At 40.6% G+C, this 60,948-nt stretch overlaps 2 protein-coding genes and 1 long non-coding RNA gene across 7 annotated transcripts; 1 reads left to right on the forward strand and 2 right to left on the reverse strand.

Moving 5' to 3' along the window:
* The first annotated feature begins 15,319 nt into the window (after window positions 1–15,319).
* HIKESHI (heat shock protein nuclear import factor hikeshi) lies at window positions 15,320–25,134 on the forward strand. 4 transcript variants are annotated; one of them, XM_088159259.1, is made up of 6 exons: window positions 15,320–15,444; window positions 15,795–15,903; window positions 16,214–16,396; window positions 20,072–20,223; window positions 22,653–22,771; window positions 24,535–25,134. In XM_088159259.1, exons 1-6 carry the CDS (start codon window positions 15,415–15,417, stop codon window positions 24,587–24,589), a joined length of 648 nt encoding a protein of 215 aa, XP_088015385.1. In that variant the 5' UTR covers window positions 15,320–15,414; the 3' UTR covers window positions 24,590–25,134. The 4 variants fall into 4 exon arrangements, with proteins under 4 accessions (XP_088015385.1, XP_014731224.1, XP_088015384.1 ...); XM_088159258.1 differs by lacking the exon at window positions 15,320–15,444 and adding an exon at window positions 15,687–15,708 and having other exon boundaries at window positions 16,159–16,396; XM_014875738.2 differs by lacking the exon at window positions 15,795–15,903 and having other exon boundaries at window positions 15,322–15,444; window positions 16,159–16,396.
* A 6,125-nt stretch (window positions 25,135–31,259) lies between these two features.
* On the reverse strand, window positions 31,260–48,561 carry EED (embryonic ectoderm development). 2 transcript variants are annotated; one of them, XM_014875737.2, is made up of 12 exons: window positions 48,409–48,561; window positions 45,425–45,577; window positions 40,013–40,105; window positions 38,996–39,061; window positions 38,165–38,290; window positions 37,965–38,046; window positions 36,296–36,387; window positions 35,289–35,422; window positions 34,072–34,177; window positions 33,136–33,294; window positions 32,624–32,697; window positions 31,260–31,589 (listed from the first exon to the last, which is right to left on the reverse strand). In XM_014875737.2, exons 1-12 carry the CDS (start codon window positions 48,526–48,528, stop codon window positions 31,463–31,465), a joined length of 1,332 nt encoding a protein of 443 aa, XP_014731223.1. In that variant the 5' UTR covers window positions 48,529–48,561; the 3' UTR covers window positions 31,260–31,462. The 2 variants fall into 2 exon arrangements, with proteins under 2 accessions (XP_014731223.1, XP_088015381.1); XM_088159255.1 differs by having other exon boundaries at window positions 36,254–36,387; window positions 48,409–48,555.
* A 249-nt stretch (window positions 48,562–48,810) lies between these two features.
* LOC148224724 (uncharacterized) lies at window positions 48,811–60,687 on the reverse strand. Its single transcript, XR_015801303.1, has 3 exons — window positions 60,557–60,687; window positions 54,222–54,305; window positions 48,811–48,940 (listed from the first exon to the last, which is right to left on the reverse strand). It is a non-coding gene; the product is annotated as an uncharacterized LOC148224724 (long non-coding RNA).
* Window positions 60,688–60,948: the final 261 nt, after the last annotated feature.

Genomic DNA, 60,948 nt, shown 5'->3' on the forward strand with positions numbered 1-60,948 from the left:
AGCCAAGGCACAAACCTCTCCTGAGGTTTGCTCTCCTGTCAATTTTTGTGACAGACTTTGGGGATTGATAGATTTTAAGGCACAGAGACTCTGCTGTGTTTTCCCTAAAGTGTATGTCTTGTCAGTACCCTTGTGAGGGCAGATAGGTTTCCAAGATAATCTTCCAAGCAGAAGCTGAGATATCTTCTCTCCAAGCCAAGAACATCAAAACCTGTGATAATGTTCAACTATAGTAGCTTTATTTCCATTATGTCTAAAGTAGATATAATCAATTTACTTTCTGGATAATTATACATCCAATGGCACTGTTATTCAATAGTTCTGCTCTGCTCGGCTCAGTCTATATCTTGGACATTAAATAGCATCTTCACTTGAAAAAATATTTTTAAGGGTCATTTCTACATGTCATTTCTAGAATTAGATATTCCAGATAGCACCAGCTCAGATCATGCTACATCTTGCAAAGAAAATAATGCTCAGAAGATAACAAACTTCTCCAGATATTTCAGAGATACAATTTACAGCTTGTCAAAAATGCCTCAACAGAGTGGTTTTATCAGAAAAAGATGAAGCATCACAGCTGAAACTTTTCACAACCACTGACCTGTTTCCACAAAACTTTTGGTCAGGAGAGGTTCCTCAGCTGCATGACAGAAGTTTTAGATAAAGAAAAAGCAAAACAACATGTTCTGCCTGCTAAGGAATGTTTATTCGATTCTGTCAAGAGCTAGGATTTGACCTTGGCTCATGTAAATGCCAAACACAGATATTAGAATGTAGCACAAAATGGGACCAATGCATATTTAGTTACACACTATTAAGAAACTACTGCTGAAAATACTATAGAGTAGGTCAGAAACCAGAATCCTAAACAATATTTCTTCGTCTGTTTCTGAAGTGGCAGCCTTAAACCATCAGAGAAGGGATCATTACCATCTTTGTTTGCAGGCAAGGAGTTGAGATAACAAGAACGTCCAGATCTTGTTCTTCACCCTTGAGCACACGCTGAGTTCTTTGCCCCAAAGCTGATCCCTTATTTGCATCCACAGTACCGTGTGGATGGGAAAGTCTCATGGGTTCCAGGTTAAATTAATCACCAAAGCACACTGCTTCCCCTGAAATGCTTTCTCTCAAGCAACTGAGCAGGTAAGTGTGCCTGGTAGAGGGACTCAGGAGATGCCAGCAGCCAGAGCACACTTGAAACATGGTACGAGTGGCCCTAGGTCTGCCCCTGTCCCATGCACCCAGGGATGCCAAAATCTCTTCTAGGAGGACTTAGGCTACCTATTATAAAGGCAAAAAAATATTGACAGCCACTCAGAAATCAATACTGGTTTAGGAATCAGGGAGATATATGTAAAAAGAACAGCATAATAAAAACACAGATGCTTTGTATCACCTGAGGAGTTAGCTGCAGTAACTCAATGAAATCCTGCAAGACTGCCTCTGATCCCAGCCAATATATTCCACAGTTGTGGACTTCTCCACTGCTCACACAATGACTTTTTAAGCCTCACTTGCATCTCATGCTTTCCAAGTGGTATTCCCACATTCCTGCTTTCTCCAGAGGGCAAACACAAGGACAACACTAAAACTGCACTTTACTGAAAAGGAAAAGCTAGTTTTCCTAGACTGGGAAAAATTTGTGAATGTGGTATTCACCACTTCCCCTGCATATAGCTGGGGTTTAAAAGAGGCAGTCAGAAACTGAACAGCCAGCAGATCTTTCCAATGACACCAGCTATTCTTTCTGAAGTGTTCTCTGCTATTTCTTAGCCAAGCTTCAACTGCAGCACTGGGAAGAATGTTCTGTACAGATAAAGTGTCAAAAATTACTCAGAACGAATCCTTGTATTTAAATACATGTTTTCCTTTAATTTAGCCATCTTGAATGGCCTCCAGTCACTTGAAGATGTTGAAAAGCACCGCAAATGTAAAGAATGACAGCATTTGCTTTAACTGTAGAAGCAATTAAGTCTCCAGCAGTGTGGAAAACCACTTTTGAGCTGTATTTATTGATGCATAGATTTCACTGAAGTGTGATATTTGAAGACAAATTGCTGTGCCCATAATTAAGACTGTTGAGGAATTGGCAAGTGAAATATAATGATGAAAGACCAGCTCAAAGGGCAAGTGAGTTAGATTGGTCAGGATGATACAATCTATATGACCTCAGTGCCCTATTCCTGCTCATTGATTTCCCAATTAAATATAACTTTTTATTCAATCAGTTAGAATATACTGCAAGTTATTGATGCACTGCTGGTAGGAAAAACCAATGAAGTAAAATGAAACAGTGAGTGAGCAGTGCCTCATTTTAACATTTTATTAACCTTAATGGGGTCATGATGAAGATGATGTTATTCACCTGGGTCTTTTGTCCTTATTTTTGTTTTAGCTTTAAGTGAACTTTTTCAGACCAAACCAGGGCAGAAGCAGCCCAGTCCTGGAAAGTGTAAGGCCTTTTTGCTGTCCTTAATTTGAACAGTGCTAAAAACCACTGTCAGCACTGCACCTTCATCCTGTCTCAGCTAGATGAGAGGCAAACAAGAAAATGCACAGAGACAATGAGGAAGATGTAGAACAATTTCTGTATGCAGAGAAATTGAATAGACTAGGACTTGTGTTTGTAAAAAAAGCCAAAACAATGATAATAATGATGATGATAATAGTCTGTAAAATGAATAATTACATGTAGAAGGTGAACAGTACTGTTTAGGCCTGCTCAGCTTCAGACATCAACAGCAGAAAGGAGCTGAAAGTGCTGGAGAAAAAGATTTCCAGAAAGACTACACTTGCATTTGGGCAAATTTGGCTGTACCTGAATGTAAAACCCTCCAAGATGTGTCAGCCAAAAAAAACTCTCTCCCTGGAAAACTGAACAAACTGAAAGGGGTTGTTGCCTTAAGCTGTGTAAGACTTATTATGGGAGACATGGGGATAGGGCAGAGAATGTTTGAAGACTGTGTAAAATGTATTACAGGACATTTTAAATGGACTGTAGAAAGATTCAAAACATGTTTAGAGGGATGTTTAGAGGAAAGATCAAAAGTGGGGAAAAGGAGAGAACTAGCTGGATCTGGGAGGAGCAAGCATGTACAGAGGAAAAAGAACACAGAAAAGGCCACCTGCATGTTGCTGGTCAGTATTTTCATCCAGTCCCCACCACAACATCACACCTAAACTCTCTCTTTACTAAGCTGTGTGAGCAGGGTCCCTGTTCCCTCTGTGTGCATGATTCACCAGTGCACTTCAGTTTTACCAGCTCTAGCTGGTGTCTGCCAGCCACGAGACTGAGGGGCTCTTAGGTCTGGATGCCAGCAACTGGAGGAGGTCAGGGTCTGAGGGACAGCTACCAGGCAGGTGGAATGTCTGTACTGTGAGTGTGTTGTCACTAACCAGGCACTCACTGCCACTGGATATCAGCTTGTCTCTAGCATACCAGGAAGGAACTCCTGTGAATCCCAACATCCACATGATCTCTGCCAGCATCATTTCCATACTAGCTTCTCCTTCTGCTTACATCACCCTTATTTACCTCTTTTGCACACTACAAATGCCCTGCAGAGCAGTCCCTAGATGTCAAATCCTTCTGCAGTTGCAGTCGATTGGCACCAAAGCATTCAGAAAACCACTGGCTGTGCAACAAGCTGACACTGAGAACCCAGAGTGAGAAGGTTCATGTCTGGTTCATGTCCCAGTTCTCTACGAAACTGCGTTGCAATCGTGTTTGGTTTGTTACTACAGCCAGAGACACAAGCAAAACTGCACCAGCTGAAATGGATGCATGCCTCAATATTTTAACCCTTAGTACACCTGTGTAGAGAACATTGGTGATCTAAACCAGAAGGCAAGACCTACACAAGCTTGAGTGTAATCTGTCATTTCAATTCATCCTCATGATCTGTGTTACCTTTTGTACACATTCCATGAGATTTAGATTTTCTGCATTCTTTTCCCAAATGTGCCACAAACTTTGTGACATCTTGAGTGTAACAATTGTGGTTTGATACAAAGCTCACTGCCGCCAATGGAAACCCTATTGTGTCTTGCTTTTCCATTTGTAAAATAAAGGTAACCATTTGGATTTATCTGCTCACAGAACTAATTATAGTAACTCTTCACAGAAGAAAATCACATGACAGCATTCCACCAATGATTTTATCAAACTTATGGGTCTATCCAAGTTTTTTATTGCAAAAAAAAGCACACAGTGTTGCAGATCCACAAGGACACTAAAGTGAAGCACTGAAGTTAAAATGAATAGCTTAATTACCTTCTATAATTTATTGGACATACATAACTGATTCCATGGTTCTCCAGAATTAATTCATGATGACCTTGAAACAAAGAAACTGTGTGAAGGTGTGTCAGGCTTTCTCTTTTTTTCCCATACACAAATTTATAAAACTTCTAAGGATTTATTAAACATTCTTCGTGATAGAAAAGGACATAACCCTTCTCAGAGCCTCTCAATTTTCTGATCAGAAACCCATTTCTTTAGAGAGATCCATGTTCACACTGTTTTATCCCTCTTTGAGGATTACAATTAAAGACATACATCTATACAAAATATATTAAAAGACAAGAGAGCTTCAGCCTCATTCACTTAACTGTACATCTCTACAGTTTAGATCTCTGTACCTGGGGTAGTCGTCCTGAGTTAGCTTTGTAACAGGTGGGAAGAAACAGGCACTTTATCTTTGTGGGGTATTGCATCCTGTGGCAAGTACTTGGAATGGCTCAGATGAAAGCCCATGTTTCCCTCCATTAGCTATAAAGGCAGCCCAGAGTACTGAATCCAGTGACTCAGCAGCTGTCTACATTTGGTAGTCAGGATGGATCCCAGGAATTTGCTCTGGGATTCACAGGTGTCTCTGTCAGACCTGGTAATGTACTCACATCTCCCAGGATCCATTTGGGTAATGTTGTCTCATTCCTAACTTCAGAAGAGAAAATGATGCTGACTCCTGTGACACTTCAAGATATCGTAACTTCCCTGCTGAAACAAAGTCACTTCCCTTTTGAAAGAGCTCGGAAATCCAACTGGCAGCAAAATTCCCAGAAGCAACACTATGACAAAGAGAAACCTTATGGCAAGATATTACAGAGACACTTACCTGAAAAATGGGTTCTGGAGGACACTTAGTCCTTCTGAAAACTTTTTCTCTTTTTCCTATAGTTTGATGTCAGAGAGGAATTTTAACTAGGTTATTTCAGCGACTGGCAGTATGAGACAAAGGTCCAGGAAAGGTTTTCTGGAGCACAGGGCAGCCACATAACTAAGGAGGTGGCAAGAAGCAGTGCCACTGCAGCATTTTGTTTCAGAGTTTTACGATGCTCTGTAACAACAGGCCAGCCAAAATACACAGGTGGATGACTGCTCTTCTGCAGCATCTTCCCTTGTGGACTCCTTATTCCAAAATAAAAGTTCCTGTTCCTGAAAATGGATTCTGTCCTGGGAGCAAGCTAAGTAACTGCAATGAAACAACATTCAGTCTGAAATCAGAGTACCCCACAGTGATCTAGCTGCAGATTGCTCTAGTGGGAAAACTGCTCTGCTTGTTCCCCATTCAGCCATTTTCCAATGCATCTGTGCTAAAAGCCCTCCCCTCTTCAAAGGAAAGCTGGATGAGGTTCTGTGGTTTCTGACTAAATCCGTGATTCTGACAGCAAGGAAACAATGGTCTGTGTTTACATTGGTCACATTTTTCACATTACTGTATTGTCCTCATTATTTGTGGAGAAAGATGTTTCATATGCAGCATTCTCAGAGATGCAGCAACAGTCTCATCTGTTAAAGACTTTCCCTTGTTAGAGCTTTTGCTATTTACATCCTTTCAGGATCTGCCTATTTGTATTTTTCATGGATCACTATGCGTATGTATTTTGCATAGTGAGGGAATAAGTCTGAAATGAGTCAGTATTTTTGCTGTGCTCAAGTGAGATAGTTTGAAAATTCCATTGTCTGGGGGTTCAGTGAGCTCTGAGCAGTTTCCCTTGCAGTGGATAAACGCTTTTTCAAGGGAATCATCTCTCTGAGGACATTCTCTCTTAAATTATTAAAATATCTGGTGGTTCTTAGTAGCTTGAACTCATCACACTATTTGCATAATAAGCATTCTCTAATTTGAGTGTGTCACATCCATACAGAGACCAGCATGACCATCCACCTGGACTCCTGCATAATGATCATCTGCTGGAGAAGTTTCTTTAGTAAGTCCAGCATTCACGGCTCAGCTGCAGCATTGCCTGCAGAGAAGTATAAAATCTTGCTTTAAAGACTTCCATATAAATGATCTATCACAGTCCCTAGCAAGGAATTCCAGTAACTGAGCATTAAAAACATGTGCCTTATTTTTTAAAAATGCTTCTTATGTAATGTTTGGCTGCACTGGGTAGAGACCATGATCAAGGCACAAATAAATGAGCTCTACACCACTACATGGTGTTCTGACTTTCCCTACAGAAGTTTCCTCATACAAATATCAATTTTTCACTGAATCTCCTGTATCAGCATTCTTAGAATTGGCTTAGCTTTACATTTCTCTCCCAGTCCCTTCCTATAAATAGCTATGTCTCATATATCATTTAAAGAGAATAAAACATTACTCCTTGCATTCATTTATTTGATTTTACAGCCTTGCTTGTATGTTAATCAAACGCATAAAGTGCTGAGGTGCATAGGTGCCAAGTAAAAGTCAATATTTTACCATGAACCTCATTTATCTGCATTAGCCTGAAATAAGGTAGATCTGTAAATTTGGACATTATTGAATTTAATGACAAAGATCAATTACAGCATCTTTGACAGGACAGGGATTTGTCAGACGAGGGAGAAAAAGCATCACTTCTTCCCAAGGGAGCTTATAAATGCTGGCTGGGTGAGACTGGCCATCTCTTCCAGTGGACTGATGCATGCAAATTCTTAAATAACATTGGCTGTATTTGAAATACAGACCCACAGTTTAAAACAGAGCTGGGTTATAGTAAGCTCTGAGGGATTGTTCTGTAGGATTGGCTGCAATACAAGAAAAAAGAACAGTAATAAAAAAAAAAGTAGAAAGTAATCAAAATGTCTTCATGGGAGAGAAGCACAATTTGGCTGCAAGACTGAAACCAATTCTGAACTCAGGCTGATTCTTTCTGTATCCAGCACACAAATACCAACCAAACTGTTTAATGAGCACTGTGGTAGTGCAGATTTTTTAATTTACAAAGCTCCCCAGAAGCACAAGACTAGTATTTGGAAGGAAGATTGGGAAAACATGGAGAATAACCTCCCCTGATGGAAATTATTACATTTCATTAAAGCCAATGCCTACGGATGTGTTATACTTCCTACCCATCCTTCAGCACTATGACCTTTCTCCATTGCTGTGTAGGAAGCATTAGTCTGTCCTGCTTTGCTCACCTGAAATGCAGATAAGGTTTCACAAAGGAAAAACTTCTTTTTTCCTTGGTGTTTTTCCAGACTTCTATGCAAGGGCTGCTGGGTACCATAATAGCCTTCAAATTTACTAGGAATTGAAGAATTTCAGGGTGTCTCAGGACTGATATGTATCTCAGGATGTTTTTCCAAATCCTGAAAGCCAAGGCAAACCACATTGTTAATGCATATTTTTAATTAGTAGATAGGCAGAGATTAGTTACTATGGATCAAGTCTTTAAACAGGAAAATCCTGTAACCCTGACAGAACTTCATTAGACTGCTTTCACAAAGAAGGGCTACAGGGTTATATTCTGTATTTTCACTGGTAAGTTCTATGTAAACAACTCAAAAAAGCAAATTCTCTTTTTCAAAAAAAGTTCTTTTCGGTTGAATAGAACACACCCCTCATGCCACATTTCTGCTTGCAAAGATAAGAGTACATGTATTGTATAAAGCTGATTCGTTAGCATGATAATGAGAGTAGGTGGTGCTTTTAGTCACACTTGTACTTCCTGAAAGTATTCCAGCCCACACAAACAGCAAGCACAGATCCCAAATCCAAGTGCACCTCGGCTTAAACTGACACTAATCTGACCCTTATTGTATCTAGTGAGATGAGACTGAACAAAAAGCACTTGGAGTTTTGAAATGTAATGAGACCTTTCTGGATATCCAAGTTAGCCCCACCAAGACAGCAGCTGTCTGCAGTCATGAGTGACAACCAGAAAAACAGTAGTGGGAGGGATGTGAGCAAAACTGAGGACTTAAAGCACAGCCAAATGACCATGCAGAGATGTTCTCCATTCTGAACAGGGAAGTAAAATATAGTCAGGTATGAGGAAGAGTTACCACAGTTTCTAAGAGCAGGAGTTAACAACCTGTGCAATTAACTACTAAGAGCACAATGACAAAGCTTAGTCCACTCCATACAGAGGAAGCCAGAAAGTTGGTGTGTGTTACTTGAGACATGTAGCTGTCATGGTCTACCTGACTACATGCTGTAAAGTGAAACACAAGGAGGTTACCCTTTCGCCTGGGACAGAAGGAGTTCAGAAACGCTCAGCTGTGATGTCTCAATGTCAAGTTGTAACAGACCAAGACAAGCAAAGTCAACCACCTCCAGTCCTGTGAAAAACTCTCAAGACCAGTTCACACCTCACCTTCAAGTAGCTGCATATTCCTCTCACCTTCTCCCAACACCAGCAGTGAACTCAGTCATCATGGTGTCGAATTTCCTACTCATTTCTTTCAGACTTTAAGAAAAACAGGGTAATTCTGTCCCAAAATAGCAAGATAAACAGCACACAAGGTAGAAAGCCCCTGCTCCTAGAGAAGCAGTTTTCTTTACTGGGAGAGAACCATGCCTTGCCCATCTTTGATGTATCAGAGGATCTCAGGCACCTAAAATCTGCTGGCTCTTGTGAATACTCTTACAAGGGGAACATCATGGATTAGCCATCATCAAAAGCTGAGAAACAGAGTTTAATGAGCTGTACATGACAGGACAGTGCAAGTAAGAACTAAGGGTGAGGAGCCTCCATATGTGCTGTGGATCAACACCACCACCTGAAGCTGGACCCTCACTTTGTCCTGTGTTTCTTTTACCCACTGTTTCATTCACAATATCCCCAGTTAGCAGATTCAATACTGAATCTGTTTAAACTAATCCAGATTATTATGCCTAAAACAGTTTGGGGAACAATTAGCAAGCAACCTGAAGAAGCAAAACACTTTAACAGGAGGAGTGATGAACATGTACAGTAAAGCAGAAAACACAAACCTATGGAGCTAGCACAGCTGGACATAGAAAGCTATGCTTGGACAATATCTTTTGTTAGCATTCATCAATAAAGTCCAGAGAATAAGTGTCTTGCTTATGCTATAAATCAATTGAAACTTTTTCCTTAAGTATATATATGCTAGTTTCTTTTTATTCATGCATACAAGAAGGAGGTAGACCAACTTTCAACAAAACAGAATTAAACTGATAACTTTAAGGGTGTCAGAATTGTCCGTTTGAAGCAGTTAAGACATGCTTGGAGAGATACTCAAACAGGGGAGGTCTCTAATGAGATTTTCCATAACCAAATAGAAATGTCTTCCAAAAAATCCTTACATAGTGATCTACAAAAGATTATTTTGCTGTGAAGTTGATTTTAAATTCCATCAAATGCAGATGGAATAAAAAAAAAAGGTTGATTTGCTTGTACCCCAGGTCTTGGGGACATGTATCTCTGAGTGTGTGGCATGTAGGAGACTGATTGTCCTTGGGATTATTTGGTTTATCTGTTCCATTACTAGTTTTGATCCTGAAAGTATAGTTCACTGCCTGCCAGTTAATGACATATCATCAATATATTTATGAAGTGTTTCATCCTGATTAGAGTTTAAACTGAACAGAGTAGCTTTTCAGCAGAGATACAACCAGAGCCAGTGTCAACTTCTGACACAGAGGTTTTTAAAATGCCAAACCCTAGTATTTTATCACCATCTACTGGTGATAAATTGTCATTCACTTAAGAAATGTAAATTCAGGCTCAGCATGTAGAAAATAATTCTCTCCATAAAGATTCAGAGACCTTAAATGCATCAAAGACTAGTAAGACATTCATAGAACTCAAGTCCCAAAAAGTCACCCGAGGAACAGATTACATGATCTCCCATACCCTACAAATATTCTGTCATAGCTAAAGCTCTCACAGAACCATAGTCAGGTGCTGACTAACAGATAACACTAACAGAGGCTTCAAGGTTGCTGGTAAGTGAAATAAAACTCACAGTACCACCAATTTCCTCTCTACCACTGGCAAAGAAGAGGTCGTGCAAGATCAATATGCCAGGCACTTTTTTGCAACCAAACCAGTCATCATCTCTTTCATTTGCCCAGAGGGTTTTAAAACCACTTCCCAGATCTCAAAAAACCTCAAAAAATATAGTAAACTATATTCTTCCTCCTTCCTGCCCTCTGCTGCAATCTATTTTCCTTATGCCTTCCCTCATCTTCACTACTCCTTTCCTCCCTTATAGCTCCTATCGTACCTAAACACCAGCACTGTGAGCTGGAGAAGAGATTGGATTCCTCTCACTTAAATTCCCATGTAATTGAGGCTCCTCAGTTAAATGGCTGAACTGCCAAGATGTCTTCTCTAATTACTGGCAACAAAGATGCTCTTCCAGAGCACTGTTCCTGCCTTAGAGGAGCCAGTGTCTAGAAAGAACAGAAGGAAACTCTTTTTAATTTAGGTACTTCCCTCAGGTTGTTAGGTTGGGTAAGAAGTGCTCAAGACTTTTTTCTTGCCTCGGTGCTCAACCTAGAGGTAGCTACAGACAAACTTCTGCAGCCCCAGTGAAACTTGTTCAGCATGGATGGAACCTGTGACGCTACATAAATTTCTCCTGAGTAAGTACAAACTGGGATTCTCCGAATATTTCATATCTGGATACAAGTGAGTTTATTTTCATACCACCTTTTCTGACGCAAGACTACCTGCTAGCAAATTACAATTCTCTCCTCCTACAACATGAACAGGTCATCCAAATTTAAAATTTTTACCTTGAGCAAAACAATGCAATTTTTGACCAATGTCTTGGAAACAACAGAAACATTCTGGCTGAAACTTCTACATATATAAAAATATAAAGTAATGGAAGTACATACTGAAAAGAACTTTAATCCTAATGTCTAAAGTTTGGAAAAGTTGAAAAGTAGGTAAACGAAGGCCATAATAGTGGAAAATTATAATGCAAATTAAAATGTTTTAGTATAAAACAGTGGCATCAATTTCACCTGTGTTCACTATCTCCAGATTTTGATTGCTTTATGCAGTTATTTGAACATACTCAAAAGAGCATGACTAGTCTGCAGTTAGGTTGGGCACTTTGACTCTTTTTTCCAGTCTCCAAGTAAATATTCAACCTCTGTAGATATATCTGGTAACGCTTTCCTGATCACTATTTCTGTAAACAAAATGCTCACTGACTTCAAAAGGGAGAAGATTAACACTTATGGGTCAACAGCACTGAGGAAAGCAGCTGCACAACAAATACAGGCCACTGCTCAGCACAAAAACAATTAAAATCTCTTTCTGAAGTGACCTTGGAGTCACTGACCCTGAACCACTTGACATCACATTCCTGCATGCTCCATTTAACCTTGTTCCTCCTCTGTCCCATGAGGCAGCTCCTTCTTCACCAGAACCCTGTCCTTCTTATCACACATTTCCACTATTCCAAATGCCCCCAGCCCTATTCCCAATAGCAGCCTCATCCATGTTCTCAAGAAGTTGAGCTCTAAGATTCCTCAGCGACACAGAGAAAGCAATTCTTGAAACATCCTAGGCTTGCCAAGTCAGGGGAACAGGTCAAGAGTTCCTTCTTCTGTATCATCTGATCTCACACAGAAACAAGAGCTTTACCACCTTCCCAAAATGGGACAGATGTGCCCCTGTGGGCAGATTGTCCACTGCCTTCCTGACTGCTAACACTAGAACTGGCTGCAAGACTTACTGCTCCCCTGCAGTGAATCTGGGGGAAATGGACCAAGAAATGACAAGAGTTATCAAAAAAATATGGAACAACTTCTGCACAATAAATGACTACATAGGCTACAACTCCTCAGGCTGGAAAACATGCAAATAACATAAGTTCATGAAATCCTTAATGGCCTGGAGATAGACAGACAGCAGAAAAATACACTGGCAATCAAAGAGAAAAAGGTGTCCAGAGAAAGAGGAAAGGAGAGCTACGAACCTCGGCCCCCCCTCCCCCCCCAGCCCTACCACCTGGATACTTTACAAGCTGTTGCTGCTTTTGCAACTGTGACTAATGTGAAAAGAAGCACAAGAAAATTGCTCTTTATTCAGGGAAAAACTTACTTTTCACAGTTCTTGTTCATCCAGCATCCACGCCTCGCCACACCCATGTTCAGACAGGTGTAGATGCTTCTGGTCTGTGTGTTCAGGTGGCACCCCAGCACATATTCTGGCACACCACCCACCACTGTATGGGTGACATTTTGTGTCAATCTGGACTCAACTTGCCTGAGGTTTCTTCCTCACCCAGCAGCAGAAACTTCTTCTCAGAGGTTCTCTACACTTAACTGTTTTCTGTGTTGTGCTATGGTTACTGTGTCAATTTGTTACTATTGAATAGGAAATACCTTCCCCTACTGCACAGAGGGAATGTGCCTGCTCCGTGTGACCTTCTTGTACCTAAATGGCATTAAGGCACGGTTCTTAGTAGGGGTGCAAGTGAACATCTGTGTCACAAGTAAATTCTAGAGCAACTTCATAAACAGGCTGAGAATAGCTTTTGGCAGGGGGAGCAGCAATGACTCTGCTGCTGTCATTGCACAGAAAGCTCCCCAAGTTTAGATAAATAGTAAATAACTAGGTTTAAATTAAAAAAAATATATAAAAATCATACCCAAGAAAGAGTGCATGAGAGCTCTGCTGAGACCAGGCTGCAAAATGAGGTTGCCCTGAGCCTTTTGGACATGGTGTAATCTCAGAGGTTTGCAACAAACTGGCAACCTGAGATGAGCTCTTGCCTAATTAGCAGATTTCTTGTTGTGTCTCGGTGGCTGCACTGCAGAGATTGGCCACCCTCCACTAATTTGCGATATCTCAAGCTTTAAAACACTTTCTTTCTTTCTTTCCAGTTCATCAGGGCCAGCTGGAAAAGCACCTGCCAAGCGGAGAACTCACTTGCAAAGGTTCAAATCCAAAATGAGGCCTGGGACTAAGCAGTTCTGCACTATTGCCTCAGTGCTTCTTACACCTGGGCTTCTTACTAAACGCACGAGGTTAATCAGGCAGAAATACACATTCCATTCTGCCTGTACAAATAACTGTGGGCTAGCATCAACATTTTTAATAGGTCTTGCTCTCATAATTCCTTTACATTTTCACATTGAAAGAGACAGGTTGTTTACTCCATCTGGTAGCAGGCACTGGGATCTTAATTTGATTTAAGTTTTTAGCATTTGGAAAGGCAGCACAATCCTTTGCTAAAACTTTACTACCACAAAGTGGGCAACAAAAGCAACCCTGGGAGCTTCTCCCGTGACAGATCCCTGCTTATAAACCACAGGTCCAGTGCTCAGGGCCTGGGATGGCTGAGGACAGAAGCTGTCCACTGTTACAAATTCACGAGAAATTACGATCTCTCCAGTGATTATTTATTAATAGAAAAAGCAGCAAGCAAACAGCGCTGGGTGCACCGGGGAGTCACCGCTCCACCAACGATGCACACCACACAGCAATAGTTCAGCTTTGTATACAGCCCGAGTTTTCGTTTTCCTGTAACCCCCTCCTTCTTTCGTTTCCTTGATTTCACGTCCATACTCGTCTTCTGCACAGGATTGGGGGTCGTTTGCCCTCTTTTGGTGGTCTTTTGGATGAAGGCTCGTCATCTTCCTCATTGTCTTTTCATGGCCTTTTCTTTTTGCATGCATAGTTATCAGCTATTTATTTATCTACAGTTATTTGCTTAGTATAGTTTTCACAATTTGCTTTATTTTTGTTCTATGCAAGCACATATAACCAAAAGTTCCTTTTTTGTGTGTGTGTGTGTGTTCAAGTAAGCATAACCACAAGCAAGCGGATATAACCACAAGTTCCTTATTTTTATGCAAGCAGACATTATTCCATGCTTTATTTGACTTTCTAAAATCGATTTTTATAATTATTCTAGGCACTTATTCTGCTCATCACACAACATTAGCATGGTTTTATTTCTACAATTGCCCCATAACACGAATCACACATACACACGAGCCTTCATCCAAAAGACCACCAAAAGAGGGCAAACGACCCCCAAGCCTGTGCAGAAGACGAGCATCGACGTGAAGTCAAGGAAACGAAAGAAGGAGGGGGTTACCGGGAAAACGAAAACTCGGGCTGTATAAAAAGCTGAACTATTGCTGTGTGGTGTGCATCGTTGGTGGAGCGGTGACTCCCCGGTGCACCCAGCGCTGTTTGCTTGCTGCTTTTTCTATTAATAAATAATCACTGGAGAGATCGTAATTTCTCGTGAATTTATAACACCACCAAATGTGATCCTGGCTGCAGGAAAGACCCTGACATTTCCTATAGAGATGGGTCAATCACAGGTTTCAGAGTCCATAGCAGCACACTGGAGTGGTAAAAGGGATTTCATAAAGATTTGTGACAGAAATAGTAACACGGGTATGACTGAGATTGAAGCATATATTAAAATACCTGTGTAAACACCAAAAGACACACGAGATTTAAACACAAGATTTAAAAGCATGGCTTCTGTAGGAAGTTCAGAACGTTGACTGTTCGCAGTCAAAGTAAGGAATGATTTGTTTCCATCCAGCCCAGCCCGTGCTCTGACACGCAGGAGACCACAAGCGATGTAGCATAGGAGCTTCCCTCAGCCAAAAGAACGCGGGTGCAGCTTGTGTTGTACCAACTTGCAAGGGAACCGCCCTGCAAAAAGAGATTGAAAAACAATCTTTGTGTCTTGAGCTGAGGGGAACTTTTATCATAATTTATGGAGATTTACCAGATGAACTGCTTCTCCTCGTCTCCCTGTCCGCTTTCTTTCTCTTGTGTCTGGTTTCATCCCATGCCCAGACGCCATTATCATGGATCTATTGTAACTCAGCCTAGCTAAAGCACAAGGGCAAAAGACTCTGTGGCACCTTTGCTGAGGACACTGCCGCCCACAGCCCCTGAGGCAGCGGCGGGGCTGGCCCGGGACTGTGCCGGGCGGCGCTGCCTCCTCCCGCCCATCATGCGAAAGAACTACATCTCCCGTCGTGCTCCACCCCGACCCGCCCATACCACCGGTGCGCGGCCGCGCGTTGCACTGCGGGAGTGGTAGTCCGTGGTGGCGGCGCCACGGAAGTGACTCAGCGGCGCCGGGGTGAGCGGGGGCGTGTTGACTTTCCGGGGACGGCGCTCATGGAGGCTCGGGAGTAGCGCGGCGTCTGAGGGGGTTCGCCGGCCGCCGCCATGTTCGGCTGCCTGGTGGCGGGCAGGCTGGTGAGCGCTGCCCGGGCCCGGGCGGGGCCCTCAACCCGCTCAGGGGTGGGGTGGAGCTGCCGCAGGGCCCTTGGCCCCTCCGGGCCCCGGCGCTCGGCTGGCTCCTGCCCCGCGTCCCCACAGGCACCTGCCTTGTCGAGCGTCCTTGCCGGAAGGCGCTTGCCATCCCCCTGTCAATGTTGTCTCCTCAGAGACAAGCTGGGAGCTTAAAAGAAGCTTTTTAAGGCTAGATTGTGCCTTGGCTGCAAGGATGTGGCATCTCGGGTAAAGAGGAGGGTATCTTTTGCTCTGGCATTCAGCCATCCTTCTGCTGCCTTTCTCAAGGTCTATTGTATTTCCTATGTGAACAGGTTTCCATGATCCTGGGGTTGTGCCAGCCAGGTGGTCAACAGCCACTTCTTAGTGACTTGGCAACCTCTTCTGCACCCTATTTTCCTCCTACGCACATGGGGAGCGAAGGTATTCTGATCCTGTAGTCCCGGGTGGGATATGTGTTCAGTGCAGGTAGAACAAGACTGTTGTGTCTTTCTGGTAATATTTTTTGCAGTTGTTCTTCTGCTGTGTTTGACTTCTATCTGGCTATTTGCTCTTTAGGCTAGTACGTTCCTCACTTTTTGTTATGTGCCACTTTAGGTGTATTTCTGTAAAAGGAAATTCACAGACAGGTGAAGATGAAAAACATGTTAATACTAATAAAGGTTTTGTTCTCTTTAGGTACAAGCTGCACCCCAGCAAGTGGCCGAAGACAAATTTGTATTTGATTTACCAGACTATGAAAACATCAACCATGTAGTGGTCTTCATGCTGGGAACTATACCATTTCCAGATGGAATGGGAGGATCTGTCTATTTTTGTTACCCAGACCAGAGTGGGATGGCAGTGTGGCAGCTGCTGGGGTTTGTTACTAATGAGAAGCCAAGTGCCATCTTCAAAATTTCTGGTCTGAAATCTGGTAAGACTGGTAGAACATAGCAATCGATGCAACAGATGTGTTTCTGAATGCATAAGGGATAAATGTGGGAAAGTTGGTTTGAACAAAAAGCTACTTTAAAAGGCAGCATGCCCTGTGTTTTCAGATAGTTTTGACCAGATGTACTAGAAGCAGCCTGTCAGCTTCATGGAAATCTGTCTGTGTGTTACTATTCCTTGTGAAATTTCTGTCTCATCTTCTCTTGTGTGTGGTGTTGATCTGGAAATTCTTTGAAGCAGACTTGACATGTTTTCATCCTTGCACAGAGGAAGAATAATCCTGTAACTTCCCTGTGATGTTTTTAGGTGTTTGTCTAGACATGCCAGCAGCATTTTCTTTCAGCTTCCTCTGCTAAGCAGTTCTGTTGTTTGTAGCACAGAGAGGTTTTGCACGGAGTAGAGCCTGGCAGTGGTTTCTGACAGCTGGCACTACCCAGACAGGGGCAGTTGCTCTATAGAATTATCCAATAGAGGGTGTCCTCATTGGAAAGCAGCTTTCCAAATGTTTTAGTACTTTTGGTACATTGAGTGGATGGGAGGGGGTATGCATGTCTGTCTGCGTGTTTTCTTAAATACGTGAGGGATTTGCTGTGTGTGGTATAAAAATGATGAGACATTCCAATGGCACACCTTTGTCTCATGAAAGGGACAGATCCATCAGTCAAGCAGCTTAAAGTGTTACAGTGATAAAGTAGTATACATCTTTTGTGGGCTTGGATGTAGTCCACATCTTTAATTAATTAAGTTTAATTAAGCATTGCAGTTGCTCTGCTAAAATGTATTAATTCATAACATGGCATGTTTTCTTTGAGTCAGTCCTGGATGTGGCAGTATGATTGAGATAAGGGCTCTCAAGCTGCAGAGCAAAATGAATTCTCATCATACACATTCCTCAAAAATTTGGGCTTTCTTCAGCAGCAGGAGCAGCTGCAGGAAGAGTTTGGGGGGACGTGGTTTTGTGTATCCCAAAGTTGTGTGGTTAGTGCAGTTGCAACAGTAAAGCATAGCACCAGTGCTTTTGGCGTATGTTTCTCATGCTTGAAAGACTCGCTGGTGTGTGCTTTTGGGCAGCTTTGGACGAATGCATTTTCAGATGCTTTTTGCACGATTAGCCATAGTTTCCCAGTAAGGGCTGCTCTCAAGGAAGAACTCAGCGACATAATTGAACACATTTGCAGTGCCTTGAGACACTGCTGTGCTTAATTTGAGCAGCAGAGGGCTCTGCCATTCCCATTGTCTGCACCTTAGCTCTGACTGTGGACTCAGTCTAAACGACACAATCTAAGTTTCTATGTCCATAAACAATGTTAAGGCGGAAAGACTACGTAACAGAGAGCTGGAATCATTGAGAGACTTTACTGATACTTGAACTCTGCATTTTGGTTTAATACCTGGTTGAGAGGACCAAAGATGTGTCCCTGACAGTTCCCCGGGAAGCAATGCTGTAGCAGAGTTTCATTTGTTTGTGCATAAAGAAGGGGCTTAGAAATGCTCCTTGCCTTGGAATTTTAAGATTTTTTTAGTTTTCAGTTGTGCCTGAAGGTGTGGTAAAAATAGAAAACAAATTTTGGACTTGTATTTTGGACCCTTACTGGAAGTATGTTCACAAGTGGGGTAAGTTACAGCAGAGCCTTTTCCGTGACAGACTTTTCTGCTGTGATGCTCTTTATGCTCTAATATGATGTCTGCATTTAAAGCCTACACATCGATAAGGGTTTTATTATGATTGGGCTGAAAGATTATGAGGGGTCAATCATTGAATTAAGGGTTCAAGGAAGGGAAAGAAACGGATGGAAAAACACTTTTCTGATAGCAGTTGCTCTGCAGTGATGAGATGTGTTGGAGGATGCAGGGTCTGAATACAAAAACCTGAGTTTGTATTCCAGTACTGATTAACATTCTCTACATTCGTAAGGTATGGAATGCTAATTGCAAGAGCCAAGCATGGAAAACATGGAGTGTATTTCTCCTGGTGTAAGGATGGTAATGGATGCTTTTATTTCACACTTTTAGGCTGACATCTTTCCAAGGCCATGGTTCTGTGGGAGTTCATGCAATGTGAATGGAATGGATATGTTTTATTGTTTGGATCATGACTGTCTAAAGTAATCATACATTGTAACAGAGCCTGTTGCTTGAGGACGTTACATTTTTATTGAAATGTCAGCTTCTCTGGTGAAGATGTTACAAGATGAGAAACTTGTACCAGCTCTGTTGCTATTGGGATTCTTTAGTAATGAACTTGATACTGGGTTTCTGATAGCCTGTATCAAGGAAGCAATAATCAACAGCAAATGCTGAGATCATGCAGCAATGAAGTTTCTCAGAAGAGGCTCTAAATAGCGTTTCAGGACATGAACTCTCTTCTTACTTACCTTGTGTTAAAGCAACATTTTAATAGGAGTGCTTTACTCATAAGGTAGCACTAGATTGCAGCTGTAGGATCTGGAGTGAGGAGTAGCACTTCAATTGAAAAGGATGCTGCATTTGTGAGTGTGCTTTCTGTATGGGTTGGCTGTTTGCTTCTTTGTGCCTTGTGTCTCTGCAGAGGAATGGTGGAGCTCCTCAGGTCTTCAGTCTTGATCTCAGTCCAACTTATCAGACTGTTTTTGGTCTGGCTGAGTTTTTGACTAACTCAGATGGTGCTTTTGATCTCCATTAGCCTTTCTTGCAGCTCAAGAGAATGCTGACTGGTTTGCAGGACAGCTCTTGATTAGCTTTGCTTTCTCCTGCTAGTAAGAGGCCAGAGAGTGCTGGTGAAACATTGCCTCTGTGTTCAGGGTACTTGGCTATTGTGTTCCCACAAGCAGAGGTGCAATATTAGTGTTTGTTTACTGATAGCATTGTGGTCCCACAGACCTTATACTGCATTTGCCTTTAGAAATGCTGACAGAAGAGTACATGGTTTAAATGACTCTGAGTGTCTGTCCTTGTTTGCAGAGACTTTGGCTGAAGCTGGGACAGAAAGTATGGGTTGAGAAAGGTCAGAAGTGAGGGCAGAGGGCTGGGATGATGCCTGTGTTTGTGGCATGCAGTTTGGGGATGGTTCCTTGTTTTCTTTGTGGCACTTGCAAAGTCAGAGGCCTTTCTGTTCCTTGACTGTTTCTTTGACCTTTGCTGATTTTGGTGGGTTTTTGCAGATCAGATGAGATCTGGGGCTGCCCAGTCCTCCCTGAGTCGGAGAGTTCATAAAACAGTGCTCTCTACTTTTTCAAAGCAGGTAAACTAGAACCTGGCTTTAATGAGTGACTCAACTGCAGCACTGCTGCATATTTCCTGTTTATCTGCAATTGCCAAAATGTTAATTAAAAGCTTGGCTCCTGTAGAAAAAGGGTCTGCTGTCTTTCTCTCACTGATCGTATTCCCTCTTGAATCCACTTACTCCATAGGGAGCTGTAAAGTCATGTTTTTCCATTTTGTAGAAATTTCCTTATGATTTGTTGTGCTTTTTAAATGTACCAATCACACTGTTCCATCTGTTGTGCTTGTGTGTACTTGTGCCTGTGCTTAGACTGTAGTTTTTCTGTATTTTCTGAGACAGGGAGATCCCTCTGGTGGGAGCTGGGGAATACCTTCTACAGGAGAAACACGGTGGTTTAAGTTACACAGCCTTTTCATGTGTGCCAAACCTAACGTGTGCTGTTCGTGGTGCTTTCAGGGAAGGGAAGTCAGCATCCCTTTGGTGCCATGAACCTCCCACAGACGCCAACAGTGGCTCAGATTGGAATCTCAGTGGAACTGCTGGAGAACCTGGCCCAGCAGACTCCTGTTGCAAGTGCTGCTGTGTCATCTGTAGATTCATTCACAGAGGTAGCCTGGACATTCTGTTTTCAGAAATTCTCTTTCTATGGAAGTCTCAAGAATTGAGCCTCTGAAGCACTAATTGGGGAGTGGGTAGGGGATGCTGCTGAGGGTGGCAGTAGGATTGTAATCAACCTAATAATTGTCAAATCATTTGGTTGGATGCTTTGATACTGTGAAATTGCTTTTTCTTACACTGAAAAACTGTCTCCTGTAAAAGACTGGAATTTGCATGCTCAGCGACATGAGGCCAAGAGATTCACTTGTGTTAGTGTCACTTTACTGTAAAATTATTTATGATACTTCTTACAGGAGCAGCTGTGACTAAATACATGCAAGAGAGGGTGGATCTTTGGTGATCTGTAGGTGCTGAAACTTCAGTACATAGACTTGAAGGGATAGTAAAAAATTACTCACAAGTTAAGGCAGATGTGGACATGAATGCAGAGAGATACTCAGGTGTACCACTTTCCCTGGAGAAATCCTTCTGATGTAGCTCTGCAGAACTACAGAATTACGCCCTTTCCCACAGAAAGATTTTTGTTTTTCCCCAGTGCCTTCTCTGTGGATCATGCCTTGGGCTACAATACATGGCATTTTTTAACCCAGCCTGTCCATTAGTTTGAACCTCTGGAAGTCCTCAACCAGCTGTGGCTGTTAGCTGGCAGTTTAACAGCAGTCCAAGGCAAGCTAGACCTGCATAGTGGTTCTTGATTTCCCTAACACTGATGGCTCTGGCATTTTCTTTTAACATCTCAGCAGTTGGTGAGGCCTTTTTTATGTTCTCCCTTTCCTTCCAGGTGCTTGCTGAGGGAGACTGGTAATTGTCAGTAATCCTGATACTGTAGCTGATGTTCTTTAGCAGTTTATACACATTGTAGCTCCAAATAGGTAATGTGTCTTGCAGGAAGTTAACATGAATAGGAGTATAGTACAGTTAACTGAGCTTTTCTGGAGTTGTTAGGGGCAAAGGACACCTAAATAATATTCCTGATTCCACTAATTTTTATTATAGCAGTAGTTATGAGGAATAACGTGCCACGTCATGTCATTTGCAAGGTGGCTCATGGGTTTTTCTAGCAGTAGTATTTAAAGAAAAAAAAAAAAAACACCTCATGATTGTATAACATTTTTACAAATGTTATTTTCAATTAAGTTAATCTTTCTGTTAAAAAAGAGCAGCTTATAACTGAGAGCATCTTAACTAAAATTGTAATTGCCTTCAAGGAATGCAGTTGACCCAAAGGGTAAAGTACTGCTTAGTCCTACAGAGAAAATGTGTGAGGTCAAAGTGGAAGGAAACCTTTGAGGGAGGAGATTGCAGAGGAAGGGCATATATGACTGGGAATAACTAATGGCTTTTATTTAATATTTGACATCAGCTCTTTGGAACTGCTACATTATAACAATGAAAGTATTCTTTTAATGGCAAAATCATCTATTGCTACCCTAAGTTAAGGAGTTGCTCTCCTATTACATTTTTAGTAAGTTTTATGAAGATTTATGATTGAATATGTCTTTTTTATGTTTATAAACCATAGAATTCTGTACGTGAGTGGGGTGAGACTGAGGGTAGGTTCTAGGATATCATTTCTTCTGCTCCTTTTGTCAGAGGGCAGCACAAGACTGTGCATTTATTAACTCAGGCTCTGGTTTCCTGCATCTGTCTGTTAAATTTTCTATATGAAAATTCTTCATTCTCCCATCAAAACAAGGCATAACTTAAAAAAACAAAAAAGAAAGAAAAACAGAAATAAGGAGGTACCATAGACCTGTATATTTGTGGACTGACTGGGAATGTCCTACAACATCCTCTGCACACAGGGCTTGCTATTTCTTGGCCTCTCTTTCACTCTTCTTTCCTAGTCCTACCGCTTAGGAGTACCCTGTGCATCCTTTAGGTGTTTTACCTACAATATCTTGTAGAAAAAGATGCCAGGACAGCAGCCCTTCTGTGGGGAATGCTAAAGGAAATTGCCCTGTCACTGTAGTCTGATGAGTTGTAACTAGACAGAATGCAGACTTTTCCAATCGTTTAACAAGTGTTCTTCTGGGAGCTGGAATGGCAGCTTTGGCCCAGTCTGGAGTTCTTCTGATTATTCAGTTTGGAGGGGAGGGACGTCTCTTGTCACTGCATCACTTCTTTGTCACAAACAGAAAATGTTCTTCCCAAAGCTGTTCGTCCAGTTGTATTAAACTGAGCAGGGAGAGGGCAAGTGAAGATTCTTAAAATTATTTCTGGATGCCAGATGGATCTGAGGGCAAGACTGAAGCTTAGGATGTTTTGATCATTGTCTCTGCACCTACTACATCCACTTTGCCACTGTGTTTAAGATGGCAATGCTAAAATTACTTCATGTAGGAGCTGTGTATCTGTTAAACTTTTGCACAAAAATTCAAATTGAAGAAATAACTTCCTTAAAATATTTTTTTTTCAGTTCACTCAGAAGATGTTGGATAACTTCTATAACTTTGCTTCCTCGTTTGCTGTTACTCAGGCACAGATGACCCCAAATCCTTCTGAAGCTTTCATTCCTGCAAATGTAGTTCTGAAATGGTAATGGCAGTGATCTTTAGTAACAAGTATTCTTTTTTTCTAGGCATTAGACCATCATTGCTAAGCACTGAACTATTGTCATGCTATTCAGTGAGATGATGCAGAAGTGTTTAAAATTGTTGTTTATTTCTAGTATAGAGAGGTCCTGCCCACTGTGTTTATATTTATTTGTCAGCTTTATTTTGTTAGAAAAGTGCTATGCAACCAATGAAACTTTTTTGGTTCTAAAAAAGTTGCCTTTGACATATCTGCATTTGCACTGTGTTGCTGATAATGCAAATGCTCTGGAGTTGTGGGAGGACGGAGCACACTGATTGATACTTGTTAATTTGTGTTTGTTTTACTGTTCTCTTCCTAGACATAGTTGCAGCATAGTTGCCTTACTTAAGAAATATGTGAGAGGTGACAAAATTGTGTTACTAGTTGACCTGGTTCTGTCACCAGGATCCTCGAGTGTAAATACACAAGTCCCTCTGGGAGTTGTTTTCCAGGGACTGGCTTAATAACTGTCTGGGGATAGCCTGTGTAATGTGGAAATAAATTGTGAACTGCAGGCAGTCCTTACGTTATCTGAAAATGTCTTTCCTATCAGTTTGGCCTTATTTATTTACTCTCTGCAGTATTAACCTAAGCCCTTTATAATCAGTATTTGAGACTATCTGAATAGGGTTTTATCATTAGTAAGATCTCATGAATATGCAGGCAGTTGATGAGAGCCATATATTTTGTTTGGGAATGTAATTTGATGCAGATGCCTTGTGTTTAGAAGGTAACTACAAACTGCACAAACTATGTAGCTAGGGTCTCTGATGTGACTGGTCAGCCTGGGTGAGGCTGAATTGGTTTAAAACCCTTCAGTCTTTTCTCACTTGAGCTATGAACTATAGGAGAACATTTTGTGGTTTCCTTTGTTTCATTGGCAGTACCTTTTGATTCTTTACATTTTGGGTTTATGATGATTAAAAGGAGGGTTTTAACTTTTGTGGCTCAAAGCCTATAGGCATCTCTGTTTTTTCTTTTTCTTTTAGAAAGGCACAATTTAGAAATTGTATATTTTGTGTATGTCTTCACTGTGTCAGCAGTGAATTCTGATGCTGTTTGTTAATGGTTTGCTTGGTTTTGAGTATGGAAAGTGAAATTAGGACACTATGTGTGCATACATGTTTGCATTATGTATTAGAGAATTACATTTCTTCATTTGATTTTACTAAAACATTATCATCCAGCCTCAGATTCATACTTCTGCCTGCCCAGACTTTGATTTCCTAGCCCAAAAAATGTTATGCATAAAACAGCCACTTAAAATTCATGGACTTGTTTAGGTTGGAACAGGTCTATAAAATGGGATTCCAACCATTCCCCTCCTGCTGCCAAGTGCACCACAAACTCGGGGCCAATAAAACATGTCCACACGTCTTTTAAATGCCACCAAGGACAGTGATTCCACCACTTCCAGTGCTTGACAACCCCTTCAGTGAAGAAGATTTTCCTCACAGCCAATCTAAATTAACTTACAATTTTACTAAGCTTGAATGAGACTCCTCTGGGATACTGCTTTAACAAAATTAATCTTAGTGAAATACACAAGTCTAACTGTGAATATTCTAGATATGCAAATTGATTTGGGATTTATTAATTTCCTGGTGTGAAGTAGATGTAATTTATCATGTTCTCTGCATAGACTAAATTGCTTGTACCATTTTTTTTAAAATACAATTTTATGTGCAGAAGCTGTTATTTTTGGTTGTTTTTTATTTTTCTAGGTATGAAAACTTCCAGAGACGTCTGACACAGAACCCTCTCTTTTGGAAAACATAAACTTAAATTGTGTCATTTGGAGTTCTTTCTGAAGTGTTACCTGAAAGATGTGTCAATTAACTCCACTGAAGATTTTCAGAGGGGAGGAGGGGAAAAATCCAAACAACGATTAGTCTAAATAGACAAACTAGTAACTTTTATATTACTCTTGAATGGTATTTAAAATTAAAATCAATGAAAATTACTAGTCTGCATGTTGGTTTATTTAATTGAAGTGCTTGGCTGCAACAAGAAATCAGTGTTCCATGTAGAAATACTTCTTTGAAACCGCATTTAAAGTGGAAAAAATTACAAGATGAAAAATGGCAGCACTGTCTCATAGTTGTGTGGTGCTTTGGGGTGTTGTACACAAACCAAATGCAGATTTTCCTTCTTTACCTCATTTGAAGGGTGATCAGGCAACTGTGAATATGCTAATGGTTTTCCTGCTGGTACTTGCACTGTAAGTTCTTCCACTTTGTGAACAACCAATATTCCTGTCCTCAACTCATATAAATGGTACAGCAGAATTTCCCTCTTCGGCAGTAAAAAACTATTGAGCTTAATTTTGGAGTACTTGTCTTTAACTTTTCCTTTCTGAAAGTGTAATGAAGAGGGAATCTTTGGGAACTTTGGCTGTGCTAGAAGAATTTTTCCCAGTAATAAGAAAGTAAAATCTTATTTCTCTTAAAAACAGATGTGGGGTGTCTCATAATGCTAAGTTACTGGCACCAAAGGCTGTCACATTTGCTCATAAATTTGTGGGATTTTGGGGTGGTCTGAGTGGTTCTCATGACGGTGCAGTTTCTGTTAGTGTGATGGCTTCAGCCACATGTACCCAGGTATCTCATGGCTGAGCTCCAGCTGGCCCTTCTGTTCACTAGATTAGCTTGATCAGAAATACTGTTTTGAACAATAGATCTTGCTTTTGTAAGTTACTTTCTGTAACCAAGGAATAAGACTTGTTCCCAAACCACTGGCATGAAAATAAAAGGTTTTACTGGTTTCATTGACTGGGGAATGAAGCCTTTAAAGAGTCCTTTATCAAATCAAGTCAGCCTTAGGTACACTTGTCCTGAGAATGAAAACTCAGTCCTTCGAAACTGCTCAATGACAGCCTATGTCATTTCTGCCTCAGCTTAAAATGGACTCTCCCCTTGCATAAAAGCAGAGGAGCTTAAGGAATAAAAGGAAGGAACTCAACCTGGGGCCAAGAGGAGGAAAGCAAACTGATGAAACCCAGGAAAACTGTGTAAGAACAGCTTTTGAAAAATACAACTAATTCTGCCCCAGGTCAGTTATGGAACAAAGCCCAGAGTTATTTCGTAGAAGCCATGGCACAGACCCGAGCCCTGAAAAATTTGGGTTTCCTGCTTGACTGAAGGCTTAATTTTCTTAGAGACATTTGTAGGCCAAATGCTTGCTGAGAAGCAGCAATGAGGGAAGTTAGCAGAGGCCCAGACTGACCTCCCTCATTACGGGTCATTAGGATCATTCTGTCAGGTGTCAAATTCTGCTGTAGGATGTGGTAGTTTTGTCACACAGGTGGCAGATACCTCACATAACTGGTGATAGAAGTGGATCAGAAGAGACAAGAGGGACCAAATGGAAATTGGGGAGTGGTCACTGCTCAGCTTCACACACTTGTAAGGAAGCATGGGCTGGTGTGGAAATAGTTATTTAACACTTCATAGGCCATTGCAAGGCATCAGAAGTTAGGCAGTATGTGTCTACATGACATAACAGACTCACTCCATCAGCACAATTGCTGTAGATACTATCTACAACTTCCTCATCTGACTCGCCAGAGCTGCCTCTATAAAATAATCCTGTCACTACTCCTTGTTGCAACTTTCTATGGCCCTGACTATCTGACATGGTTTGGTGAAGAACGAGTCCTAGAACTGAAGGTAAATAAACTCATGGGCCCTGTTTGGGCACAGGCTGTCTCTCTGCTGCTCAGTCTTCTCTCCTCTAGTTATAACAAGCTACCTCTGTTCTGACCAAAGCTGCATTCCAGTTATGCCAGATGTTGGTGGGATTGTTTGGGCTTCAGGAAGCCAGACACGCCAGACTAGACCATTTGCGTGGGATCACTAAGTCCAATATGAGCACTGTGGCTGCTCTTGCTCCAGCTCCAGTCATTAAGGCTGTAAATGAAAATATGCAATTATATGGGGTTTGAATAATTCAGTAGTGTAGATTAAGAACTTCTCCCAGTGCTGTAGCCACTGTGAGTTCAGCACGTGTTGTCTCAGAGCTCACTGAATGTTGCACATGCTTGAGAGCATCATTGTAAATTACTTTTCTTTCCTGCTGTGACTGAGGTTACAGATCTGAAACTCTCAGAGAGAACACCCTATCCCCCTTCAGTATCAGTACTTTGCTTTTCACAACTGCTGTGAAAGTAAGAACTGATTAATTTCTACCAGTTGTGTGGACGGCCAGACTGTGCTTCTCAAACATAAGTGCTTTTTTTCTTAACTTTGAAGCATAGGATAGTTTCACTAGCTCTGTGAGATCCTATCATATGAATGCTAGTTAGGATGCTTGAGGAAACAGGCATTCAGTTTGTCTAAGGAAATTTAATGTAAGAAATTCCAGGGTCTTCTAACCTGTCTCCCAACAATACTTTTTACCTCAACATCGTGGTTTTATAATGGGAGAACAGGATTATAGGAATAAATCTGAGGAGAAACAAAGATTCATCTATTGCCTTTAACATATATATCTCTATACATATATATATATTTTTTTTCCTCCACACACAAAATGCTAAAATTCCTTTCCCCAGGTACAGCCAGAGGTGTAATGCCTGTAAGAATAACAACCTTGATGTAATATAAATTATTTTGTAATGATCCTCCTACATTTAAAGTATTTTTCCCATTCCCAGTTTCTAGATACTAGGGAGTTCATATTTTAAAGCAAATCTGTAAAAAAAAAAAAAGTCTACTGATCCATAGGCTTTGAGGCTAAACATACTCTTCCATGCCAAACTCATAACCACGACAGAAGTAGATATATTTCCCTTCATTTTCCCAATTGTTTTCCTTTCCAAGCCAACAGGGATTGTTTGTTAAGAGTGGAGATTCTTTTCACAAGGGCCCTACCTGTTGCTACATCTGCCCTCACCTCACCACCATGCACAGAGAAAAATTTAAAAATACAGGAAGCCACAAAGTGCATATATGGCTGCTGGCTTATACAGAAACAGATGCAAAATTCATAGCAAGTAGTCAAAATTCTAATTATGCAGGAGATTTATTTGTTTTTAAAAAGTTATTTCATTTCTTTATTGCAAATATTTTTCTGACACAGCTCATGGTGACAGCGAAGCATTCTCAGGTGAACCTAAGCGTGTCTATAGCACTTGCAGAGGAAGTAAATTCCTTGACTTTTAGCTTCAGAACCAGAGCTCCCCAATACAATCAGTGGTGAAACATGACCATGAAAGGCACCACAGAAAACAAGCACTCCTACCTATACTAGGAAGGGCAAATTTGATCCATATTTGCACAAAATTTTTTTGGCTTAACATTAAAAGGCTCGCCAAGCTGATTTAAAATTGCATTTTGGTAACATTCTTTATTCATTGACCACTAGATGGAGGATTACCTCAGGAAACACGACCATACTCTGAGAAGAGAGACCTTTTAAGTGAACCACTGATCTAACAAGCAGAAACCTGTTTTCTATTTGTACTTCCAGCTGTGGTACAAACCTCCTTGCTGTCTCTGGGCAAAGTCTCTGCCTAAAACTTAGAATAGGAGTCCAAGCCTACCATTTATGGAATTTCTAAGTTTCTGCAAGTTGGTAGAATAAGACAATGGCCACCAGGTACCTCTACTCTTCAGCTTTTTTTTTTTTTTTCTTTTAATTTCATCAGGGAAATACTCATTGTGCAATAACAGGGAATCAGCAACCTTCAAATTTTATTATGCTCTTCATGAAGAGTTTATAAGGAACAGACCTCTCTAACAACATTTGAAGCCTCTGAAAAAGTTTCCTGACTGTACTGCAGTTACTCATCAGCCTGACTTTACCTCTCCCTCATCCGTCTTGAGATGGGGAACAGGAGTCAGTTACAGAATTTGTCAAAGAACAGACCTAAAGGTGGCCTGAAGACAGTGAAGAACAGATGTTCTTTCAGGCTATTTTTGGTAGGTTTCTCCAATATTAGGGTTGGAGAATACTTCTATTGTTGAAGAATTTAGGCACTGGAGGTTTCAAGGTATGTTTCATGAAAATATGTATTAAAAGGTGAAAAGGTTTTGGAAAATATTCAACTTTTCCTTAAATTCTTTTGCAACGATTATAACTCTAATAGCTCTGTATCTTCCATAAGACACACAATAATTTTAATCTTTCTTCTTTTTTTTTAGTCTAGAACTAGGTAACTGTAGGAAGAAAACACTCTAATGAAATAAACTTGCAAGTTTTATATCCACTTGAGCTTTATCAGTCTGCTTGTAGACAAAGAGACTTTTTCCCCCATTGTGTGTACCTTCAAAATATTAAATATTATTAATTCTACACACAGATGGGGCTGACTGTTGTAAAGGAGAATTTTTTCTCCCTTTGGCTTGTTACAGCTCTACTTAGACAAGTTATTCCCTTCATTAACACTTTTAATCTGATTTCAGCTCCATCCAGGTTTCTCATGGCAAAGCTCCTTGAACATTTGCCTGCATTTCAAGAGGACAGTCTTCAAGAGCACATTCATAAGTTAAAACAGAAGTTAAAGCTGACCCTGTGTTAGGCCTCTTTCCAGTCAAGCACCACCCTTCCTTTCCTTCCTCTCAGAGCAGCTCGTTTGCCAGAATGTACCACTTATGTCCCAAAACAACACCCATGGCTGAGAAACCCCTACTGCTTTTGTATCCCATTTCACTCTCAACCCCGATCATGGGACAACACAGAAGATAGTCTAATGCCATGTTACTGTAAAGCATTTGCAAAGGCTAAATGGCACCAGCTTCCAACCCAAGTGTTCTTATTATAGCTAATTCAATCAGAGCTCTTTCCTTGAGGCTGGAGGAAACCTGAGCACTCCCACTGCCTTTCTGGAGTGCTCTCCCAACCACACCCCAGCTCCATAATTGTTCAGACTCTGCCAACCCCACATACTTTCCACAGAGTGATCTATGACATCTATGGACCACTGCTGTTGTGTAAACACTGGCTCATACTATGCCAGCAGTTCTGCAGAGGCAGAAGTTAAACGCTTTCCCCAAGCTTCAGTCTCACCTGTCTCTCTCTTCAGCTGATCTGTGTTCAACTCTGCAGGAATTTCAGTTTCCTCCCTCCAGTACTCAGGCTTCTACATGGTTGTGCCCCACTCTGTGGTTCTACACTTGGCTTCCTGATCATGTCCTCTAGACAAGACACTCATGGGCACAAGAAAGACCATACTGGCCATTCGGCTTGTGCAAGAAAAACAAGGTCCAAAACCCAGCTCAATTAAACAGTAGTTTTGGACAGACCTGTGGCACTACTGCACTTCCCCAGTAGTAAGAACAAGGATTTAAAAGAAGAAAAAAAAGAGAAATCATGTTTTACAGATTAAAATTTGTAAACTGCTTGTCAGTTCTGGGTTTCATTTTTTTCAGGCTCCGTAGGACACAAATCAAAACTGGTTTAGTCATATTACTTCCAACTGAACAGGTAGTTTATCTAATCAGAGCATTTACAAGCTTCCCAAACAGTAACAAACAAAAAAAAAGCAATATCCTGAAAGATGAAAAGTCAGATATGTACTTAAAAAGTCAGTAGCACACAGGACTACTTAATCTACTGATCAGAAAGGCACCATAATACTGACAATGACAGTTTACTTGTATTTACATCACAACTCAAAACATTCATTCTCAAGTAACATGCTATGTTGTAGGCTAAGGGCAGGGAAAAGGAAAAAACATATGTAAATGGTTCAGCCTCAATAAATGTTATTTACTTTCTTCCTCATTCAGGTATACACAGCTACTGAGCAATGTCCTGGACCACTTACTTAACACAGACATGAGCATTGCAGCTACCTGCTGACAAGATACACAGAAGTGTTTTGAACACAGATTACCACTGCTAATTTCTGCCATCTTATCCATTTTTCCCCTTTCATTTTTATTAACTGTACACATATTTTAAACCTATATGAAATATGATTGGTTTTAGAATTCATTATTCCTAAGGCAAGTAAAAACATTGAGGAGGCTATTTGGGAATACTGACAATAGAGGCAATTAAAATACATTTCCAAAAACTAACTTTTAGATAAATGCAGTAATTAGTCAGAATTCAAACAACAGAACAATGTGATCCAGAAAACAAAGCCAATAATGTTTTTTCCCCCCAGTCATTAACAGATAGTGTGAGAAGCAAATTCCAATTTGAGATTACTAAAAATTAAACAAATTTTAACCTGCAACTAACTTAAGGAGTGATTTCAAAATAATTTAGAAATTGTTTAACAATTATTTATGTTATATTCTTAAGAGCAGCATTTCCTTTGTGTTGTCCCTGAATAAAAGCTTCATTAGGTTTTCAAAAGGCACAAAACACAACTGAAAGCATAAATATACCAAGTTTCTAGCATGTTGATGTACATTCATGTGATACCTCTACACAAAGAAATTTCCTAGGCCATAAGTGAAAACTTCTTGTGGGAAATAATTAATATGGACAATTCAGAAAACTTTACAAAAATACTTCTTTTTATTAAAAGCAGCAATTTTAAGCAGAACAATACACAGAATGTAAACATCACTAAGTCCAGCTCCAGCCTGCTGAACCTTCGAGAAAGTCTACACTAAATGCATCTACTGTACTAGCAAGTTAACAGACTATATTATAATTTGAAAATATATTTTCTTCTATGAATTAAGAAAAAGTACTTTATCGTAATCTATCCCAGCGCCAGATACTGGCATCATCACACACAGCTATAAGGATACTGCTATCCCTGCTAAAACTGGTCTGTCGGATGGCAGCAACACATTTAGGATGAGTAAGAGTTGTACACCTAGAAAGAAAAGAAAGTTATTCAGCTGAGATGTTAAATCTTCCTACTACATTATGGGGCACTGTTTTAGCAAACCCTTATTTATGTGGCCTTGGGGGGAATTGAAGGCAACAGGGTTATGGCCTTCATTGTGTATTTTGTATTCCACATGAAGACTTGGGAAAGCAGTTTCTTGCTCACCCACAGTTGTTTCTCATTCATCCAATTTTTATTGAAGCAAAGATTGAAAGCTTATTGAATCACATTTAGGACTTCATAGGCAGTGTTATTTCCCAGGGTTAGGAATAAAATATCAAAATCATGTGATTAAAGACCGCAGCATTTCCAGGAATTTCATACATTAATGTATTAATATATACATATTTACTTGGATTTTATATATAAGTATATAAAGATATGTATAAGATATTATATAGTGGATATAAAAATAAAATGCATAAAGTATTTATATATACAGTGTATATCCATTTTATATACAATTTTTTTTGTGACTGGGTTTTCACGTGTTCAGTTTTTTGCATTTGTGTATTTGTGTTTACACAGATACATTTGTATCTTTATGTATCTAAGAAACATGCTGTGAAATTGCGTGGCAACACAGGTGAGGAAGTGGAAAGTCACAGTGCTTTCTCCACACTGTAATCATACCTCACCTTTACACTCTCCCTTTTTACTCCAGTCCTGTCACCTAGCTCGCCTTTGTCATGTGCTACACCCACCTAGCACATCTTCTCCTAAAGGCTGTGCAAAACTTCCATCCAGTTAGTGAAAACTCTATGATAAATAAATTGCCTTTTACTGTATCTACACATGGTAGCCTGCAAAATCCAACTGGGGTCTCTTGGCACTACTATAATGTAAAATATAAATCAGTGAGATATAAAAGACATTAACTTTCAGGGGCTCACAATGTTTATGTTCCATAGTAGCTATAATGGAAAAGAAGTAGTACTGTAAAGAATTTCTCTAGTTATCAGGAAAGGAAGAAGAAAATTATCCCAACTCTCAGTCTTAGCAAAGAACAAAATACTCACTTGGCTTTATGTGGATCCTCTATTTCTAAATCCCAAACATAAAGTTTGCCAACCTGATTGCCCAGAGCAAGCATCTTGAAAAGAAAGCAGAGGATAAAGAAGTTTTAAAATACTCCCTCAAAGAATAAAGTCAGAATGTTAGAAAGGCTCTTAGAGCTGATAAATTGTGTGTGAACATTTAAATATTAATGACTCAATGAGTTTGTTAGAGGAGTGAGAAAGGCTGTACAATTTTCCTCCTTTCCTCCACCTTATCAATCTCTGCAGAAAAGGGATGAAGACATCAGGAAACATATTCCTGGTGGAAAATAAATATTTATTTGGTGGAAATTTCTTCCACAGGCAGAACCTAGAATGAAAAATCTGGAGCTCCTGCAGGTTCATGTAAAGCCCTTTAAAGCAAACCATTCTGTTTCTCAAACATCACATGAACCAAGACCTTTCCTATGCCCATAAACATGTAATCAGTGAAAAGCTACACACCTTCAAATACAGCAAAGTCAGACACATACCTTTTGCCAGAAATCCATTGAAAATCTCATATACCATATGTCACACTGGCTATAATCAAATCTCCCAAGAATGGTCACATTTGACTCGCTGGGCTTGATTTTATCTATATCATCTTCCATCTTCCCAGGCTTCCAGCAAACAATGGCATTTTCACAAGACTGGAGAGAAACAATGAAATGAAAAATCGCCTGTAATTTACACTGCAGAATCAGTCTAACTACAAGCAAACATTTAATCTCACAGCTTTCCCAATGACACTATGAAAAAAGCAGAACTGAAAATCTCACCTCTGCCCTTAGATCACAGCCACAATAACCAACAATAATCACTCTCCATCACCGGCCACCTGATGGCCTCACAGCTTTGCCAGGTAATGGGACTGCAGGGGCCCTCCCTCACCTGCTTCAGATGAAGCCAACCAGAAGTGCTCAAACACAATTTCATAAGCAGCTTAAACTTACCTTTGTTTGAGGATTGTTTACCCAATGCCTTTGACTAACAGAATGGTGCACTCACCAATTGCTGGCATCAAGGCAGTTGGACTGCCTGGTTTAATACCTGCAAGCCAATGTTACTAATGGACACAACATGTGAATCAAAGTCACTCCATTACGGTAACCCCCATCTCATTCTTGAGCAGCAGGATCCCTAACCAGTATCTAGATACTTCATATTTCATATGTTATATGTAGATTCTGGTTAGCCAGAAACCCTTTACTTGTAGCAGAGAACAGCTGTAGTAAGAACTTTGCTTTTTAAGTATAAGCTGCCTAACCACCCCTGACAGGTGACAAAATTCACAGCACATTCCACAGAACCATTTGAGGCAAGATAGTAATTTCACCTAAGACCCAAATGCTAATAAAATTTCTAAGGTTTAGGACCCTCAGGACCAGCAAATAAATGTAATGTAGCTGAAAAAGCTGCAGCATTACCTTGGAAAGGATTAGGTCTCCCAGCCACCGTACACAGTCAACATAGTTTCTATGTATGTCTCTTGTAGAAAAGTCAGGAAAGTGAATTTTCTGGGAAACAAAAGGCCTATGGAGAAAATAGCCAAGTGAGGTTCAGAAAAACAAACACAGAAGCACAAGTGTAATTTTTATTAACCAGTTTTAACATATTTCGATGTTAAAAGAACAAGCCCAACTTTTTAACAGTTTTATAACAAAGCAGATTTTGTATCCAGCTTGTTTTTCTTTTTAATAGTAATAGGAACAGTCCCTGTTTTCATCCTCATTCCTAATGAAATAACTAAGTTTCCCATGTGAAAGACTATGCAGCGATAGTGCTGAGTAAAACTGCACCTTCAGATGCTGAATAAAATGCCTGTCACCAAATACTTCAAGAACTAATTAAAGCTCAGTCTTCCTGATGCTGCTTCTGCAACATCTAAATCATTAAACAGAAATGCATACTTAAAAAAAAAAAAATCATAATTTTTAAAAAAGCACGCTAAAAAGCATCATTTAATATTTGGTAACATTACCAAAAAAAGCGAGAGTATTTTCACAGCTAGTCTCATTGCTGAACATGTTCACTGTGTTTTAGACTCTTCAATTCTCTCAATGGTTTAACTGGAAGTTAAGATCAAAAAGTTGAAGAACTTCATAAAGGAGGATTTATCTATCATGTATCTAGTTGCTATGTTTACTTGATAATTTACTCATATCTGAGGTCAAATCAGAGAATGATGAAAATTAAAGTTATTACTATGTAAACAGTTTTGTCCCATCTCAAAGGCAAATAATACACAATAATTAACTACTCAATATAAGATTATTTGCCACATTTAATTACATAGATTTGATTCCCTTCTAGAAATTTTGAGATGAGATGAAGAAAAGATACTGACATCTTGAAATGCATGAAATACAAGCTTTAAGATAATAATTCTAAACTTTTTCTAGTCAAGCAAATAAGAAATAATTGAGATATTTAAAAATAAAAATTTTGGGACTTTGAATCAGAATTCAATAAAATTCCAATGAAGCAAACATCAATAAGGCACACAATCTACTGAGATTTAGTACCCAGCACAACATCCAGGTCATTCCCCACAAACTCTCAATTATGGAAAGGAATTTCCTGGACCATTGATAGGAGTATTCCATGTGTTGCAAAGACAGACAAGGCGATGAAGACTACATACCTGTTGGTTTTATTTGGGTTGTACTCATACGAATCTTTGATAGCATTAATCATTCTCTTGGAATTAATTCTCCAGAGTTTTAGAGAGTGATCCATCCCACAGGACATGATTTTTTCACCAAGAAGATCGTAATCCTATGTATATATAAAATAATTTTGAGCACTCCCACCCTAGGCTGCATTATATCAACTCAGATTTTATTCCACAATTTCCATCAGAACAGCATTTTATGTGTAGAACATGCAATAAAATTTAATATTTCAAATGGAAAAATACTAAAAATATAATCCAGCTCACTGCAAAGCAGCACAGCATCTTAATAATTATATCTAGTCTCTCTCAAGAAACAGACATATTCAACAGCACTGACAAACAGTAAATCTACAGCTCGTTCTCCTCCTTCACTAAGTTCCCTAGGAGCAACTCTGGCAGAATTCCAGGGCTACAACCTGGGTGAATAATACAGTGTCAGGTTTCCTAGATATGTACCCCTCATCTTTCACAACAGGTTACACAACAAGAATGGAAAGAGTTCTCAGGAACAGCATATTAAAAGTTAACTATTCTAGTTGGTATTTGCTGGGTACCAGTGTCTGTTCACAGCCACTGAAAAACAATTTAATTCAACTTCTTTCCTTCACTTCCATGTCTCTCCAGGTTTATTTGCTTATACTGCTTTGACTTGATGAGAACTCGAGAACTTCAAAAGTAGGATCATCATGAAATGTTTTTACTCTTTCTAGCCCCACTGAGTCCTATTTTGCTCACTTCTTGGCTGCACCTCAAGAAAATCAGCTACTGAAATACACAGATCCTGTCTGCAAGAGGTGGCCGCATCAATCAAACCACCTGACATTTAAAGTTGTCTATCCCCTTAAAACAGTATTTATGCACTTCCAGGTGGTTATTTTTAAGTAGCTATAATATCAAAACAGTGCACAAGAGGATAAAAAGTTGCTTACTACCCTTTGTAAATCTAAATCACTGCCCCACAGTCTTCCACTTACTGCACTTAACACCTCATCCCTGTGCCCTTCTACTCCTCCAAATATTGCAACCAGCGTGTCTGTCTGGATGTTCCACAGTCTCAATGCATGATCTATAAAGAACAAATAGAATTACATGCTGCTTTTTATATGTACATTTGAATAATATATTTCAGCTTAACCACTTTGAGTAACAGGTGTTTAGATCAACATCAAAAAAGCACTTAATTCTTCTTCTCTTGTTAGAAACAACAGACCTGCATTAATTAAAATTGCTATTATAACTAACTTACTGTTATAAGCAATTCTGTAACTGAAAAATTGAAAAAGTGCCCACCCCTTCCCCTAGGGACAGTTTCTAGCAAAAACACGCTTGAATCTTTAGATCATCCAAAAAGCAAAGACAAGTCTGATCTCAGACAAACATAGGCTTTTAGTCAGGCATAAAAACAATTTTATGTATCAAAAAATGCTAGAATTCCTTTCTGCCATTCTAACATCAACATTCAGAAAAGCTGTGATTTTCCATTTTTTTTTAACCTTTAGAACACTATTCTTTATGAACCACAGCCAGTAAGGAAGGGAAAAACTGTTTATATAAACAATATGTATTCCAAAGTCAATCAGAATAATCCAGTTATTTAAAGAAAGTTCTAACAATTTCTAATGAAGAACCTCTAGTGTATTTCCCATTTGGAAATGGGAACCTCTAGTGTATTTCCCTTTTGGATTCCACAAGTACATTGCACTTAATTACAGCAGCACCCAAAATCCCAGAAGGGACACAGGTGGCCATGCAGCCCCAAATATTTTCCTCTTCTTTTATTAATCTCTCAGTCAAGCAGTTCTAACAGCCCAAATATTCTCCTGCCTCATATCTTCTCAGTGACAGCACCTGGTCCAGAGACTGCACATTAAAACTTGTAGCTGATGTCAAAACATTATTACAAATAGAACCTAAAAAATATACAGAAACTGGACATTTACAGACCTAGAGCACCAACTTGATTGTAGCAAGCAGCAGAGAGCTTCCCAATGCCTGCTCTCATGTAGTTTCCTCAGTAAGTCCAAATATACTAAAGTCAAAAGTCCCATTAAGTGAATGTTTCCAACTCAAGCATTCCTGAAGGCTATCTAGCTCCTTGTGGATCACTCCCTTACTTAATAAAACAGTCAAGGTTAGGAACTTGTGACTGTTAGACCTTTCTGGAAAAGCCCTAAGACACTACACCAAAAACTCCCTTCACTAATATGCTTTTTACACAAAGTCCAATTAAAGTTCCCGAGCAAGAGGCAACCCAAGTTTTTCCCCATGAACATGATGGTGAATGCTGTCTGCAACATTAAGACGTCCCCACTAGATGGCAACGTGTTTCAACAACTGAAAAAAATTTAATTCAACTGTCAGAAAGTAAAGAGCAAACCCAGAGCTCATGATTCTTCTTTCCTAAAAAGCAGCACTATTCACAATTACTTTGGACCATAGCTGGAGTTATGTTTGTAGAACACGGATTTAGCAAGTACAAAATATATAGCCATGTAAAAGCATGATTTGCTCTCAACTTTCAAGGTAAACTTGTTCAGTGCCATTAATAAAAAAAAATTCATTAAGGTTTTTGGACATATTCAAGACCAAACTCCAATCCAAAGTATCCGCATTTATACAAAAACAACAGAAGGTTTTCCTCACCTTTGCTTACAGATAAAAGAAGATTTGGATCTCTTGGATGGAATTTCAGTTCATTGATTGCATTTCCATGGCCCACGTAGTGCTGGGATAGAATTCACAGACCAAGTTACCATTTCCCATCATGTTTACATGTACTTAGAAGGAAAAAGTGTCATGCCTTACTGAAACACAAGCTGTATCTCAAAGTTCTGAACACTCACCTTTATGCACTGCATTGTAATAGGATTAATTATCCTAATAATACCCCTGGATCCTGCCACAGCCAGAAGAGGATGGCTTGTATTGCTATCATATGTCCATGCACAGGTATAGAAATTTTCATCTGCCTACAATGCCTTGAATTAAGGATCACAGAACAAACAGGAGGTTGGGGGTTTTTTTTCTTTTTTTAAACATTTTATTTTAAACAAACCTGATGCTATTTTATCCAAGTGCCCAGGAGTCTCTGCTGGACCCCACAAGAAAAAGACACATATTCAGTTATACACCTGCAAATACCAGCAACGCCATCTTTTCTACAGATGTTGATTTCCTCACCTCTGTTACATAACATACAAGAAAGGCCTTCTCTTTCATGGCATCGCCTTTGATTGGGAATAATCAATCACGACAGAGTTCACAAATTAATGACTTGTGTACTGCAAATGATCAAAACAAATTATCAATGCCTCAGAGCATGAAATGCAATTCTTAAACTTTAAACTCAGTTCCAACTCACAGGGAAACTGAGACCACTGTAAAGCAGAGAAACATTATACAAATATTAGTATTGGGAAGATTAAACTGATGGAGAATCAGTTTTCAAATATTTTAATACAATCTGGTCCCTGAGTCTGCGTTTTTAACATTTTTTCAACAGGAGGGATTCTAGGATGTGGGAAAGAGGCAAGACTTGGACCTAACATAAAGAATGCACCACATAAGCAAAGTATGAAACCACAGACAAAACATTTACATGCTTTTTCCTACAAAGCCTCTTGATTTTTCATAAAAAAGAAGCAAACATGTGGGTATTTAATTTAAAAGGATACATCAGCATCCACGTAAGACTGCAACAGACGGATTTCTCCTTGGGAATGACATTCATACAAAGTAACCTGGAGAAAAATAAACAAAAATAAATAAGTGGGAGAGACTACTGCTTAGTTGTGACATTTCAAAAGGAAATCACATGCACCGATCTATTGACTGCCTGACTGTGCCTGACTGGGAGAGGTGGAGTGCCTTTATGGTTTAGATTTCATCCATCATTCATTTGTTTAACAGGTGGAAATGGTTTGATAAAAGAACACCCACAGTAGCTTCAGTAAAGCATCATTCCAGAACTTGCCAGCTATCCTTCCCAGATATTGAAGTCTATTATTTGAATTGTCTTAATAAGATAAACCCTTGTTGGAACTAATTACTGCAGTCATCTCTAACATGGCTTGGTCTTGTAATGAGTCATTGATATCTTGCTTAAACTTAGTTTAATGACTCATTGAAACCTTGCTTAAACTTAGTTTAGTGTTTCTGGTGACTTGCCAGCCAGAACAAACCTAGAAATGAAACACTTCTTATTTATTCACAACACTTGCATAAAATGAACTTCTCAGGGGTCATTTTCAAGACTGAAATGACATTGATACTTGTTCAGAGGAAGTCTATAAATTCACTCCACACAAGCCATCAATTTAGCTACTGAGCTGCCTGGCATCACTGCAGACAGTTCTCATCCTGTATATGTGAGTCCCTTTTGAAAATAATAACATTTATGAAGAGCAATTTTATCGAGAAGATACATTCATGCACCTCTCTTCCTTATCTCATATGCATATCACTTAAGGACTTTTTTCTTTACCATATAGCTTAATTACAAAATAGCTAACATAACTTTGTAGAACAATCCAAAGGATACAGCTCTCCCAGATAACAGATGCTACACATCTTAAAAATACATCTGTTCATATTAAGTATTGTGTGTCCACACCAAACACAGCGATTGCTTGAAAACAGGAATGCATGCAGAACCACACAGAAGAGCATATGATGAAAAACAGATTACTCACTCTGTTGCTGCCTACAGTGGCAAAAACAAGAGGATCACCTTCTTTACTGTGCCAGTTAAACTGGACTCCAAACAGAGGCTGGCCATGGTCCTCCTATAGGTGTAAAGTAAGATTAGAGATAAAAAAAAAAAACAACAAAATCCACAGGCATATCATTGCTATGAAATTCAACAGCTTAATTGACAATTTCCCTCCTCAAACTAATGGGTTCACAGCCAGTATAATTTTAGATAGCAAACAGTTAACAATCATAGTTTTGTAACATCACATTTTAACTCGGCTGTCTTAAAGGGAAGTTAAAGGAATATTCTGATAAACACACCCCTCCCTTTTCTTTCTCCACCAAGTTTTTAAAAAGTAAAGTAATTGTCTCAGTTCTGCCTAGAAGCTGGAAGAACTCCCAAGTTGTATTTGCAGCTCTACTATTTTGTTTAATAATCTTCAATAAGGCAACCTCTGCATCTTAGGTCACACCTATATGCATTTTCTATCATAATTACTTATACACAAGGATTTGCATCTTCACAGGGAAGAATTACCAGGGGAGAGAAGAATAATACTGGTAAAAGGATGGAGAAGGGCCACATTTAACTACTACATTACAGTTAGGTCTTTTAACTTTGTCACAGACACAAGGAATTCTCTCCAGCCTGTCACAATACTGCTACAAAGTTCATGTCCACAAAATATTTTCAGATCGCCTTTACAAACACTTATCAGAGAAATGCCAAGTATTATTTTTATACAACTTACATCAATTAGAGAGAAGAAAAAAAGCAGGTATGTTTATGAATTGTGATGAATATGGTGGTGCTTGTTAATAATTGATAACAGTATTTTGGCCTGTCCTGACAGGATGTTTTCAGCAAGAATAATGTTCATTGAAGTGCCTCCCCACAGGGGACTGTCTGGGACAGTGCAGGCAGGAAGGAAGTGTCTCATGATGGCTGTTCAGCAGCCTTCAAATGGCAGGACTTCAGAGACAACACAAGAAGTACCAGCCCTGGCAGCTCTAGCCTATCCAAAACCAAGAATAAATTCGAGGAGGGGGTGTGAGTAGGGAGTCTAACACTCCTTAGAAAAAGAAAAGCAAAGGAAGTCTGGAAAAAATTTAAATAGCATTATTTACTGAGAAAGGCAGTATCTGTTATTAAGAGAAGTAACTAGAAGAGTTAGAAAGAGAAAGCAGAAAATCTTTCAGAGATGAAGGCTCTCCTGAAATTCTTAAGAGAGGTAACAACTTTCAAAGTTCAGTACAGATTAAAAAGAATTGTTCAAAGCTTAACTCATAGTAATACCCATCATAACACAAAAGAACAAACCAATGGTTTTATGATATGAGAGATATAGGATATTAGGAAAGGGAAAAGTTGCAAGCGTATTAGTAAGCCCAGGATAGAAAGAAAAAGCAGGTATTCAGTATCTTTAAAGCATTACAAAAAACTAGAAATGAAGAATGAAGAAAACTGTAAGCCATAAAATTGCATACACAAAGCCATGTTTTTTCTGTGCAATACATTCATTAATTTTACTCTGCAGCAATAAATTTATTAATTTTACTTGGTAGCCTTAAATTTGAGTGTATTTAAGTCTTGTGTGAAGAGAATGGCTGAGAGATCAAATTCAGAATGCTTAATAAAGTTTTTCCACTAATAATAACTTAGTTTCAAATTTCTGCTTGAAGGACTTCCTGCTGCTGAATAGTGAGTGCTTCTGACATATCAAATGAAGACAGCACAGGTACAATGCATGGATTCCCACTGTTTTATTACAGAGACATATTAGCAGGTTTTGCATTTGTTTTTCTGGAACAACCTTGTTCTCTGTCACATGCTCTGCTTCTGATAAATTTAATAAAATACACAAAGTGAAAAGCAGTATAATTTTTGCTGTCAAGATAGGACATTTTTCCAGCATTAGTTGCAATAAGTTTCTGATTTTCTAGGTAGGACTCAGACTAAGGTGATAAGTAGAGATGTATAACAGAGTGCTATACTGTTTCCATATTTTTATATTTGAAACATACCTAAAGTATTTTGCAAGCATTTTCAAAGAAAACCCATTTCCATGGAAAAAATTACTCTGCAAGACAAATGTCTTTAGTCTACTTACTTCACCCACACCACATTTCTCACACCAAGTGCTACAATCTCCAGGAGCCTGACTGTACATATTGTAGTTTTGCTGGTGTTTGATGGATGAAGCAGCCAGACAGAGGCTCTTGAAGGAAAATACCAGGGTATCTGCAGAAGCTCTTCTCCTATTTAAACTCCCAACATCCCCAGTGGTCAGAGACAGCACACAGCTATTTCGAAAATAGTTGTCTGCTCTAATTTTTGTCCCAAGTGCTAAACAATGAAGGAGGTTTTCCAAAGCATTGTACTTCTAGGTGCCGTACACGATGTTTATGCTCAGATGCCAAGTCTGTGACACAAATCTGACACTGGTTTGTACAGACAGAAGTGACCCAGATACCCGTCCAAAAGTAAAATTGTGAAATGCCATCTTGTCCCTGCTATGAATAAAGGGCATGAAACCCTAAGTACCCAGGTTCTTTGTGCACTAGAGAAACAAGGCAGAGAAGAAAACAGACCTATTGCTACAAAAGCAAATAAATAATCAGTGGTGAGTTCCAGCCTTACTCAACACCAATTTGAGTTCAATCAAAAAGTAAGACTAGAGCTGGTTTTAGACAGAAAGCAGTGAAGTCAATACTATGCCAAAAATAATCACCTGCACGAATGCCTTTTAATCTATGTCACCCACACTGCCAGTCGGGAACCAGTAACTCACAGGTGCATTTCCAGTTCCCAGAAGTGGAAGCAAGCCATTATGGGCATGGCTTTAGTTACATTTAGTCTCTCCATTACACATCAACTAGCTAGAATTCTGCATGGCATTAGATATTGGTTCCCAGGTCAGGGGACAGCAAGGAGAAGCTGAGACAACACTGGGCTGCTTACAACTTAAGCACACACCCTAAGCAGAAGTAAAGGGTAGGGAAAATAACTGCACTGTTTTAAAGGGAGCACAACAAAGCAAAATATACGTGGTTTTCTGCCAAACCATCTATCAGCAAAACATATATGGATATATGAAGATGTGCAACTTTTGTATACGCTCATTTATAAACCCTATTTCCGTTCAGCCCATAGAAAGCAAAAATTTTTCAGTACATCTTACAAATAACTTACTACTCCAAAAAGGAAAAAAGGTAGTTTTTTATTTCCTGTCATTTTCAAAGTTGTATTTTTGTTTTCCTGATGCTTAAATTTCATCCAAAATAACTCCCAAAGTAGTGTTTAAAAAGCATATTTAGCAAGCACTGAGTTCTTCAGGCTGAGTCATAACCGTTTAACACTCAAAGCAGACAGTAATGGCCATATATCTTTGTTTCCCCAAGGAAAAAAGTAAAAACCAAAGTAAGAGGAGAAAACCAAAAGTACAGAAGTGGAAAACCACATAATTTATACACCCCTAAAGAATATTAATTTCTATGATCTTTAAATCATGTTGAGCCTTCATTAACTTGAATACCTGCATCTTACAGCATAGTTCAAAAACATAAACGAGGGGATATATGACATGGTAGTCAAAGAGTCACAAGTGTCTTTCTAAACCCAAATACAGCATTCAATCATTAGTTTTCTTCAGAGTATCTGCAAAGTTAGTATGGAAGAACATGAAAAGGAAAAGAAGAGAGGCTTCCTCTGTCATGAAGTAAAAAACCAAATTTGGCTGCTTCCTAGTCTTCATCTTAACAGGCACATCTCTTTATTATTACGATTAATTTCAGGTCAAAGAGAAACGGGGAAAAAAACTAATAAAAATACCCCACTTAATTGAAATGCTACACTTACTCCCTCACAGCTTGACAGGAATCTGTTCCCAGACCCTGATCCAAATCCAAGGAAGTCAGGGATTGCTTAGTTTCATAGCTTGGTCTTTTGGATCATCCTACAGTGGGGTCTGGATTGACATTGGGGTGAGAGAATGTTTCGTTTTCCCAGAAGACACTTGGAAAGTACTAACCCTTTTTCTCTGCAGACAGAAAACAAGTATGAGCAACAAAGCTCAGAACTTGTTAAAAGTTTGGGTGTCCAAAGGCCTGCGTCCGTGTTTGAAGTATGACTTGAAGCCACAAATAGCACCATGTGCGGGGGCGATTCACACGAATCACAGGAACTGCTGCCTACCTTGGTGAAATGAAACAACCTCCCTTCCTCCTACACCCTCAAAGGCCTGGAGGTAATTTTTATACCTCAAGAACACAATAAGATCAATTTGTTTCCCAGATATTTTTGTCAGTGTAACTTCATATCACAATTTCTGCAGTGGCAAAGCTCATTCAAAGGTTACCATGCTCCAAACCTTTTATTCTCTCCCACTCAGGTACCCCAGTGTTTCACGAAGGCAGCCTGAAGATTCAGAAAGAGCCACATCAGCACAGCTCCACAGTTAAGCGTGGGGGAATGAAAAAATACTCTTAGAGCAATTCTGCAGAAAATATCCACTATTGAGCTACACAGATCCTCACAGAGTTTGCCATAACTCCCATCTTGTTCCAGACACAATCATCCTTTATTTAGAAGCCTTGTAAAAATGAAATCATAAGGCTTATTTACAGCTTTTGCCACGTAAATATCCCACACGAGGCTGAGAAATGAGAAAAGAACATCCCAACAGAGTAAAATAGTCATGAATGAGAAAACTGTTCAGTCCATCATTCCACCATAGTCTGTCACCAGTGCAGAAGAAAACAGCACTATGCTAAAACAGCAGAACAAGGAGTAAAGACCATGAATCCACATCTCTTAAAACCATCAGGTGTTATATGGGAAGATACATACTGCCTAAATCAGGTGCTAACACATGATTACAACACTCACAATAAATTAACTGAATTGCACTACATAGTAGTTATGATACTGCCAGAAGACAGAAAATTCCTGATCTGGTTAAGTGTAAGGAAAAAGCTGCTCTAAGATTGTTGGGTCGATTTGGTTGTTAGGGGGTTTTTTCGACACATAGAGAAATCTGTGCAGGTTCTGTGCTTTGCATGGAGTTGTCCCAGGTTTTGTTTTAGTTCAATTTGTTTATCAGACTTCTCATATTTATCTCTAGCATCTACCTCTTCAATGAAATACATAATCATGGCATCACACAAAACTTTGCAAACCGTACAAAAACAGAGTTAATTGCAGCACTACCTAATGTTTCCTATTTGTCAGTATATTTTTCTTCAAAACTTTGGCTATTCCAAGTAAGAAAGGTAATTGCTTCAAATCAGCAGGGAATATAATTGTTTAAAGATATTCAAAAGTATCAAGCTTGATACTGTCTCACAGCCAACATTTAACATTGCCGCCAGTAAGTGGTGCCCAGCATTCCCTCAAGCTCACACATACCTACCTTTAGGCTATTTACACATTTGAAGGAATATTTGCACTTCTTTGACTTCCATTTTCCTTTCCCCCAGCTTTTTCTTCCTGGTGCATTAGGAGTGTTTGTTGGTGTATCAGGGCGTTCGGTGTTAGTACCACTTTCAATACTAACGGCATCATCCTGGAAACATTCAGAATTATATAGAATGTCACAAAGAGATCGTTAACTGCTGTATAAATTCAGCTAATCTTGCAGCACTTGGCCTTTTCACGTTTTCTTGTCATTCATAAGAACAGATCTCCCAGGACTCAGTGTTATTTAGATTCATGTATTTAAATCTAATGCCAGCATAATAGCATTCCTCTCTAGAAACAGAACATGAATCACATAAGGACTAATCCAAGAGGCAGAGATGTGAACTGTAATCTAGTGACATTTCTTCAGAATACTGGTAGCTGCTCTTGAGAAAATGTCTAGAGATAAAGCAGCTGCTTCTCCTAGAAAACATCTTTGATCCAGAGGAAATTAGTACTTCTGAAGTACTGAAGAAGAGCTGTTTGTGTTCGTGTAAAAACATGAGGCTTGACCTTACCGAGAACCGAGCCATTCTGAAGCTTCTATACACCACTCACAGCACGGCTCTGCAGCAGGTCAGCATCAAGATCAGAAGACAAAGCCCCACCTCTTCCTCCTGCTCTTTCCCACAGATATTTACTTGTTTCCACTAAAAGCTAAATTCTGATCAGCTAACTAATCCAACTGGCCCTCCAACCATTACCATAAGATAAGAATGGGGAAAATTGAAAGCAAAAAAAGGGATACACAAAACACCCCATGCAGCTGTTGAGGTATTTTAAATTAGTTTTGGATAATCAACAGTAAATACAGTTTCATGTGTGGTCTGACTGCAGGGCACTGTTTAAAAGGACATTTCTCTGCATCACCCGTCACATAGAACTCCACCTGCATTGTACCTGCCAACCCTGTGCTTCCATATGAGCACGCTGAGCTTGCTAAAAATCAACTTTTCCCAAGATAGTCTGTTCACTTTCCATCAGACTGTGGGGGGAAACAACTCGTCTCAGGCCAGGTAATTTCTCGAGCTGAACTAAGGAAGACAGAGGCAGACAAGAGCCTATTACGGGAGGAGATTCATGAAGCTGCATTAGGAACACGGAATGAGGTCAACTATAAACATTAATACACTAATTCCCACTAAGCTTTTATTCTTTGTCCCAGTTTCATGTTTGTATCATCAGAAACCTGTAGACGTGTTCTAGTCTTTGTCTGCCCAAAAACTCTGAAAAACAGGACATTCAGAGGACAAAAAGGAGGAATACCACACAAGCCCATAAGTGTACTGCCCAAATCTAGAGTCATTCCCTTCACATTGGACCCCTAAAGGAGCCAACTCTCCACTATTATTCCCAACCAAGTTTAACAATTTTTAAGTTTTCCTGTTTCTTTTCCTTTGCCCTAAAAGATTTCAGAACTTGCCAAATTCTCATGTCCCAAGTGCACTTGCCAGAATTTTAATATTTGACAAGACTGAAGTTTTCTCTGGACTAGACAGATACTGTCAATGTGAGCACACAGGGCAGCTGGTGTGGTGCAACTACATCGGGTATCTGCAACTACCACATAACCAACAAACCTGCACACAGGACACCTGTGGAGCAAAACACACCCTTTCTCCAAATCAATACTTTTATGTCAACTTTTAAACAGAATTCCCCATCTTACAGGAGTAGTGGAGTCCAGTAACAAACTCTTGAAAAAGGAATCCTTTCACCACTGAGGCAACCCACATCAGAGATTCAGAGAATCATATAATCACAGAGTGGTTTGTGTTGGAAGAGACATTAATGATCATCTGGTCTAATCCACTGCCATGGGCAGGGACACCTTTCACTAGACCAAGTTGGGCAGAGCCCCATTGAGCCTGGCCTTTAAATATCTCCAGGGATGGGGCGCCCACAACATCTTTGGGCAACCTATTCCATAATCAGTGACAGCCTGCAACTGTCAGCAAATTAAGCCTGAACGTCTGTCACCAAATTACACCTGGATCCACAAATGCTGCTGAGTTATAAAAAAAAAACCAAACAAGAGCAGTTGTACGAAACATCTCAGACCTGCCTGTCACCTCACAAAGGTTCCTGCCTGCCACTTCCAAAGGTTGTGGAGGATGTGGTCCGGATCACTCACTTGCTGGATAAGTACAGGAAAAAACTTCCACACACTATAAAACACACACACAGTAACTACACAACCCCCCTCCACACCAGTAACTACATAAACTGACTGTTTAATGCCTTAGATTAAGTTTATCCTTCAAGTATGAAGTTATTCTACACCAATCAACACCTTTGCTCTGAACACTAGAATTTCACCTAACTTAGAGATTACAGACCCCATCCCTGCTGCCTTCTGCTGACAGTAGTTTATGAGCACCATTTCCTACTTCTCATTCACAAAGAGGCTGCACACATAAACTTGTGCTGCATGTTACTCTACAACGTGACAGTCAAGACACACGGTGCAATACTGCAAGATCGAAAATGCTGCTGGTTTGCAGAGAAAATTTAAAAAGAAAAAAAAAGTCTGACGTTTTGAAGCAGAGTTCGAGACAGAGAACCCGCTCACAGGTTGGGCCTCAAATCCACCTTCACCCACGTGGAGGCTAAGCGGGAATCTCTCCCCCAGACCCTCCCCGGTCTCTCCCACCGGGGCCTCCCTCCAGCGGCCACCGAGCCGAGACGCGAGGGCTGAGACTCCCTTGTCCCTCTCCCCCCTCGTGCCCTCTCCCGCCCGGAACACACCCGCGGGGGTCCCGGTGGGCGATGTCCCCTCACGGCGGGGCCCGCCGGGGCCGAGGGGCGGCGCCCCCCTCCCCTCAGCGCTCCCGCCCGCCCCCGGCGCGAGGCCCCGTGCCCGCCGCGCGCGCGCGCGCGCGCGCTCCCGCCACACCAGCCCCCCACCCGTGCCGCCTCCCACTCGCCCGGCCTCACGTTCTCGTCGCCGGACAGGTCCCCGGGGTTACTGTTCTCGTCGCTGCTCAGCTTCTGCTTCTTCGCCGGCATCTCTCCCGCCGGTGCCGCCGCCGCCGGGGCTTCTCCCCGCTCAGACATCTTCCCCGCCCCCCACCCACCGCCACGCAGCCGCAAAGCGCGGACGGGGAGGTCGGAACGGCTGTGCCGTAAAGCGGCCCCGCTGCCCGGGCCGGAGCCGCCGCGGCGGCCGAGGAGCGCCTTTCCCACCGCTGGAAGAGCGCCCTGGCCGCGCCTCAGGGGCTGAGCGGGCGGCGGGGACCCCGCTCGTCTCGGCGGGCTCGGCCGAGAATGAGCAATGAGCCCGCGTGTTGGCAGCGCGGCAGCGCGCTGGCACTTACCTAGCGCTGCCTGTAGCTCGAGCACGCGTGTGATGGAGAAACGAGCAGCCCCTTTCGCCGTGGTGTCACCGACCCCTGTGTCCAACTTTTCTTCTGCTCAAAGCATTTGTTGAGATATTTTGTGTTCTCTTATTCCACAAAGGTCCTTCGGTCTGCAAAAAGTGTTTCTGAATAAAAAAGGCTCTTCTCTGCTTCCTACTTCTGTGCTCCCTGGCAAGCTCGTTCTGCAGCTATAAACTGAAAAACTGCAGTTGCTAGGGGGTTCATTTATTTATTTACTTATTTATTTATTTATTGGCAAACCACAGGTCCCAGAGTCATAATAATTATGAACAGTAAAAAATAAAAAATTACTTGTAACAAAGGGGAAATGTAATTGCCCACAGGCACAGCATCTTATCTTCTATTCTTGTAGAGGCAGAAACAAGTCTTTCTGCCCTGAAGGAGATATTCCAATCTCAAAAAAGCTTTTGAGGGCAGCGACAGAAGTGAGCCGTGCCTTGTATACAAAATTTAATCTCACACGAACTTCAGAGATAAAGAGGAAGAGATATACTTCAAATGGTGCATGTACTATAGTGTTTGTAGCAATAAACAGTCTCTGTTCTGCAGAACTGTAGGCTCCCATGAAGCATTACACAGCATAGAGTGAAAGGTGGTAGTTTACAGGTAAAAGCCCTGCATAGGTCTGTGCTGTAAGATTGAGGTTTTGATAGAAGTGTTTGTAAGAAAACACAGGCTTGTTTCTAAAATACAGCAAAGTTTTTTTTAAACTGGTGTCTTGTAATTAAGACTAAATCACGACTGTGCTGCAGATTTGTTGAAAGATTGGCAGGCACAAAGTTTTCAGCACAGAGAATTTTTAACTTTTCCCTGTGGGTACCCTTGAGCTACTGGGGAGAAGACAGCTCCCCTTTGTCCTGCAGCTGTCAGCTGACATGCTCCACATGGCCAGCTGAGCTGCACGTTCAACTCCACGTTTCACCAGCTCATGAGGAAAGTGGAAGTCTCAGCTAGCCTGTGCTTCATGGCTTCATTCAGAAAGGTTCCTCATCCACTCCCAGAATCAATCAGTTCATCTCCCTTACAAACTGCTGTGTCCTGGCAGGTCTATGTCTTCTCCTATCTTCTAGATGCTAGGGAACTTCCTTCTCAGGATGATAGCTCTGCTTCCCTCTATAGAAACTTTTTTGTCTAAACCACTTGCTTTTCTTCTGCTTTCTTGGAAGACATGAAAGGCTGGTGTACCAGGGGAGCCCAGCTTCCAAATGTCACAGTACATTTTATCTAGCTTCTATTTAAAGAATTAGCTATATGGTTAAACACAAGCTTGAAAGTTCAGGGAATTTGCTTCAAGCTGTGCTCTGCTGAGGTTCTCTTTGGAAAGCCTCCATGCTTTTCTCTGCCTCAATTTCTCAACACACCTATGGGAGAAGCTTTTCTTATATCCCAGAGGGGTACTATGAAAAAATGTATTACAGTTCATTATTTCTTTAATTAGTATAATACGGCTATGTAAATACCATACACATATTAACTAAGAATTAATAAGGCCCGTGATATAGTATATAGCAGAAAACAGGAAAACAATATATATATATATATATATTTTAAATTTGCAGTCAGTTTTAAGTAGTGATTTAATGGTATTTTAAAAGCACATGGTGGATACTTAGGAGGCTGGGTTTAATATATATGTGAAGATTCTGTCAAATATGAGTTCTCATAGGATTGCAATAAAAAATGTCAAAAAACTCTGGAATGCATCGAAGACATAGAGTCTGAATAGATAGTCTGGCTTGGTTTGTTCGTTTTTTTTTTTTTTAATACATACCATAATATTTCTGGATCATTCAGGGACACTGAAATACTTTATTTAAATATAAATATATATATATATGGATTGAGAGTAAATCAGTTTCATGATTTTCATTCATTCTCTACCAGGCAAGCTTCTTCACAGAATCATGGGATCATGGAAGTTGGAAGGAGCCTCCACAGCTCATCATCTCTAACCCCTGCTCAAAGTAGAGCTGGTTAAAGCCAGTTCCTCAAGACCTCATTGAGTCCAGTTATGAATTCCTTCAGTGCCAGATATCTTGCAGCCACTGTGATCTTCTGTGTTCAGTGCTTAATTACTCTCGTGGATATCTTTTTTTAAGTTGTAATTAGTCAGAAATTCACATGCTTCAATTTGTGTCCTTTGCATTTTCCATGTGCTTTGTGACTGTGTCTACCCCCTGCTCCACAGAGCAGCAGATCTATATGTTCCTCAGCCTTCCTTTTGCTGCCACTGTACCTACAGAAGCCTTTCCTGGTAACCTTCCCTATACAGAGTATGGTTTCATCTCCCAGATGAGCTTTGCCTTTCCTGACACCAGCACTACACACTGAAGCAATGTCTCTGTGCTCTTCTTGGGCAGTCCATCTGTGCTTCCACTTTCCATACACTTCCTTTTTGTGTTGGAGTTCAGCTGGGAGTTCCTTATACATCCGTGCTGGTCTCCTGCCACGCTTACTTGGTTTTCTGTGCATTGGAACAGACTGCTCCTTTTCTTAGAGGAGCTTCTCCTTGAAGATCAACCAGCTGTCTTGAGCCCCATAGCAATTGGCTCCTGCCAAAAAGATTCCCAAGTAGGCCAAAACCTGCTTTCCTGCAGTCCAGGGTTGTGATTCTACTACTTGATTTGCTCATTTCTCTCAAGATATTCAACTCTACAGTCTTATGTTTGCTGCAGCCACATCTTTGACCACCTCACTTTTGTTTGTACCAGGTGCAGCAAGACATCTCCCCTGGCATCTTTCTTCATTGATATGCTTCAGGTAGTCCACACAGCTTCTGCCTTCTTCTAGTGGTAATTTTGGCAACTAGCTGCTCCAGGTAGCTGAGAACTTTTGTCTCCAAGAGTAAGCAGTGGACAATATGTAAGAAAGAATGTAAGAAGTAGTGGTGTTCTAAAGAGTCTTAGAATTAGCTCAGGGTTTCTAACTGTGTGGGTAGCCCTTAATTTTGCCATCTTAAAGATGAAGGGGCTGTGCTGTGCTGGGAAAGGAGGATATATGGAATAGTGAGCTAGTGGGCAGGCATCAAGGAGTAGAGGCCTAGATAACAAGTTTTTTGTTCCCACAGACGCAGGGAGCATGGAGGGGCATTTTGCCCAGGCAATACCTGCTTTCTTCCAGCCTCTCCTGTTACTCAGTGAAGCATCTGCGTCTGGCTTTTTGGAGCTCCTGCATTAGCAGAGGGGCCCTGGCCTCTGTGCTGCCTCAATACTACACTGCCTTAGGTAGCATGTATTTTACTTCTGTGCAGAGAGAGCCCCACAGCTAAAATATCTAATACCAGGATCTGCTCTATTAAAAGTGTTTCTTATTATTGTTATTAACTCGTTTTAATGTGTCTATAGATCAGAACTACTGAATTAACTGGAAAAAAGTAATTTTTAAAATTGTATTAGCTCGACAGGAAAACATAGCCATGGCAACTGAGGTGGATTCAGTTCTGCTCCATGTATTGTCAATAGCCCTGACAGTCCATCTCCAATTACAGAGGCTGTTTTACTGGTATTTTTATTAAGAGTCTGAAAACATGGCTGGATTTTCAAAACACCAGCTGAGTTTTTAAGTCTGACAGCGAACAGTTTTTGCCTTATGAAAACAGCAGCATTAGAAACCAATTAGAAAAGCATCCACGTGGAAAACCATAGCATCCCTTTTGTGTAATGTTAGTGCAACAGCCAGAAAAGGCTGCAGTCTTTTCCCCCCTTTCACTTTTGAAAGATTAATGGGTCAAACCTTCGGCTGACTCATACTCTGAAAGCAAGGAACAGCTCACACATTTAAATCTTGCTGCAGAAGTTCAAGATGATATGGATAAAACTTACATACGTTATCCATCTGCTAGAGCTAACAACCTGCATAAAAATGGAAGATGTATCTGAATAAGAAGACAAGACAGCTGCGTTGATCTGACAGCTCAGTGATACTGAAGGAAGGATATCTCACCCACCCCCCTTTCCAAACCTTCTTCATATTCCTAATTCTGGTTTTCCACCACTGCTCTTCCATGGGCTTTGCTTTTCAAAACACTCTCAATGAGGCAGTTCAACTCACTAACCCAGAAGAAAATTGATCCAGCACGAAGTAACTTGATCCTTTGTCTCTAGCAAATGGGCAAAACCAGACAAATGCAAATTCTCTGATGACCACCAGAAAGGAAGCTGCAGCCAGGAGTGAAAGATGGCAGAGAAACAAGATCTCATCCCGATGATAGTGGTGAGCTGAAGCTCAGCAATGTCCTGAAATCTGCCTGTGTGCCACTTCACTTCATGGTTTACCTTCAATGTTGAAAGGGTTTGACCTAAGGTGTAGGACTCTCTATGCAGCTCTTACAGCTCTGCTGCCATGATGACAGAGGGGCAACGTGCAGTTTTGTGTCCATAAAGTATCATCTCAGTCTGTGGCTTCATGATCAGCAGCAGCATGGCTCAGAAAGTCCCATCCCACCCCATCTGCCTAATTTCTCCTGCTTCTACATGCCCTTCTATTTTCTGCCAAGGAGTGATTTACATAGCTGTGTAAAGAATCACACAAGTCAAGTGAACTGGCAGAAGAAAACAAGGAGCATATCTCTATTTTGTTGTATTAGATCAGTTCCCTTGTTTGTTCACAAAATAGTACACAAACAGCTCTGCTGTCATAGTGCAGGGAGTGGTGCAAGAACAATTGGTGGGAAGGGAGGGAGGTGGCAGGAAAAAAAACAGAATTACTTAAGTCAGTATTGTCACCAAATAAATCTTCATGGCCCACAGCTCATGTGAACAGAACCTTTAGTCTAGTTCAAAGTGACCTTTCTTCCAGAATAGCTTGTTCTGTACATGAAGGGGCTCTCACTGAACCAGACAGGCACATGACAGCACATCAAGCATATTTGCAAAGGGACTTTGGAGCCCAGTTTACAGAAGAAATGGGGGGGATCTACAGTCCCACACACTGGCTCAGTGACAAAGTACAATAAAGATTCTATGATGCAACCTCAGCCATCAACAGGAATTCAGTTGCTGGTGTGGCCTGTAACAGCAGCAGTTAAAAATATCCTAAATGTAAGGGCTGCTGTCCATCCTATTGGCCATCCCAGAACTAGTCCATAGAAGTGTGAATATTAAAGCACTAAGTCATCATAACACCAAAGAATCTGAAAGGCCAGGAGAAGAAACTAACATTCAGCTAAACTATATTTCACTTGACATCTGTACAGTGAGCAGAAGTATGTGCAGCTACCTCCCTAGGATTTTCTCTCCATCTTCCCAAAAACACTACAAGGATGATCCCCACAAAGATTTGCATTCAACTTGGGAAAGATAGGTCAGGAGCATCCAGGGAAGCCCCATGCTTCCATTACCGCTTGGAAACCACCATTTGGTAATTACTTACCTTTTGGCAGGCAGTTCTTGGCCTGGAGGTCTCCTTAACATCAGGGAATACTGTTAGAGAAGCCACCCCTGCTACACAGCCAGTCTGTAGGGAAAATAGTACAGACTCAGGCCTTGTGCCACCTTGTCTGTTCTGTGACAGCATCACTCACCAAAGGAGCTGCTAATGCAAAAAAATATATGGATAAATGAATAAAAAATTTTAAATGCAGCTTTTGCCTTTGCCTCTGTACCTAACTTTTGACTTTTTTTTCCCATGCCACACCCTAGTTTTTTCTATGTAGGTCACCATGGCAATACACTTTCCCTTAATATTTTTCTATTGAAATAGCCATGCACAAAGCTTAGCCCAAGTGTTTTCCACTGAAACACACAGTCATGATGACTGTGTTGACATCATCTTCAGAAGCTACTCACAGTGCTAAAACTTCAGTGCAATGATTCACTGCAGCAAAATGTGATGATTTATAAATGCCTTAGAGACAGTTATGCATTGTAATTCAGGCTTTCTTTAGCTGTATGGTGCAGGAGTTGTTTGCTGGGGAAAATGGTCCAACACCTATGGTTAATCTGTATTTAAATAAATGCATTATTCTCTCAGCTCGTATTTCAGTTTCATTTTCCAGTAGTTGTACTGGAAAAACTCCAGAGTAACTGTGAAACCTCGTAACAGGGTGCAGGCAGATTTGCCAGCAGTGCTTAAAAGGGCAAGAGTCCACACCAGCAGCTGCTGGAACAGCTCCTGCGTCCTATCACCTCATCACTTTTCTCTTGTGCCTTCTTTTCCCAAGAAATCTGCTCCCCAGGGTCAGCCTGACTCTGTGGTGACAGGCAGCTTTCAGTGCCAGAACCATTCCTCTGGCCATGCCAATTCGTGTAAACTTGTTATCTCTTTACAAAGAGGGAAGTCCTGGGTACTAATATTTATTCCTTCCCACTTCGAGTATGTTTTCACTCTATTCCAGTGCAATGCAGCTGCCATTCCACTGTCACTTTCTGTCTTGTCTCGGCCGTATATTCCCTCCCCTCTACTGCACGTGATGGCAAACCCATCAGCTAAACCCATTAGTTTAAACTGCATGGAGCTGCACTCTTCCCTGAACGAGGCTACAGAACTGATATAGGAGGTGGTATTGCTAGAGAAAGGGGCCTGTTGGGGGCATTCCTGCCTTACAAGCCTTTCCTTTGATGTACACAGGGTATGGTGACAAGTTCACAGGCACAAAGATTTATTAGTGGGGCTCAAGGCTGAGGGCATACATTGAAACTAAGAGCGAAAAAAATAATAGAGAGATTAAGAAAGAGAAAGGAAAGGCAGAGCTCTTTTACATGGACTGTTAAAAAAATGGGGAGAGGGTCCTCAGAAAGCATCCTCTCCTGAACTTCTCTCCAGTCTTCACTGTAGTGCTTTTACCATAGCAATGATAGGTTTTTGGGACCCACTCAAATGCTATTGGTTGAAACCAATGTTATGTTGTGGGTGCTACATGCTGGGTTGTTAAGCTTTGTGCCCCATGAAATGTAAACCAGAAGCAAAAATGTAGGAAAAAGAGGGAAAGGAGGGGTGATTCCCACACTCGTGGCAATCACTTTCCATGAGAACCTGCTGAGAACACTATCGGGCTTGCAGGTGCAAGGTCATAATAATAACAACACGAGAACAACAGAATAACAGCATGAGAACAATAGCATGAGAAAAACAACATAAAGATCCTGCCCCAGGAGCTCTGGGGAACATTGCCAAGGCAGCCAGGATGAGAGGGCACAGCTCTGGGAGGCAGGTTTGGAGTTGCAGATGAGAGGCCCTTGGCAATACAGAAGGCTCAGGCACCTAAGGTATGGGTGCAATAGCCCAGGACACTCTACTGGTGCTTGCTGTGCCCTTTCGTCAGTCACACAACCTCACGCTGAGCTGGTGGAAGGCACAGTAAAGAAAATGCTCCTGGGCCAAAACATCATTTTAGCTCAACAAAAGTCAGTTGTAAAACTACATTTTCAGGAGCCTCTATATTATGTGTAACTCCTGTCCTGTTGTCAGCCAGATTAGGGATCCAACCAAAGTCAAAATTATTGGAGTCAAAAAGAATAGAATGTTTTTAAATATTAGAGCCAGCATCAGAGAGAAAGCAAGAGCAGAGAGGCACATGGGCAATTTCTCCAAGCAGCAGCAAAGGCTGAGTCTTTCTTAAACCCATTGTGAGCATACACTTCCAGCCATGCTTTCCTGTCCCTTTCTTTGTATGGGCACAATCTCCACAGTGACCTGCTTCACAGCAGGCATCTATCCATCAGCTATGCTTCTTCTCTTTCTGCTATCTTAGTTTTCCCCCGACCTGATTCACCACTCGGCCACACAAATAGTTGTGTTGACCACACAGAAAAGGCTGTGCAAGCTATAAGTGCCAAAGGGAAGGTAGGAAAAATAAACACAAACTTTTGCTGCTTTTTAAAATAGCAGGTTAAACTATGGCCCAAGATGTCTTTGCATCACTTTTCCACTTTAAGACCTTAAAAGGTTGGAGAAGAAAAACATGGTCTATCTCTGTTCTGGGTATTACCAGACTGGGACAGTGCTGTCACAACTGCACTGCACTGTTCCTTGCTGCCATCCTTTATTAGTGTAGCAGCATTACCAAGTGGAACACTCCCTCGTTAAGTCTTTTTCAATCTATTCAATAATAGTTTAGCTGCTGGAATGGAAAATGGGCACATTCCACATGGAAATGACAAAGATGTGGGAGGGGACTGAAAAAACACTGGGGTATAGGATTAGAATTCCAAGCACTCTTGACATATTTATAGAAGGGTCTGAAAATAGCTTTTTAATGGAGGTAAATTTGAGATACTGTACTTGGGCAGAAATATTAAGCTGCACAAGCATGGGACAGACAACATAGCAATAAAGACCAGGCCTCAAGAAGGAGGCTGAGGGATTATAACAGATAAAGATTTGAAAAATGTCATCTACTACAGCTAAGGTCTTATCCGTATATCCAGTTCCAGGCACTACACTTCAAGAATAATTTGGCTCTGTTGGAGAGTGTCCAGAGAAGAACCAGCAGGAATGATGATAGATTTGAAACCATGACCTGCAATGGAAAAAACTGGAACTTCTTACCCTTAATAATAGGAAAATGAGAAGAGAGGTGATAACAGACATGAAAAAAAGGGAAAAGTCATTGAAGAAATAAATTCTTTTCTACAGGAGAAGAAGCAATGGTCTTTACTTGCAGTAAAGATTCAGTTTATGTATAGGGAAAATATACTAATAGATAATTAATAGGAATAGGTTGTTGTGAAGGATAGTATATGGAAACTTTAAGGTTAGAGAAATGTCAGTCATAAATATTTTAAGCATAACTGATAAAAGGCCAGTGAGGCCAATGGCCTCTTGAATTCCCTTCTATACAGGCATGTTCCAGATGCAGGGCAGACAAGGAGGAACCACAGAATTAACAGGGATGAGAACAAAATAGTCTAACAGATTACATTGCAGCAGAATCAGGGGCAAGTCTTGTTGGCCTGTTTCCTTCACCTTTAGTGCTAAGATAAGATTTGGGCTCAGGGTAGCTATGTGTTTCTGGTAATCTTTGAGAAACTGAAGAAGTAATATTTTCACAGTGTGCATGTTGGCTTATTGCTGGAAAGGGATTTCTAAAGTTGACTGGTAGGGAAAAAAGTTACTGTGAAAACTGTGAAGCCTTCAAGTTCCTTTCTGTGTAACGTGGCCTATGCTTGCCTATTTGCTGTGACTCTTTCATGGGTGACAACAGTGTTGTAATATTATAAAACTGTGATTTTAGTTCATCCTCAGACTGAAGGCTTGTTTTTAAGTGCACAGACGGTCCAAGTCTGTACAAGCTAACTGTTCCTAATCATGGTTCTGTGTAAATATGTGAGTGGCACACAGGCACCAGCTCTGTGCATGCAGAGCAGCTGTGCAGTCATGTGCTGAATTTCAGGCTGAGCACCAGGCACTTTGCATCTACTCCTCTCCCACCTGTGATATCTCTCATTTGCCATTGGGATGCACATTACCCACGCTGCTGGCTATGGATTGACTCTGAACATCTTAACTGCATCGAAGGAGCATGTTAAATGGTTGGAAATGTCACTCCAGAGGGTACCAGAAACGCCTACAGCTTTAGCTATACGTTATCTATTGTGCAACTGTATTTGATGGAAATCATCAGATCCAGCTATCAGCAAGAGCATCCCTTAGCCCACCTCCTTCAGGATTATTATCAAGACAGCCACAGAAAAACCTTTAGGAAAATATGTTTGGTTTCTTGCAATAATATACAGATATGTGTACACTTCTAATGTTGTCAGACACTTGTCTGAGATACAGACAGCAGGATCAGCCTCACTAGTTTCTCACTACTTATGGACAACTCACTTTTTTTCTTTCCATCTATAAATCTGAAGCAAATAAAAATGATGATTTCCTCATTAATGGACTTTGGACCCTATTGAGAAAAAGTTCACTTTTAAGTATTGTTTTATTACTTTCAGGAGGAAAAAAAAACCAGCCTTTTTTAGGGACTTTTGAGATGAGTTGCTGAGAAAATTGCAGATTTAAGACTGCATGAAAAGATTGTTACTCAGACTTCATTCACATGTAGCATCTGTTGTATCTAACTAAATTAGCTTCTTTCTATTTCCCTCTCACATGGTATGAAGCATACTTCTTTTTCCTGTAATATTGTAGTTCTGCTTTTACGTAACACAACGTGAACTAGACACAAAGAACATTGGAGATAATCATAGCTGAAGGGCTTCAGACAGAGACAGGCTGACCTCAGAGGAGGATTAAGCAGGAACAAGATGCTGTCCTGGACACCAGAGGCTGCAATATTCCAGCCAGAACATTGCCACTGACAAGGAAAGCATAGGAATGTGTTCCCTAACCAGTTCCATAGTGGAGTTCAATAGCTTTTTCATTTACACTTCATTGATTTTTAAGAGTAGAAAGGGTGTTATATCATCCAGCTTGACCTCCTGTTTAATAAGCACAACTGAGCTTCACTGAATTAGTTACTATTGGGCCCAAAATCTCATGTTTATTAAAAGTATTTTCCACAAAGGCATCCAGTCCTGAGCTGAAGACTTGAAGAAATGGAAAATCTGCTGCTTCCCATGGTAGTCTGTTCCACTGATTAATCACTCTCACAGTTGAACAATTGTGCCTTATTTCTCTTGTGAAATGTGCCTGGCCCCCAGCCTTAGTGACATTAAGTGGCACCTGGTATTTCTTCCCTGTAAGAATAAGTTTTGTTATCAAACCACCTCCTAATTTATCTTTGGTTTTTATGGGGATTGTTTTGTTTTGTTTTGTTTTGGGGTTTTTTTCTAATTTTTTTAATTTTTATTTTTTAAAGATAAAACATTGCTTTTTAAACCAGCATACCTGTGGTAAACAGCCATGACCACAAGCGTATTTGCTGCCAGTATCCTGTGTGCCCAGCCCATCACACCTCTTGCCATGTTTCTCCTCTTTCTTCTCAACAGGAGTTGCCTGTCTCTTTCTACTGTCAGACCTGTCTCCCAGCCCATTTCAGGCACAAACAGTTTGGTTTCTTAATTACTTTAATGGGAAGTGTCCTGGCTCACTGTGACCCAACAGGGCAGTTTTGCAAGCAGATACCGGGCAGCAGCACCTTGCGTTGGGGGAGGAGCCTGGAAGCAGCAGCAAACACCGCTGAGCACAGCAAAGGATCTCCATCTGCAGTCATGCTTGCCCACCTTTGGTCACAATTACGTGACAATTTAAACCAGCCTGGTTAGTCCCTGCCCATATCATCCCAGCTTCTTCCTAGTGCCAACTCTCATGTTTATATGACTCTCGAGAACCCCAATCCAAGGCAATAAATCCATAGAAAATTTTCACTTATTTCACTGAAGCAGTTTCCTAGCACTTGGTGCCCAGAACCCGCTCATCAAGGGACTGGACAAATTCCAGTGTCAGCACAATGGAGGACATTGAAATCTGTGTTCATGCTATAGGTGTCAGTCCCTACAGCCTTTTTTCATCTGCCTGTGCCCATGAGTCACAACCCAAAGTTTCTCTGACCTCATAGCAAAATACCTCAGTTAACACTGTCCTCACAATTCATCTGTAGACCTAAAACCACCTTAAAGCTGACCATCTTATATATAAAGTCAAGTTTCAAAATAGTATGGACACATGGAAGAGGTAATATTAGGCGTGCATTTTCAAATTGTTATTGGAATGAGCCCTGCCTACATTTTGGACTACAGACCACAAAGAAAGCTGGAGATCAGCTTATTTTCGAGTTCCCTGAAGATACTCACTGGAATGCAGGTGTTAAATACCTGAACAGGAGACCAGAAGTTTAGGGAGGAGGTCCCAGTCAACAACCTTGATTAAATCTTCATCTGCCACACATAAGGATAATGCATACGCTTCTTCAGAACAGCATTATTTTACTCTTGGCTCAACAATGAGACGTTTAAATACTAGAAAAAGAAAGAAAGACTGCCTTGTTTTCGTTTAAGAGTTTTTACAATGGTGATCACTCAGTCTAGCCTTTGTTTTGTTTTGCCCAGGGACACATTTAAAGAAAATGTAATATCTTAATTATACCCGTGCTCATACATAGATTCCCACAGCAGCCAAACAGGCACTGGCCATCAGACTGCTGATAATGATCATCTGTCTTCCCCTTGTGCATGTTCATTTCATGTTCACAGTAGTTCCGATTCAT

This window comes from Sturnus vulgaris, chromosome 2 (assembly GCF_052056855.1).
Source record: "Sturnus vulgaris isolate bStuVul1 chromosome 2, bStuVul1.hap1, whole genome shotgun sequence".
Lineage (NCBI taxonomy): Eukaryota > Metazoa > Chordata > Aves > Passeriformes > Sturnidae > Sturnus > Sturnus vulgaris.

What these genes read in the sequence shown, in the direction of transcription:
- HIKESHI (XM_088159259.1), top strand. Translation starts at nt 15,415, where the DNA reads ATGTTCGGCTGCCTGGTGGCGGGCAGGCTG. An exon ending in GCCTGGTGGCGGGCAGGCTG is followed by an intron (nt 15,445 to 15,794) that starts GTGAGCGCTGCC and finishes CTATGTGAACAG; the next exon opens with GTTTCCATGATCCTGGGGTT. An exon ending in GCAAATGTAGTTCTGAAATG is followed by an intron (nt 22,772 to 24,534) that starts GTAATGGCAGTG and finishes TTATTTTTCTAG; the next exon opens with GTATGAAAACTTCCAGAGAC.
- EED (XM_088159255.1), bottom strand. Translation starts at nt 48,528, where the DNA reads ATGTCTGAGCGGGGAGAAGCCCCGGCGGCGGCGGCACCGGCGGGAGAG. An exon ending in AGTCTTACGTGGATGCTGAT is followed by an intron (nt 38,291 to 38,995) that starts GTATCCTTTTAA and finishes AAGGCATTGTAG; the next exon opens with GCAGATGAAAATTTCTATAC. An exon ending in GTGATTTAGATTTACAAAGG is followed by an intron (nt 35,423 to 36,253) that starts GTAGTAAGCAAC and finishes ATATATACATAG; the next exon opens with GATTACGATCTTCTTGGTGA.